Genomic DNA, 70382 nt, shown 5'->3' on the forward strand with positions numbered 1-70382 from the left:
GAGTTGAGTCCGACACCGTTTCACGAAATACAGTACAGGAATCTCGAAGAGAGTTATGCACCGAGCAGAGATGAGTTATATCGTCCGCGAGTCTCCCGGGTGGAGGGCAGATGGCGCCAGACGTAAGTACGTGCAGAGATGAGTTGGGTACGCACTTGCCGATTTGTGGAAACCGTGGCGGCGGCCTCGAAGTCGCAAAGAGACGGGCCGGACGCGCTGGCCTCCCGTTCCAGGAGCGAATGGCGTGCCATTAGGCGCGTGGGAACGGACGAACCCGCTCCGCATTGTGAGCGACGTCCGGTCATTATAGAAAGAATCCCCTTTGTCCGCAAATTCAGGAGTTCCTTTAAAAAACCTTCGCGAAATCGCTCGTAATTTGCTTCTCGCGCTTCGGAGGGATTTCTCGACTCCTGGCAGGATTTCCTTTCGCCGCGTAGTGGTTTTCGATTGAAATACGACTCAAACGGGGCATCGACTGTTAAAATAGGAGCACTTTATTCCACCCCGAAGGAGTCCATCGACCCTCGAACGAGAACTGTCGTTTATCGTATATTTATATTGCAACATAAAATTTGTACAAATAATAATCCATCGTAATAAAGTCGTAATTAATAATAGGCAATAATTAATATATCATCTCGGGGGGGGGTTGGATATATATTACAAGTCCGGGACGCGGGTCCCGCTGAAAGGGGTTAACCTCACCCGTCGTCGAGGAGAGGGAGGGATTTCTCCCGGGAAATAGCCTAATATTTACTCTACTTCCTCTCGCGCGCTCTCTCCTCTCTCGCTCCCCTTCTCCGTCTCTCGGTTTCGAGAAAAGACCCCGCCATTAAATATCTACGCGTAGGTCTTAGGCGCGCCGTGAAACCTCCCTCTTGCATCCCTGTATATATGTACATCGTGTAACGCCTCCGCGCGCTCTTTTATACAAGGGAGAGAGGCGACGCCATCTTGCCGACGCTCGATTAAGTACGCGGGGCCTCGAACGGGTGCTCGCCTAAGTGTTGGCCCGTGATATACCATCGCGCCAAAGTCGTCCCGTAATGTAAAAATATTTTTCAACTAACTCTCTCTGGCCGCTCGCTTCCGTGCCCCCGCCCCCCGGGCCGCTCGGCGGCAAGAGCCGTCGCGACGACGTCTCGCGGACTTCCGGTTTCCGGGAGTCCGAGACAACCGAGCAATCCGAGGGTTTCCGAAGTCGGCAAAAGGCACCCCTCTCCGCGTCTCGCAATTTTGCTCTCGGTTCCGATTCCGACGTCGCGATCGACTCCCGAGCGCGAGCTTCGAGGGGAGGAACGCCTTCCGCCCGATCGCTCTCCGACACGGCACTCGGAGATGCTCGGCCCTGCGCGCAAAATGAGATCACAATAGCGATCGACCGAAGGTGGCCCGTCTCAGCGATCGAGGTTCGATCCGCCGAGAGACTCGAGCACGGCGTCCGCGACCAATAGCTTCGCCTTTCTCGGGCCGAAGTCGGTGGAGGTTCTGGGGTAGAGGACGCGAGACGACGTAATTGTCCCAATCGTCTCGAAACCGCTCGCCCGCAAAAGTGTCCGGAGCTCTTCTCCGAGTCTAGGCGCTTGGACGGTCCCGACGAGGGAGAGACATCGAGTCGTACGTCCGTCCTCTCGGATTTTTAACGAGACGTTCAACGATCGCGCGCGCCACGACGAATCGTCTTTAAGTACTCCGTGCTGTCTTATTTATAACGCGAAACTTTGCAACCTCCGCGATTATCGTACGTCCTACGGTCATCCGGTGGAAAGAAAAACGACGACAGCCTCCCTTCGACGATACGCGACCCAGGGGAAACCTGATTTGCCGAACCCCTTCGAAATCGATACGCGAGGTATCCCCCCCCCCCCCCGAGAGGAGAGACGTTCGCGATGAATCCGTCGGGATCGTCGGTGAATTATTTATATCCTAGGTGTATAGACATAGGTACGAGAACACATTGAGCGTCGATCCGTAAAGTACGTTACTTGAGTCGCTGCCTCTAATCGCTTATTGCTACCTATTTACACAGAATACATTCTTAGAAAAAGACTTATCGCGAACGTCGCACTTGGGAAAAAGCATTCGATTCGACCTTCTCGATGTCCTACGATCGACCGCGCGAAATTAGCCGGAACATCGACTACGACAAAATCAAATATCTGACCTGCTTCCACTGATCGAAGTTAATCAAACGGTCTATTCGCGATGCCTCGAAAAACGGTTCGTCAAGGCCTCGCAATTAAACTCGATCTTGTCAAATGAGATTAGACTTAACGGACGAAGGGATCCGAAACCCGAAGGATTTTTGGATGAAGTGGAAAGTACCTTCCGGTCGAATAAAAAAATGAAAAGACGAATCGCAAATGCTTTTCCCGGGATCTCAAGCACTCGGGCGCCTTCGGCCCGAGGTGTCGCGATTTCATCGCCTAAAACTTTTACGAGTCGCGTTCTAGGTACAACGTGTCGCGATCCATGGGTCATCGACGAAAAAAACGTCGACCGTTTCGCCAGGTCGCGCGCCATCGCCGGAGACGACTCGGGGCGACGTCGGCTATGGCTATAAAAGTAGAAAAACCCGACAGTGTCCGCCGACTCGTCCAGTCTCGTTGGTAGGAAATACAATGATCGTTTACGGCGCCCGAGGAAAATTTGAGCCTATCGTGGCAGTTGACCGAGTCGCGCGGCCAAGCCAGCGAAGCTACCTTTGAAAATACTCGGGAGAAACGTTCCCGAAACCGTTTCTTACCCGACCACCCGCCAGGCGAGGCGGTCGGTCCGCCTTATCGTTAGACGCGATCGCGGAACGATAAAGGTCCTAGAGGGAAAGCACTCTCGGTGGGTGCCGACGAGAGGCCTCTTCGAGGAACCTCGTCCGGTCTCACAGCTGTTCGGACAGGATGATCACCCGCAGGGTCTGAATGTTCTCGTTGTGGAGCAACTTGTTGGGCGCCTTGAAGGAAATCCTGGCCTCCTCCAGGCTCTCGACGGTCGGGTGCTCGCAGCCCTCGGCCTCGGCCCTTTCGCCCCGGGGGACTTCCGGCGGGACCGAGCTCCCCTCGGGTGGCTCGTGGGCCTCGACGACGTCGGGGATGCTCGCGGCACCGAGCCCCGTGCCGAGGACCAACGGCGACTCGGTGCGGGGTCTGGAGGGCAAATGCTCCTTTCCGACGGCTCCGGGATCGATCGGGACGAACCTGGCGCCGTCTTCGACCTCGACCGCCGAGGCGTTCTCTCGTCCGCCGAGGGAACGCCTCCAAAGGCCCGAAGGGTGTCCGGAGCCGGGCCCCCTGGGACTCGGGGTCCGATCCGCGTTCTCCTCCGTCCCGATGGGTCGTCTCGCCTCCTGGTGGTCGGGCAGCTCCGGCACCGCCTCCAACAGGCCCGATCGGTCGACGCGCCTCGTCAGAGTCGCCGTCGAACCCGCCTCCTTCGCCGACCCGAGTTGACGGTGCCTGGACCGTCGTCCGGGATCCGCGTCCGAGACCTCTAGCAGGCCGGATCGGTCCACCCGCCGACGGTCCAGGTCCGCCTCGGTGGGAGTGGCCGCCCTTCGCGGGCGATGGACTTGCCGAAGAGTTCCCGGTGGCACGTCGGGCTCGTACGCGCGGTAGGCCTGATTCACGGGGTTCTCGATCACTATCTCCATGCGATGATGGCCCGGGGCCTGCTGGGGCCGCGGAGGGTACTGGGGGGCCTGCTGCTATAGCCACGTGGTCCGCGTCTTTCCGGCACGCGGGCCGGATGGCTGGTCTCAGACGATTATCTCGCGGATGATCCGCCGGCCGCGGCTGTTGGGGGTCGAGTACCCGGATTCCAGGCTCTCGTCGTAGGACAGGCTCACCTGCTGCGGCGGCTTCGCGTCTTCGTCGTAGCCCTCCTGGTACGGCAGCCCGGACACGTCGTACGGGGAATCTGCAACATCGAGATCGGACGTCCACGGACCGTTCGCAAAATTGAAAATCCGACCACCGTCGTCGGAGCGAGAGAGACCCCGAGACGGTGACAGAGACAGAGAGAAAGAGGGTGCCGACTACCGACCAACGTGTTTCTGGGACTTGACCACCGCGGCGAAGGGCTCCGAGCAGAACTGCTGCCGGCTGAGGTTGTGGCTCTCCCTGTAGTCGTCCCTCTGCGGCATATAGTGCGGATGGGCCGGGTAGTCGCTCTCGGTGGTGGCGTATCCTCCCATGTCGTAGGGCGGATTCGCCCCGTTAGCCGCGGCCGACTTCATCTGCCATATCGAGTCCTGCGAGTTGACGGATCCGCCGTTGTTCGAGTTGCTGTAGCTGTTGTCCATGTAGCCCATGTTGACACCTGCGGACGCATCGGAAGAGCGAGACTTAGAGGAAGCCGCGAGACGGATTCTCGAGAGGGGACGTTGCCAAACGTGCCATTTTCCGCTTTTCTCGAAAACTACCCCGAGAGGCCGAGCCAAATTTTGTTAAGCATCCTCCGAGAGGACCCGCGCGTAACTCCGGAATGGAATGATTCGTTTTCACCTGGGGCTGCCGATCGACTCCCGAACAATTTCCTCGATGCGCGAACCGTTTCTCTGGGCGGCCGAGCACGCGTCTCGCCGTTTTAATTTGGAAAATTGGCGAGTAACCAACGAGTCGGCAAAGTCCCCCTCCCTTGAAAGCAGGACGCGATCCTCGTTAAACGGGTTAATTGAGTTAGCGAAGGAGAGCGCGGTCTTCGAATCCCGCGGAGGTCTTACTCCCTCCCCGCGCGACCGACCGTTAGCGGGGATCCGACTCGCCGACAGGGGCGAGCAATTAAACCTGCTATCGAATTTCAGGCTAATCGATTCGATGCAACTTTCTGATTAACCGGCGAAAAAAAAATTGTCGACTCGTTATCGGGCAGGCGGGGGACCGTTAAAGTTCTTCCCGGTCTCGGGGTAATTAGTGTCGACGTAATTCATTCGTTGCGCTCGGCAAAAGAATCGGTCTCTCTCCGAGAGATACGACCGAGATAGCGAACCTTAACTTTCGCATTGTCCGTTTAAACGGCTAATAATTACGGGGCACCAACAGGTGCGCAGGTAACCATCCTGACCGAAACCCGCGGAAGGAAGTAATTACCGCCGGTGACGAATCTCTGGGCCATTGTACGTCCCTGCCCGGCCAATTTACTAATTGAGCATTAACCTTTTTTCGACCGATCGGTCGTTACGGACAATTAGTAGGGCTTAGTAAATTAACCGCGGGGATCGCGATGGAAAATTTTGACGTAAAACTTGGAGACCTCGGGCTGAAATCGTAATCATCGATTCAACCAATTATTGCGATCGCCCGGTAATCGAAAAACCGTCGTAATTCGACTCGATTCAAAGTCAGTGAACCACAAGTACCGAATGTACTAAAATTGACTTTCATTTTTTAACGAATCCCCCGCAATCCCAAGTAATCGGGCACGATCGATAACCGCAAAAACGTAAAACACGATTAATCTTACAGTTATCCCGTCGATGACAGACGTATTAATTACGTGCGATTGGATACCAAGCGCGATAAAGGGCTACTCGAATTATATCATCGGCCACATAATCGATGTAAAACGTGTAACCGAATCGATCAATAGTGCCCTGCAAAACCCGCTGTCCATATTTCGTGTTATCCTACTTGAATCGGAACACCGCCACCCCCGAATCCTGAATCATCGGCGTAATCGAACGTTTCCTGCGATTAAGGACTAATCGAGTTATTTCACCGAATGGTCCAAAACGAAGAGTTCGGTCCCCGACCTCAAAGAAGGATCCAACCCCTGTGTATTTCATATATTCCGGTTAAGCCCATGTATCTCGTCTCGCAGATTCCACGTGAAATATTCCGAGTAATCGGGAGTGAAATGCTTACCGTTAATGTTGTGATTCGCCTGGTGGTATCCATATCCAGGTTGGGCATATGCCGGGGTTTTCGAGTCTTCCAAAGCTAGGGCGTGATCGAGGCTGTGCTCGAGGGCCTTATTTTCCGCGTAGTACGGCGGCGGGGCCTGAGTCTGTTGGCCGTTCGCGGTAACGAGACTCGGTCGAACCCTGAAACAGATACGCGGATGATCCTCCGTTCATTTTCTAGCGAGCCGGAAGGGAGCGGAGAGATCCGAGGTTAGGGCGAGACCAAAATGGCGGGGATAAGCGAGCGTTCATTTCCTTTGCTCTCTTTTTCGGAAGAAGATAAAGAAAGCCCGTGGTACTCGGAAGGGCCGTCGCGACGAGGACGAGGGACTTACGTTTCACGTCTTGGAAGCGACCTAGAACTTGGACGAGATTGGTCGGTGCTCGCGATCGAATCCTAAAGAACCGGATTAAAAGGAAATCACGGAAAACGCGGGAACGCGGCTCCAAACGGTATCCACTGGCGCTTTCCTGCTACCGACAGGAATTCCATTCGATTCCGCCAACGGCCCAACGGAATTGCGCTTGGCGATTGGCCACTGCTTCGTTCCGTTCCGATTCCGCTTCGCGGAACCTCGGCGGGGTCGCGACCTTGCGAACGAGCGAAAGGGATGAACGCTCCCAGGCGGGAAATGCGTTGGAGAGACGTGGATACAATGGGAATTCGTTCCGGATACCGATTATCGGGGAATCGTCGAAGAGTTCGGGACCGCTGACTTGTACCGGAAAACGACTTACGCGTTGGTGTCCATCTCGTAATCCTTGGCCTTGGCCGCGTGTTTCCGGCGGCAACGACAGAAGAGCAGAAGCAACGCCGCGAAAAGGAGGAAAACTGCCCCACTGACCACCAGGGCGATCAGGGTAGGCGTCGCCAGGGCTCCCGCCTGAGCGATGTAAGAAGGCCCGACTGAAAATAGACAAATTTTAGCGACGACTTCCAAGGTCTCAGGTTTCGAAGACTCTCCTCGGTTAATCGACGCATCTGGCTACGGACGGCAATTTGCCCAGGTGTTTCTCGTTCAGAGAGCGAGATCATTCGCTTGCTCAACCGTACCGAGAACGCGGCATCGAGACCCGCCGAAGCGTCTCGCTGGCATTGTCGATATCGACCGATTCCGTTCAAACTTTGTCGAATTCAATTTATAGTCGGACCCGAGGCGTCTTCCGCGAGACAAAGCCATCGGTGAAAATAATAAAAACGCTCACTTTCGGTATCGGTGTACTCTCCGCATTTCTGGCGGTCTGCCTTGAGGCAGAGCCTGACTCGAATACGCGGTTCCGAGTCGGAGCCGTCGACGTCCAGGATTCCCTCTCTGGGCGTGGGGGCGCCTCCCAGACCCTCGAGGGGCCACTCGTCGACGATCTTCCAGGAGTCGTCGGAGCCGTCGGCTCTTTCGATGGAGGCCACGAGGGCTAGACAGGTGGTACCGACGTTGACGACGAGGATTCCGCTCTCGGGGTCGTAGCTGGCTCGCATGGGTGCAGGGATCTTGGCGATGCCGGTGGTGGCCGTCACCTCGTCGGAGTAGTCCGAGTGGTTCTTGGTGTTGTAGACCTTGACTTTAAACGTATAGGTTTGGTGTTGCTCGAGGCCGGTGACGTTACAGGGGTTGGACAACCTGCAGTCCAGCTCCAACCACTGGCCCGGCGGAGACCTCGGTGGAGCGCAATCCGAGGCCACGATTTCATCGGCGGTACCACTGGACGGGACTTTTCGGTACGAGACAAAGTACTTGGTGATCGAGAGTCCCCCGTCGAATCCTAGCTGCCAGGCCAGAGTCACGTGGGTAGGCCCCACGTCCGTTGCCGTAATTCTCGTTGGCCTTTCCGGTGCACCCTTTGGCTGTAGTCGGATCGTGGAGACTATTCCTCCTTGGCCGTTGGCCACTCGGCAGCTGTAGTCACCGTAGTCGGAGGGCCTGATGTCCGTGATCCTCAACACGGACGTGTAGACGTCGTAGTTGTCGGTGTTGGTGGAAATCTCGTAATGGCCTTCGCTCGAGGAGCCCTGAAGAGGTGCCGAGTTGGTTCCGAAACTCCACTGGAATTCGGGCTTCGGCCAGGCCTGGACTCTACAGGTCACGTTGGCCGTTTCTCGCAAATTATAGGCGACCTTGTCGTGCTCGTGCAGAACTATGGGCGCGTGCTCCACCTTCAGCATCATCGTCGACTCGACCTTCTTCGCCTCGTTCTCGAAGACACAGGTGTACCTGCCCCGATCGCTGGCCACGATCTTGTCGGTCTCGGGACGCTCGTGGCCGATGAAGCTCAAAGTCGAATTGACCGTGACCACGCTTCCGTGGCCCTCGGTAACGGTGGTGCTGACCTCGTAGAGACTGGCTCCCGCGGTAAGCTCTTCGTCGTCCTTCAGCCAGCTTACGGTGGGCCTCGGCTTGCCCTGGGCCACGCAGGAGACCAAGAAGGAAGATTCGCCGACCCTGAAATCGAGTTCGAGAAATCGAATTACGAGATGAAATTTAACCTCGACCCGGTCGTCCTCGCTTCGATCGAAAAATAGCCTCGCCTGCGGATACTCCGCTCGACGCCCAACGATCCGAGTGAAAAATCGAGTACTCACTTTCTGGTGACGTGAGGCTGCAGCTTGGTCAAGATCTTGGGTGGCTGGTGAACGGTCAGTCGGACCGCGGCTGGCTCCCCGTTGCCGATTTCGTTCATGGCGTGGCACTTGTAGGTGCCCTCGCTTCCCAGGTGAACGGAGTCGATGACGTACCGCGGACCGGAAGCCTCCCCGGAGCTTCCCAAGACCGTCGTGGTCCCGCCGTCGTCCTCCTTGGACCAGTTGTACTGTGGCTCCGGGTAGCCGGCGGGATTGGCCATGCAGGTGAGGATGACGCTGGACCCTTCGACGGCCACTGGCGAATCCGGCGTTATCCTGGCCGGGCCCGGTCTGTGACGAATTCGGATCGTGACCTTGGCCGAGGCGGAGTAATTCCTCTCCGCCCCGGATCCGCTGGGGTGAACGGAGTTGACCGCTCGACAGGTGTAATTCCCGGCGTGGTCGGCGGTGACCCGGTCCAGCCGGAGGATGTGTCCGGACTGACGGAACTCGGGTCTGCCTTCCCGAGTCCACTCGATGACCGAAGGCGGGGGGTTCGCCGAGACGTTGCAGTGGATCCTGAGGGAGTCCTCGACCTCGGCCTCTCGGACGCTGCTGCCCTCCACGGTGACCGTAGGCGGGTAAAGGACGTCCAAGAAGAGGAAGCTCTCCCCGACGCGGCCCAGGCCGTTGTCCGCCTGGCAGGTGTACCTGCCGGCGTCCTGAAGGGTCACCTTGCGAATCGCGTGGTGGAACGAGGTGGCCACGAAGCTATCGTCCTTCATCCACTTGACCTGGGTCACCGCCGGCTTCGCGTCGACGTCGCACACGAGGGTGGCCGTGCCGTTGGCCACGACCCTGAGGGGGTTCTGAGGGCCCACCGTCACCCTGGGGAAGTAGCTGACGTCCAAGGCCACGGTGGCATTCAGGGTCTGGCCCTTGGGCATGGCCCGGTTCCTCACGACGCAGCGGAAGGTCGCCTGGTCGTCCTCCTTCCTCGGCACGATCGCCAAGCTTTTCCCCGAGTGCAGGACGCCGGTGCCGGTGCCCCGGTACCACGTCACCTCGGGCTCCGGACTGCCCCCGTTCGTGTCGCAGCGGAGCTCCAACTTTTGGCCCTCCGTGGCCAGCGCGGAGGTGGGCGAAATGGTCGGCGGCCCTGGGGCTCGCAGCACGGTCAAGGTCACCACCTCGTAATGGAGGCTGTCGCCCGTGCCGCTGACCTTGACGTTGCACTTGAACTTGCCGTTGTCCCGCTCGTACGAGACATTGCGGATCTGCAGATCGTACCGGCCCTCGGTCAGGTTCATGTTGACCTCGTAGTCCGAGGACAGCGAGACCGTGCCCACCGCCGCGTTGTCGTGCTTCGTCACGGTGTCCATCAGCCAGAAGAAGGTGGCCTCCCGGTTCGGGGGCGGGAACCGGCATTTAAGCAGGATCGTCGAGCCCTCGTGCGTGTCCAGCTGCTTCTCCATCGCCCTCGCTCTGGCCAGAGCTGAAACGATCGGAATTAGGTTACTCTTGGCGGCAACGAACGGTTCGCTTGGCCCGACGATTTAAAGGGTCCCGGACGTTACGGCTCTTCGCGTATCGACCCGCGTTCCCTCGAGGCGCAAGAAAAAGTCTCGTTTCGAGGGGATCGGGTCGGGATCGAGTTGGACCGAGTTGGGTCGGGTCGGGTCGGGTCGGGTCGGGTCGGGTCGGGTCGAGAGGAGGCGGTGGCGAAAACTCGTCCCCTCTTGCCACCGCGCCGATGTAATGGACCCGCACAGGGAGAAGGGATCGTATCGATTAAACTATGACGGTATTTCTTATTTATATCCCACAGTTACTGTATGAAATTATCGTCCGGGAGTGGCTATAGAACTCGCCTTGGCGCGTGCCAGTCCCGGCAAATTTACGCTCGACCTCGTCCAGCCCCTTCCGCGGGGTAGCGAGGCCGGACTGCCCCTACCCGATCGGGTTTTCGAGCGTGGTGGACAAATCGGGCAAATCGACGGCGAACGTGGCGAGGTAAACGTTCGGAAATCGCTGACTTACTTTACGGCACCCTCCGACGTCGTCCCTTATCCCGAAAACCGTGCCTCTTTCAACCTTCGCCCAGCCCGCCTCCGAGATGACGCGGACCTTTGCGCTTCCAATTCGAACTAGGGACGGGTCGGACCTTTTAACGCCCTCCGTTAAAATCTTGGATGACCTCGTCGTCGAAAACGAATGGTAACGGCCGAGGGGATGCCGGCGGTCGAATCCGGAGGTGGAAGCGCTTCGCAAGAAATTCGAGCCGAACAAGGCCGAGGGCCACCCCTCCGCCCCGCCGCGAGCACGATTTACCTTCAAGAGGGAGTAATACGAGACGAGGTGGTCGGTAAACGCTCGAGTTTCGACCTCCGTCCGGTCGAAATTAAGAAAAGTCACGCGAGGTACCGGCAGAAAAGTCTAAGCAGCGATTTCGACCCGCGCGAACTAAATTTTTTTCGAGTACGGACGTTCGGAACGATTCGCCCATAAATTGATTTCAATCCAAAACGTGAGTCGTTCCGCTACTTGGACCAATTTTTGATCCAACCTAACGTTAAGCGCCGCGTTACGACGCAACGGTCCGCAAACGGTCCGTTACAAGGATGGCTCTTAACGCAACGTAACGAGACAAGCCCGCGCGAGAGAACGAGCGCTCCAGATTCCCGTCGTTGATACGTGCCAACAAGCGGCCATTCATGCATAATTCCCTCCAGCTGCATCCGGCAAAGTAGGAGAGCGAATTAAAAGTAAGGAGAAGAGCCGGGAGTTTCATCTCGGTCTAAGGCGCTTATATAGCCGAAAGGTTCCGTTAATATGCGCACCGCGCATAATTGCATTTACGTATAACGAGGCGCCGCTCTCGCCGCGTTATTCTTTCCCGGGCGGGGCCAAGGGGGACCGGAACTTCGGGGCGCGTGCCCGAACCGTCTTCGGGGCAATTTGCCCGATCCGAGCGCGGTCGGGACTCGTCTCTTCTCCCGCTCGCGGCCGATCCGCGCGATACCGTGCCAGGGTCGTTCCTGCCTCTCTCGGGCCCCACTCGGGCCCCACTCCGGCGCCCTCCGGACCCCGGGCCCCGCCGCGTCCCACCGCGTCCCACCGCGTCCCACCGCGTCCCACCGCGTCCACGCCAAGCGTAACGGTGACCGCGCGTCAGCCTCGCTCGCGCGCTTGCGAAACCGATCGCCGGCCGGGAAGGGAGGATTCCGGTTGTGGGGTCCGCCCTTTGTCGACGCGTTTCCCGGGGAGGCGACGGTGCGCCGTTAAGCGCATTAAAACCTAATCATATAAGCGGCGTACACGTCGGGAATACGGGGCGCACCCGAATCGGGACGTGTGCGGCATCGGGTACTCTGCTTCTCCCTCTCTCTCTCGATCTCGCGAGTCCCGAGTCCTGCCGTCCCTTTCTCTCTCCGCCGCTCGACCTCCGGGACCGCGTCGGTGGAATACATCGCCAACCGGGTATAAAGGATCCACCCGATTCCGTCTCGACGCGATGACGTTTCCCTGACGCCTCGCCGCCCATGAAGGTGTAAAGCGACGAGAGGCAACGAGTTTCGACGACTCCCCGAGGGGAGTAGCCATCCGGGTTAATACGCTCTTTAGCGCAAAATGGCGCGATCGATCAATTACTCGTCCTCTCGCGACTCGTTGCTCCGTAAAACGAGGAAGCCTCGGATCCGACGATGAGCGATGCCGCCGTCTTCCTTTCGCGGGGATCCGAGAAACTTCCCGCCTCGTCGATGGCATCGAACCTCGTCTACGGGCCTTGGTTTCTCCGTTTTCGTCGATTCTCCCGGTTCCGGCGGACGAGGAGTCGAAACAACGGCAACGAAATGGAGATAAGTTTCGCAAGGCGAAACTTGGCCACCGGGGGATCGAGGATGATCGACGTATCCCGGAAAAGGCACCCACCGTGATTCAAATAAATCAAACCCTCTCGATGGGGGCCCTACTGGGATTTACCACGGTCGAATAGAATTCATCCGAACCAAGAGGATTTTCTTTTGCGCGGAATAAACGATAACAGGCTGTAATAAATCGTGACACGTCCTTCGTCACGAGGTTTGATTTATTTGGATAAAAACGTTGCCTTCCCCCCTTCCCCCCCTNAACCTCGCTTTTATTTTTTTATTATTTTTTTTATACGAAATACCTCGTCCCCCGATATTTCACTGCGCGGTTTTTAGGTTCGACCACCGCGGGCGCATCGAAAGAAAAATAATTTCTCTGTCGGACTTCGTCCATCGAAACGCGCGACGTCATCGGTCGCCGACCAACCTCCGCGCCCCGTGGAAACTCGTGGAAATTTTAACGGGAGGGGAATTTAAAACGCGAGCAACGAGTCATTTATTATCCACCTCCGCGATAATCCCGATAATCCCCGACGAATAATCGCGCACGCAAACGCGTTGCGCGGGTCAGGACAAACGTCCCGCCATTACTAATTCACCCTAAGGGGGTCGATTTAGCCGGGCCAAAGCCAGAGGAGGATATTTCACGCTTTCATCCCCCGTTCGAATCCCTTCCCCTTGAACGCCAAGAGAGAGGGAGAGAGAGAGAGAGAGAAAGTAGGGATGACGAAGTGGAGCCAGTTCGAGACCATCGGACGCGTCATCGATCGGCCATCGATCGGCCATCGGTGCGCCAATCCCCGTCCCGTAGCGCGACCAACTTTCCGCTCTCGGGGCTCGATTTCACCGGGTAATCTTCCCGATCACCGAGCGAAACCTACAAAATGATAATTGCTGAACGCCCGACGCATCTCCTTGTGCAGTCCGGGAGACCTCGCGTCGCCGTCGAAACGTGCATAATCGTCCCAAAAGTGGCACGATTTACACGAAGCAAACGAGTCGCGTCGATTGCCGTTAATAACCCGGAGGAACTTTCTCGGGGAGGGTCGCGATGCTGCGTGGCGAGCGAACGGATCCAAGAAAATTGATTTGTTTTTTTCGACCGAGTCGCAGCGTTCGACAAATCGAGCATGAATCCGGAATCGAAGGTAGCGATCGGTAATTGCCCCGGTTTTCGTCGCGTCGGTTCTTTCCTTCGGCCGAGTTTCCGTTTCACCCCGGAGCTCGATTTCACTCGTAATCGCGCCGACTGTCGAACGGAGCCCATAAAGTGATAATTGGCGAGCGTTCGATACCTTCGACGAAGGCGGAAAACTACACCGTTACGGGTATTACGACCGAAGCGGGGTCCCCGTCCAAGTCAGATCAGATCCGTTTTTTCCGCGCGTCGACGGGACCGCGTCCGAAGCACTCCGCGCAAAGGGGAAAGAACCGAGACAAACCAGGAGTCACCGCTCGCGCGATTTTTAATATTTTATTCGCCGTTTCGACGCGCGTGTCGGCTCCTCGAGCCGCAAACCTCCATTTGGTAAAAATCATTTTTTCATGCCTTTCCACCGACATTTCGAGTTTCCGTCGACGCGAGGCATGCAGGCGAAAGGCAAGGTTTTCCGCGTTTGGAAAATTCCCGCGCACCCGTTGCTCGTCGAGACGCGAGAGACCAGGGGGCTTTCCTTTTCCCCGCTTTTCAAGCGGCCCGTTTCGAAACGCCTTCGGGAAGTCCCTCGAAAGAGTCGGGAGTCCCCGATGCCACGTAAGGCGCTTTTCCTTGACAATAAATTCCTCGTTATGGTTTTCATAAACGCGAGATTCCGCCCCCCTGTCGCCCGCGAATCCCTTCGCGCCTCCCGGTATTTCCCGGCGACGAGTCGACTCGAGGAAACCTATTTTTCTGAAAATCCGAAAATCCGGAAAAGGCCGAGCGGCTTTCCCCCCGAATTTAAACAACGGACCGCCGAAGAGGATCGGAACGTCATTCGAGGATTTAGCGACGAAACCCCGTTGTTCTTTCGGATTCGCGGTCTCCCGATCCGAGGAGACGCACCAAGTTCGATTTTTGGCCCGGTGTCGTTAAAGGTATAAAAAATACAACGTCCGGGAGAAATATGGAAATCCCCGATAGCGATGCGACGCACATTTTCCGGCTCCTCGTCGGGTATTTTCATTTCTGCCGGGCGTCCCGACCGCGCTAAAAAAAGACCGAGGGGAAAGAAAGACTAATCAGCCGGGAGCCGCGGCCCGAGCGTTCGGAAGTGCAAAGGAGCTCCGAACCCATACAAAACACGGGCTTATCTCCTCGTTACGGGAGAAAATTGCTAAGTTCGCCGAGTTTCGTCGGAAGACGTCGCCTTACGAGAAACCGCGGGACAAGGAGTTACTTTGCCAACGGACGGCGCCGATCGAGCGGACGAGATCGTTATTTCGCCGAAAGGCCTGCGTTATCGAATTATCCCCCGATTTTTAATAAAGAACATCGCGAAAAGTAGGACGCGGACTTTTCGCCTCGGAATCGGGATCGCCGAATTCGGTGCGTCGAAATCCGTCAAACGAGATGATCGGTCGCTTCGGCGGAGTAACCAATGGCACGTCGTTTTTAGTCAGCGCATGACGAATCGGCGAGCGCTCGGCTCCTTCTGCTGTGATCGAAATGCAAATTAACGTCCATCAATTATAAACGCGAAATACCGCCCATCGATTGCGACCCCCAAACATTCGGGGAGTTCAGCGCGCGTCGAACGACGGGCGCCGTAACTTTGAGGGGATAAGGAAAAATTCGTTCCGGGCGAAAACGGCGAGGCAACGAATCTTGTCGGGGAGCCTTCCGTACCCGCGGGCGCATCCGCGAGCCTCGTCACTAACGGCGCCATTCGCGGCCCGGTCACGTCCGGGCGAAACGCGCGGCGTTAATTCGCCGAGGTATCGTTTTCTCGGCCCCCCGGGCGAGGGGAAGGCGGTGCTCGACGCATAAATCCGCCCTTCCAGGGCCGCTTAGCGAGTCGGTCGTTGCGGCACGACGAGGCGGATTTTCCGGTCCGTTAGGGGAAAATACGACATTCCGCCGGCGCGATCCGAAAAAAGGGACGAACCCCCGTGAGCGACCCCGGGAAACTCGTCGAAGCCTACGGTCGACTCCGGACTTTCCGGACTCTCGCGCGTTTCTCGCTAAGAGTTGCGTCGCGCTCGGAATGACTTCGTTACGAAACTATTCCCACAAAGGTATGCAACGATCGTAAAACTCGCGCGAGTCTTATAGCAATCGCGCCGTCCGGGAACGGATTACGCCGATCGTTTCCACGTTGGCGCGTCGCGAAAGGAAGAGCGGCCGGATTTCGTGATTTCATCGGGAGTTTCGTAACGGAAGCCCGTGGACTTTTTCTTCCGCCGAGTCGGGACGAGCGTCTCGAGGCGTCCTCTTTCGAGAGATCGTCCGACGACTCACGGAGCGATTTCCCCGCGTTCCGCGAGCACGAGTCACGCCGAGGACGAGTTTCCTTTCGAGGCGAACGACGATTATCGGCCACCCATTCGAGAGGTCTCGCCAAATTGGATCGTTACGACCGCGCTTAACGGTCTCGCGGTCAAATTAGGTCTCGACGGGCGCTTCCGTTGCCGTCGTTAACGACACCGCGCGGAGCTTTTAACGCGCCACGAAATTGCATTCCACGGCGAGGTCAGGCCGCTTTTCGGGAATCGCGCCGAATGCGTCATCGTTAACCGTCGGCGTTGCTTCGACGTCCAGTCGAGCGACGTTTAACGGGGCGTCTCTCCGTTGACGCCAGTCCCGGCAATCTTCGGGCTTCCGATTCGAGGAACGACGGTAGAAGTAAGATAACGCGTAAACGCAAATCCCGCGGCCCTCCGCGCTTTCGACCCCCTTCGACCCGAAATCCACCGCGCCCTCGTTCCGCCCCGAGGCCGTTTACGGGCCGCGCAGGGAGTCGCGTCGCCACGTGGTCCCGCCTCCGCCGACCGGCCCTCCTTAAACGTTTCTCTCTCGTTTCGCTCCCGCATCTCTCCGGGCTTTGTTCCCCGCCGGACGAGTCCTCGAGGAGTCTCCGATAAACGCACATTTCCCCCGTCCCCCCACCCCCCCCCCCTTTTCTCTTAATCTCGCCGGTAATGCAAGTTCCAACGTTCCTTGGCCATATATATACGCCGTCCGAGTAAAGCAAATTATAAGATAAGGAAACCTCTCCCCACCGCTTCGCAATTAACGCTTCTCCGAGGCCTGGAAAACGGAAAAGGTGCCCGGGGCCGATTTAAAGCAACCGCGTTCGTTATTCGTCCGCCCTCGTCCTCGGGCTATCGAGAGGTTTCCTCTCTCGTCCGACGGCGTCTCCGCGGGCCGTCGGTCGCGAGGAGGTCGAACGTACCGAGAACGCAGAGCAGCAGCGCCCGGAGGAGTCGACTCGCGCCCATCGGGCCCATCTCGGTGGCCGGGTGCAGGAGCGTCGCTGTCTCTCTCCCTCGCAGGGGACGGGGCGAGTCACTCGCGACCGGTCATCCTCGGCCGGCGGGCCTCACCGGACCGCGGCGGCTCGCATCGGGCTGCCCACTCGCGAGACACTCGGCTCACTCGCGCACTCGGTCGGGCCCGGTCCCTTTGTCTCGCCCTCGGATCGGGAGTGGACGCGAGAGCTCGCGGCTCGGGAGGGGAGCGGGAGGGCCCTCGTCGCCGCGAAGCGAAAGTCGCGACGGGTCGCGATCTACTTCCGTCCGAGGAAACGTGCACGCCTCTCAACGGTCACACGGCAACTGAGCGCTCGGCGCGCTCCGCCGAGCCGCCCCCTCCGTTCTCCTTTCCCCCACCATGGCGCGTCGAGCGTCCGTTCTTTCTTCCGCTCCCCGCCCGCTCCCCGCCCGCTCCCCGCCCGCTCCCCGCCCGCCAACCGCCTGGTGCACCCGTCGGGCGGCCGCGCATACGGACGGTCTCCGTAACTTTATCGTCCAAACGCCCGGTGCGCTTCTAGAATTCGAAATTACGGGAGACGCGGAGGACGCGAAGAAATCCACGGTTTCCGGTCGGACCGAAAGGAACCTCGAGATTCCTTCGGTTTCGCGACTCGGGGGCGGTCGGAGGGCGGTCGAACGAGAATCCGACGAAATCTGCCGAATTCCCCGCGATCCGCGCGGTCCCTCCCCCGCATCCGGGCGCAGGTGTGGACCGAATTCAACGAAAGCGGCCTTCCTCTCCTCCAGCCGCGGGCAGGTACGCGGGCAGGTACGCGGCCAGGTACGCGGCCAGGTACGCGGCCGAGACGCCGACGGTTCGTGCTCGAGCGGACCCGAGGGGAGGGGAACGGTTAGCTTCCCGTCCTCTCCCCCGCCGGCCCGGCAGGTGGTTCTTTCACCTTCGGGCCACGGCTGGATGGCCTCGGGTATCTTCGGGCTCCTTCGGGCGAACGGTCGAGCATTTCCGAAAAAAAATGCACGCGATCGCCTCCCGTCCCGGCGCATCGTAATCGCCGGGCGCGTAACGTAGCGCACGAGGAGCGACCGGCTGGTCCCCTCCACCCGGTGACTCCGCGGCCCGAGTAGCGGCTCCATTTTCTCCGAGACCGCGCGATGCCTCGAGGGCGCCCGCCGAGCTGCGAGATCGGTGGACGGTTTCCCTCGACGAAGGAAAATCCGGAGGGTCCTCGAGGCTCGAATTCCGCATCGATCGTTGGACGATCGAATTTCGAAGCGACGCGCGACCGCCCGCCGTATGGCTCCGGGACTCGGTTCGGTTTCTCGTTGCGCGCGCACGGAGGCCTCGAAGAACCGTTGCCGAGAGCCTCTCTCCCCCCCCCTCTCTCTCCCTCTCTCGGGCCGGGAGGGTTCAGGGACGCGGTTTAAATCGCCCGCGGTGAGAGGCCTCGGGCTCCGAGGGCCGGCGGGGGGAGGGAGCGTTATCCTCGGGGTCAGGGTTAAGCGAGCGCGCCCGCCGCGGCGTCGCGAATCCCTATCGAGCGAGCACCGATCGCTCGTCGACGGGGCGGAAGGTCTCCCGGCGGGGGCGGGCTTCGGGGAACACCTGCCGCCAACTGCCCGGGGACCGGGACGGCGATTTCGGATTTTAACCGACTCGATGCTGTCCCCGGCGGTCCGGAAAAAGGTCGGCCTACCTTTGCGCGTTAACGACGTTAAATGCCCGCGGGACCCTCGAGCGTTAAACGCGTCTCGCTCAAGAGACGCATAAACCGTTTACCTCGAGCCGAACGAATTTTACCCACCTTCGCCGTAACGGGTATTTTTCTCCGCATAACCATAATAATTCTCCCCAACACCTGCCGCTCGTTCGAGACAACCCCGCTTCACCCTCGAACGGCTGAGCGAACATCGCTTTAGCGCGAGCTCTAACGATTAGGGCGATAGATAGCGCGTCCACGCGGACGACCCTCTAAAGGTATTCCAAGGTACGTTCGTCTTCTCGAAAATCCGTCTTCGAGTCGCCGACCGGCCGAGTCCGTTCTCGCGAAAACCGCCCTTTGAACGGTAATATTCGGTCGTCGCGAATTTCGTTTACCTTTCTTGGTCGGAGATGGACGAAAGGGTGGACAGAGGGGCGGCCTTTTGCGAGGCCAGCGGTCGTCCTCGCGGTTCTACTCGCAATTCTCCGACGGAATTGCCGCGATCCCCGGAGAATCGCGCGCGGCGTCGATCGGCGGATTTCCGCCGGATTTCCGCCGGATTTCCGCGGGGACGATTAATTCCTAAGCTCATCTCCGATATCGGATAGTCGCGGCATATATTTCCGGGCGTGTCGTCGGCTTTAACGCCGGATCCATCGGAAACGATTCCCTCTTCTAGCGTGTCCGTATCGTCGATCCGCCCTCTGGAGAGCTCCGAATAGCTCCGAATAGCTCCGAATAGGAAAACTCTAAATAAATCCGTCCCCCGTCCCGACCCTTTAACCGTTGACGCCATCGACGGACTTTTCCGTAATCGATGCTCCGCTACCTCGAAACGCCCGAGGGAGGCATCCGCTCTGATTCGACTCCCGCGATCGCTCGTTATCGCGACAAACCCCGTAATAGGAGATTCCCGGATTCGCGTACGTGCGAATAATCCCAACGGCCGGCCTCGAACGGAGGTGCCGGAAATTGGTAAGCCCGGCGACGCGCTCGCTCGTCGTTTAACGTCGACCAAAATCGCGACCGTCTCGCTGCCTGCCGCTCGATTACGTTTCCTTCGCGCGCTTCGTTGTCGGGGGCGCCGCGGCGTCCTCGTCGGTTCCGGCGGAATGCATTTTCTGCAACCCCGGGACGCGTTTCCGCGCAAAGGGGTCCCGTGGCCGCGGGAAGGTCGGGGGATGCGTCGATCGAGTTCGGTCGGCTCATCGGACCATGATTCGCTTCGCGCGGCAGGTGCGATCAAGGCGAAACGGACCCGGAGCGAGCGAGCCGGCCAATTAAAACGGTCAGCGGCCCGTGAATAAATTAAACCGCTAACGAGTGCAATCGTCGCAACGAAGCCGGAAGCGACACCTCCCTTTCTCTCCTCGAGTACATCCGCGCGTCCGTTTTTCCCCGCCTCTCTCTCGCCTTCCCTCGCTCGCCCTCCGGCTCCGTACCTCGCCAATATCCAGGCAAATTGACGCAAATCGAATCCGGTCGAATCGAAACCTCGAGCTTCTCGCGAGCACCGATGCTCGATCGCGGTCGCGTCGATTCCGCCCCGATGCTCCTCGCGATACGAGAAATCTGCCGGCCACCCTCGAGTCGTTCGCGCTTTCCGCCCTCTCGGAGGATGCGTCTCCTCGATTTTTCGATCGAAGCCCGACGCGACTCGAAGGAATTCCTTGCGGCAGCCGTGCTTCCCCGCGCGTCCGGCCGTCCACTTTGCAGGGCGGAGACGCGCCGCCCGCCGCGGCGAGTGGGTCGAGTGCCCTAACCTCCGTGCGGCGCGAAGCCCGCCGCTTTGCCGGCGGCTTTTTCGCTCGCCAACCGTCCCGGCTTACGCCTTTTTCGTATACACATCTCTGTTAACCCGCGTGCGGACTCGCGAGACATCGAACGAACCCGCCGGAAGACGAGAGGGCCCAAGTAAGCCTCCGCTTTGGCTCGCGTCGCAGTTGGAATCGGCTCGGCGCGTCTCACGGCCCGCGGAGTCCCTTCGTCGGTCCGGCCCGTCTCACCGAGTCCATGGGTTTCGTCAAGGGACGCTCCGTTCCTCCTGTCGAGGGATTCTCGGGCGGGACATCCGGCGTCGCGCCTTTCCCCGAAACGTCGAGTCCGCTCGACTACTGCCATTCCGCTCCAGTCCGACCTCCGGCGTCGCGGCCCGGAATCGTCATTTCCATATTTATGCCGGGGCATCGGACCTCGGAGGGCCGGCCCCGATTCGCTCAAATTGAGCGATCCAATTTGCGCGGATTGTGATGCTAAGCGGTCCCGAGAGGAGCCCTCGCGGTTCCGTCGACGCACCCTCGGCCGCGGGCGCGTCCGATAAATTCCGCAGCCTCCGCCGCGAGGCGGAGGATTCCCCGCAATGGGGATAGGCGCGGATCGCTCGAGTTTCCGCAGAGAAATTCGACTCCTCTTTCCCTTTGGCGAACCAAATTGGCGCGGAGTCATCTCGCCCCGGTGACCCCCGTTATCGGCGAAGTCGCGTTTATTACGACGAATCCGCGTATTCGGTACACGTGCCTCGTACGCTTCGGAACGATCGCTCGAATACGAATTCGGGACTCTTATTCGATATGCAGTCGGTATTTGAACGATCGGGCGCGTCCGCGTATTGAATCGACCCGGCCCATAATCGAACCGAATACCAAATCAGCGGAGCCGGTAATTCCCCCGAGCAAGTATTAAGAGCGAGTTCCGAATTAGCCTAACGAAACGAATTCGAGTAATCGTAACGAGTGCAGGGATCGAACGGGTCTGGGTAATCGCGTTATCGAATCGCCGCCCCGAACGGTTATACCGAATTCGCGCCGGATGAGCTCGGTAAAGCTGTATCCAAATTTCACCGTGGATCCGCTCGATTAAAAGGGCGGACTAATTTCGATCAAAAAACCGAATTACCTTTCTTCCCTCCTCTCCCTCCGTGGCTGCGCCATCTCCCTCGAATCGCCATTCGATACCGACATGATTTGATCTACCTTTCCTCTTCTCGATTAATCGGTTTTTGAATTTCTAAACATCGTCTTTAAACGTTACGCGCGATACGGAAACGTCGATAAGATATTGACTTAAGATTTAGCGATGGCAAACGGTGGGACATGCCGGAGGTTGTAGGAACTAAAAATCGCGTCCAAAGGGGAGGAACGCGAGAGCGAAAGAGAGTCCGCGGTAAATGAATTTCGGTGGACTTTCGGTTAATTAAGAACACCGCCTATTTCGCGTCGGGTCATCCAAGGGTTGGATAGAGTTTTACCAAGAATGTTAATAAAATCCCGGTCGTCGCGGTCGGTCGACTCGTTGGGGTGGAAGAGGGCGCGAAGAATGTCCCCGGACTCAACGCGACCGTGACGACAAAATCGAATTTTTTATTTGCGAAATGGCACACTCGCGAAAATCGATAATTGCTTGCTCGATGTGCGGCGTATCGCGCGGTCGTCTGCGCAAATAAAATGCCATGATGTACGAACATCGAATTAAGTGAAAAACTTGTAAACGCGTTCCGCGTCCGAAACAACCGCAAATTCCCGCGTAACCGCGGATAATGGAGAATATCGTTTCGTATAAAAGCTGCGCGGCATAATGCACGGAACAACTTTTACGCGAACCATTTCTCGATACCGCGTTTTCCCGACGCGAAAAACTGTTCTCACCGCAGGATCAGCGCGGGAAGAATCGGCTTTCTTAACGCGAAGGCACGTGGTTGGTCCTTCCCCCTTCTCTCATTTTTTTTTTTTAGGGTATAATTTTGCAGGAACCAAACGAACGGACGAGTCAACGACGAGATTTCGATCGGTTCCTCCCGGGTCCGGCGTGGCGTGGCGATCGAACCGCGGCGGAAGCACCGCGCAAAAGACGGCTTCTCTCGGGGGTAGAAATGGGAACGGAAGAGGAAGGAGATAGATTCGAAGGTATCGTGGTACGTACGTACCCGACTGAAAAATAAATGGAACCGGCCGTCTCGACCCCCGCAGAGCCCGAGCACCCGGCTCACCCCCGCCTCTTCGCAAAAATAACCTGCCACTCCAAACGCAAATCAAGTTCGGGACGCGAGCCATTTCCTCCGATGGGATAAAAACAAATTGACAATCCGGGATTTAAAACGCGGCTTTGCGCGCCCCCGCCCCCCTGCTCCGGGGATGGAAGACGTCGTCGGGCTGGCAGCTTCCTCTACTTTTACCCTATTTATTTTTCGAATCGATTTTAAAGGGGTGTTTCGCCAATTGTCCAAATTTACTCGCACGTAGAAGAGGCGATTTAACGACCGACTCGGGGCGTCGGGCACTTTTTCGGTCGGTAACGCAATCGGTGCAGTCGGCGCGTCCCCGTGGCGCGCATTCGGCACATCGGCGCATCCAATTCGCGCGGCGCCGTGATCGTCCGAATCCAATATATTCACAAAATTTCGGACGAAACTCCCGGAAACACGGATGACCCATATTTCGACACCCCCCGGTTGCATATTAGAGCACACCTGTTGTAGGCATCTGCATGCACGATACCCGAATTAACCCGACTCCCCTCCGCGATTCCGGACCTTCGTGGGTCGCGTTATCGGGCGCTCCACGGTCCTCTCCAAACGGAGTGACCGGAAATGTTTTCCAAATGGGCGGATCTCGCGAAGCCGACGACACCTCCACTTCCGGCTGACGTCCCGTGCGCTTCCGTTCACCCCGCTTGTCCGGCCCTTGCGTTCATCCCTTGGATCCCCCTTGGATCCCCACTTGGTTCGTTAGTCGATTAAACCTCCCCGCAAGCCAAGCGACGAGTTCGGCGCGCGTCCTCGGACTCGGTGTCGCGCGGGCCGCGACGCGGCGCGGCGCGGCGCGGCGTGGCGCGGCGCCTTCCGTCTCGGTTGACCTACATCGATGCATTAACTCGGCATACCCCGGCTAACCTCGGGTCGACCAACCTCGAGAGCTCCCACGTAACGGAGACTCTAAGGTAAACCGTCGCCCCAAAGCTCGATATAGGTCGGGCCGGTACCGGCCGCGTCGACGCGAGCCGCGAGAGAAAAGTCGCCGAAATCCGAGCGGAGCGGCGTCCCCGACGCGACGTCGTTATCACCGGCGGTTCGTTACTCCGCGCGACCCCACGACCCGAGGCGCTCGTCGATATCTTTCGGCCGGAAGTCGATAACTTTCCGGAGAGCGACGTCGACGTCGAAGCGCCTCCCCGCTCCTCCGCGGGAATCCTAATTCGAGAGCCGATCGATCGTATCGAACTCAGCCGACCGCGATTCGTTTCCGCCCCCTGGCGATCGGGTCTCCGGCTAATTGGAATGACTCGTCGCGACGGATTTCGGCCTGGTACAGACGCCACCCCGAGACGGCGGCCTGATTATTTTCCCCGGAAACTCCTCCCGACGTGCCCCTCCCGCGGACGCGGGTCCTTCTCTTCGTCGTTTTCGAGAAAACGCCGATCGACGTAGGACTCGTCCGAGCCGCGCTCGATTCGGTCGGCTTCCTCCTCGAGTTATCGCCTCCATCCCGGCGAAGAAGGGCGCTAAGTAAATTTTTCATTGGCTGCCCGGTGACTTTTACCGTAACGTTAAATAAAATTTCTATTGGCCGTTTAGACGTTTTTACTAGAGTGCACGGTAAAACGTTGTATATATAGTTTGCTCGGCACCCTTTGCGCTGCGCTGGAGAAACTGCAACGGCCGCGTACGAGGGTTTACCAGGGTCCATACTAAAACCTACGTCGCTTTCCTTCCAGGGTTTACCGTGCCGAGCCCCAATGATGCCACCGGTAAATAAACTCCGACGATAAGTTTGGTCGACGAACGTTTCCAGCGGTACCCCCGATAATTCCTTTATTTTCCGGAGACCGTTTTCTTTTTAACGCGCCAAGTCCGAATGACGTTTCGAGGCGGGAACGTTATTCCCTTCCGCCAAGCTTTTTCCCGTTCTTTTTCTTTTCGGTAATGGAATTTCATTCTTATACAAGTATACACCCCCGAGAGGCGCGTATTTCCCAAGGAGGAAATTCATTTTCTGAATAACGGAGACCCGCGAACGGCGAAACCGATTCGGAACGTAACCCGAACTACTTTTCAAAGCGGGACGGTTGGCGCCGTTTTTTCTTCGTCGCGTAAAAGAAGACCCGACGACCTGGGTGGAGCCGGACTCGGTTCCCGGGCCGATCGTCGTTCTCGAGGCGGTCGTCTCCTCGAGGGCGCCGTCGCGAGGACCGACCCGTCTCGATCGCCTTCCGTAACGATTGATATTAAATTAAAACGGCCCCGGGTTAACGGCGGGTTCGTAACGAGCAGCCCGGAGGAGCATTGTTCCGAGTTGATTAAATGCACGCACCTTTCGCACCTCTCCGATACACGGGGTGTAACGTAAAATAGGTGGGCAGACTTTATATCGCGCTTACTCGAAGCTGCACCCCGTGATTCTCCTTTTCTTTCAGCGCTTGCGACGTCTATTTTCTTTGGAGTAACGAGCTCGCCGTCGGTCCACCGCGTGGCCGCCGTATCGATTCCGCCCGATTCTTCTCGCGGCCGGAAATCTCGGCTCGCCGTCGTCCGCGTTTAATAACGTGCCGGTCGGGGGCGAATTTGGGTCACTCCATTACGCGGCTTTGAAAAGAGGGGTGGCGTCGCGGTGTCGGGGTGCTCGGGCTTCTCCATTATTCGGGAAATGGACTCGCTCCTTGGGAAATACGTCCTCCCCCGGTGGGTATATACGTTTAAGAACGGAGCCCGCCGGTAAGAGCGCGGACGTCGTCCGACTCGGAGCGGCGCTACATTCAAATTTAACATTTTGGATTTACCGGGGATCCCGGCGGAAGGTACCGCCTCGGTCGGATCGTTACTTCCGCCGTGCCGGTTACTCCTGCAAACCGTGTAAACACCTTTTCCCTCGGAAATCGGACGTTTCCACTCCTAGACGCGCCGACGTCTTCGAACCGAGCAGTTTTTGCGACAAACTACTTCCGGTCTCTATTTGCCGTCGAGTCCAAAAACGTTCCCGTCCCGTCCCGTCCCGGCGCGGCGCGGCACGGCTGCAGCCATTCGACGGCGCCTACCGTCGAGTTCGGGACGTGTCCTACTTCTTCGTGTCGTCCGTTTTTTTCTCTCTCGGCAGGAGCAATGGATCAATTCTCCCAGGGCCCGTTACCGAGAGAAACCGCCGATACCTCCGAATCCATCTTGCCCGGCATATCGCGAGTCGCTGCGGTCGACCGTTTCGATTACGCCCGGGCGAAGACGCGCCCGGGCGCGTCCAAGTCGAGGGCGACGCGCGGAAAATGCGCTTAATTAAATGGAAACAATTCGGCATCGACGTCCCTATTACCCGAGCCCCGGCGGCCCGCGGGCCATCCGGGTGAAATAGTTGCGGCGAGAATCGCATTCGGCCCCGTCCCGCCGCCGGATGCCGCCGGATGCCGCGAAATTCGCCGGACCGGCCTCGACCGACCGATCGATGGCCCTGACCCCGGCGACTCGGCGGCCGCGGACGATCGCGAGTCGCGAAGCGAGCAACTCGATCGCCGTTTCGAACGGTAACCGCGTTGTTGCCCCGTAAACGGTTCGAGCCAGGAATGCACGCGCTGCCCTCGAGCGGCGAAAAAGTTACGGCCGAGCTTTTTAGTTTGGGCCTCGACGGTCGATCGTTTCGCGGACTTGGCCTGGTTCTGGCACCGCCGGCTCGGAAATCGCGGAATCCCTCGTTAGAACCCTTCCCGGAAACTCCGGGCGGTCGCGTCGCGCCTCCGCGATCTCTCGGCAAGGAGCAAAGCGCGTCTCGGTCGTCGTCCCGGGCATTTAAACGACGACGACGACGACGACGACGGGACTTCGCTTCGTCCCTCCCCGTCGCGGTTTCGAATCGGCCACGCAGCGGGTTCTTTCGACCCCCTCGAGCGTGCCTCGGCCCCTTCCGCCGACGGAGAGAGTCCAATTCCATCTCGCGGCTCCTGCCGAGTCACGCGAGCCATCAAAGATTCAAGCCCCGAGGGCCGGCAGATGGTTTGCCGGCAACGCCGCTCGGCCGCAGGGGCCCTACCGCCGGCGGGGGCCTTCCGCGCGCGCGCGCGCGCCCCGCCACTAGGGAACCCCGATACCGCTGGAATTAGCCTCAAAAACCGCACGTCCCGAGATGAAACGCCGCTTCTTCTCCCTTACGCTCGCCGTCCGCGAGATGCGCGAAAATCAAAATGGACGACGAAGAGAAGATCCTCTCTCTCCTTTCCGTCCGATTTCCGTTATCGGAATGGGCCGAATCGGACGCAAGAACCGCATAAACGCCTTCGGCTCTCCCTTCCGTTTCTTCCACGAACCAAGTCCCTCGACGACGCGTCGCCGGAGCCGCTCGGGCCCGTTCCCCCTCCGCTCGTGACCCGGCCAACCGGTTGGGCCCCTCGACGCCGCCATTGTCCGAAGGGGCCCCATCGCCTCGTCGTATTTACCTGCGCGCCGTCGTGACCCCTTTTACCCGAGGGAGGAAGAGAGAGGGCCGCGCTCCTTCCTCGGGCCGTTGGACCCGAGACCGGGGCCTCGTGCCGGACGACTTGACTTCTCTCGACCCGGAGGACGCGTGGATCGAGAGTCGACTTTTCGGTCGCTTCCGCGCTTCCCGCGGAAAGGATCGCGACCGGACGTCTTCGGGAAATTCTCCTCCGGTACCTTCTCGAGCATCCTTTGGCGACGGTACGGAAGCGCGCCGAGAGAAAATTAAGAATTCACGCTAATAACGGTGAATTACTCATAAGAGCGAGGGTTCGTCGATCCCGTTCCGATATTTTTCCTGCTTTTAACGTTTCACTCGCAACTCGTACGCAATCGGGGAAAGTTCGGTTATCGTTGGACAAGATTTAATTGGGGCTGAAAATGAACGGGGAAAACTGGCGCAATTGGGCGGAATGCGCGTTTTGTCGCCGGTTTCCTCCCGTGGCCCGACAGCGCATTATTCGTATAAAAGAGATAATTGGAAAATTGCAATTTTCTTTGGCGCGCGGGCTTTGGAAAAATGAAACCGCTTTACGGCCAGAGCGTTCGCGTCGGGTCCATTTCGTTTGACGGGAGGTCAAGGACTAACCGCGTTTCGGTATAAAATCGTCCCGAAATCGTTCGGTCTCTCCGGACGTAACCAATAAAGTCGTTTACCGCACCATGGGGAAGCGGAGTCGAGTCTAAGAAAAAAATCTACGAGCTACTTAAAGGGGATCGAAACCTGACCGGGGCCCCATTTGAACGGCCATGTGTCGTTTCCTCGGTTACCCGGGTCTCGGGAGCGGACGAGGGGATCCTTTCGGGAGAATTCCATCGACGGTCGTCCTTTTGGAACGTCCGCCCTCCGTCCCGCCGCGGATCCGTGGCCAATGGGTTTCGAATATTCCCCGACGTACGGAAAAGTACGTCCGAGCGCTCTCTACCGGGACAAAGAGTGACGAGATATTCGTCTTCGCACTCGAGCACAGCGGGACGCGAAATCCCTGCTCGGACAAAATGTAAAATCGCCGTCTCGACGTCTCCGTTTGTCCCCCGTTGACGAACCGGGAAAAAAATGAAAAGCTTGGTTTCCTTCCAAGATTCCGGGTGGAATAGGTTCCCCGGAATCACGGAAGAAAATTGCCCTCCGATCCCGATGGCCGCGTCGCCCCCGAGGAACGACTCGCGAGGACGGCCCTGGTCGCGGTACCCGGCGGGGAACTTTTACCTTTTCGAGGTTTCGAGTCGCGGGACGCCGAGGCGAGAGATCCGACGAGGAGGAACGGCTCGAAGCGAGGAGACGGACGTAACGAGTCGACCGAGAGGGTAAACGGCCGAAGACCGGAAAGTAGTACAAAGAGAAGACGAGTCGTCGAGTTTATCCGGGAATTTTCTTCCTCCCTCGGCGGCTGCATTTTCTAACGAGCAAAAATAGATTCTCCTTCCCTCCGGCTCACCTCCGCGGGGAGTAATTCGTCCTGGCTCTCTTTGCGTACTTATTATCGCGACGAAACTTGGACACTTCGAGAAAGGCAAGATCTCCTCCCTCCCGAGTCGGAAGCCGAGCAGACTTTACCCAGGAAACGCCCTTCCTTGTTTTCGGCAAACCCCCGGGGGTCCCCCGCGAGCCACCTCGCCCCTGATTCGATCGCTTCGCCCTTTCCCCCCTTCCGGCGTCTCTCGCGTCGACTCGAGGGCGTCCGTCAAAAACGGAGGAATCTTCCAGAGACCGAGCTCGATAACGTTATCTAATTACTCCGAATCTTCCCCCGGACCGAGTCCGCGTAAAAAAGTGAAGGGAAGAGGGCGGCCACGTTGGAAGCTCTTGATTTCCAACGAAACGTGATTTAGTGCGTGGAGCGAGGAAAGAAATTATCCGGCGAGACGGAGATAAAGAGGGACGAGCTCGGTGAATGGCTCGTTCTTGGGCTCGCGATAGGCGATAGCGCGGAAGCCGACTCGGTTAATTCGATGCGATTCGGCTCTTACTCCCGCAATAACTCGCGGCCGATCGGCCGGCACGAGCGCGTTCCGTCTCGATGGGCTTCCACGAAGCGTGTTTCGCAAGAGGTTTCGAAAGAGGTTTCGAAAGAGGCGCCTCCGCTCCGCGGGACGATCGAGGGGCCCGGCGCACCCGGCGCACCCGGCGCACCCGGCGCACCCGGCGCACCCGCGGAATCGCGCCCTTTCGCGCCCTTTCGCGCCCTTTCGCGCCCTTTCGCGCCCTTTCGCGGATCGCTTTCGTCCTCGGACTCGCGGGGAATAATTTATCGCTTCTTTAGCCGCGGGAATCCGAAAAGAGATAAAATGGAACAAATTCGCTCGCGGTGCGTTAGAACCGTCCGTATCGAAATGCCCGGAACGTGTGAAAAAATGCATCGAAAGCGTTCCAGATTTGCCCTACGCCTAACTCCAAGGTGCGAGCGAGTATCGTTCGGCGTTCAAGAGTCGAGAGGGAAAACTCGGTGGTAATACCGCCTCGACGAGGGAAAATCTTGTCACGTTTTCGAGGTTGTTGAACTTTTTTTTAAACGTTATCGGATTTCAATGGGACCGTGTCCAACTTCCTCCGGTCCGACGTGGAAGCCATAAATACGGGCGCCGAAAATGACCTCGCAACCGGCCGCATCGTGGACGCTCCTCTCCGGGTATTCCGCTCCGCGGCCAACTTCGGGACGGACGGAGTTTGGCTCGCTCGTTTCTGGAGCCGCGCACTCGGAGAAAATGATCCGCCACCGCGTACCACCCTGCTAGAATTTATTCTACCGCCGGACGGAGGTTACCGGTCCAACAAACCGTATTTAAATTTATCGACAACGTTCCGCCTCGTCATCGTTCGACTTTGTTCGATCCACGGCAGAAGGGTGGAAAAGTACCCTCGGCGCGAGTCTCTTCGCGAAACCGCCCTACGTCCCTCGCTCAAAGGTTCCGGGAAAGTGCGGGGAACGGGAGACTGCCGCAGTTTAAAGTAACCCCGGGAACCCCGCAATCCGAGGACTTTAAAGGATAAGTGGAACGCGTAAGGAAGTTATCGGCTGGAGCGCGGAATCGGCTTATCGCTCCTTCCAACTTCACGGAGGGCCAACTTCTCCAATTAGCATGGCGATCCTCCGTTGCGGACGGTCTCGAGTTTCGACGGTCGGAAAGCAATTACGGAAGGATCCAGGATTACCGAGGCCGGATAAAGAGATCCGCGGATCGACTTCGCGCCTTTTACGTCCCCCGGGTCTCGCGATCCGTTCGGCGGCGCTTCGAAGCCATTTCAAGGAAGAGCGCATCCCAGATGCGACCCCGGACGACGAGCGTAAAGTCTGACGAATGCATCGAACGAGATTAACCGTGCTTTATAAGCCGTTTCGTCGCGTCATATTTTATTTTGAGCAAATAACGCAAATTTTCCGAACGACGGCCACGGAAGGGGGGAGAATGCGACGTTGAACGCGATTAACCGTGAACCAGGGGTGCGGCCCTCGCCCCCCCGAGCACATCGAAGGGGAATCCGGTCCAGAACTCGGGGATGAATTTCTGCCGGTCCCGCGGGAAGATGCCGCGCCCGGAGCCGGCGGCGGAACCGCCGCCGAAAGCCCTGAGCTTTTGAGCGAGTCGCGAACGCGCAAGAACCGCAATTTGCGTCGCTCGCTCCCCGGGGACCCTCTCGAGATGAGGCTCTGCATTCGTTTTCTGGAATGCACCTCCGGTCAAGAGGGAAATAACCGGGGCACCGCGATTTCCTTCGTCGGTACTCGCCTCACGCGCCTCACGCGCCCGCCCTGACCGACCCAGGACGCCGACTAATCAGAGAGAGGAGATTGCGCGCAAAAATTGGAACCGGCTGCCCGGCTTTAGCATTCGAAGGAATTCGCAGGAATCTGCGGACGAGAGACTCGAAGATCGACGGAACTAAAAGTCGTTCGGGCCGTCGGCAAAGTGCACCCGGCAATTCCGGACAGCAGTCGCATCTAGGAAATTACGGGAGGCGCCGGCTACATTATGGCGCCACGGTTTACGCATAAGTTAACCATTCCGGCATACACCGAGGCGTCGGTTACACTTACGCGGCTTGTACCGAAAGTAGTTTATTAATTAACCCGAACGCCCCGGTTACCCCGTCCGGGGAATTCGGCCGAAGGCGAGCCGGCGTGTTCTCCCCCCGACCCCTCCGGTGCCGTCACCGTCGCGCGGAGCTTCGTTGCGAACGGAGTTTAAGAGGAGACGCGGAACGGCTAAATTTAGTCTCGGCGTCCTCGGAAGCGTTGAACCCTGGGTCCCGTCGACGCCGGCATCGGCCGGCCGATACAATTGTGCTGCCCTCCGCGAGTCCGTCGCGCTATCGCGCGACTGCCGGGATATTAAACTTTTATGGTCTAGAAGCGTTCGAGATCCCTTTCCGACGGAATCTTTACGGCCGACCGGAGACTCGTCAACGGCGGAATGAAAGAGCGCCTTGTTAGCTCCCCGGTCGTTACCTTCGTTAAAGAAGGACCCCGCCGGCGACCGACGCCCTCGAGGGGGCGCCGGAAGTAGGAGATTCCTTGGACGTCCGACGAAGAAAGCCTTCACTGATCTCGACGGGGAGCTCGTCGAGATTCTCGGAACTTGAATCGGCCGCGTCGAGCGAAAATCGGCGCCGCCCGCGGAAACGCGGCTCTCCTCCTCGGACGGAGGGAGAGTCCCCGATTTCCCCTCGGGAACGCGAACCGGGACGTCTCACGCTCTCTCGGCCATTGTTCCCCGGCCCGCGTCTTTCCCTCGACGGACTCGTTTCCCCGGCTAGTTCGCACGGGAGACAAACGCCCGGGCGAGTCGGAGATCACCGGTCCCGCTCGCTTCCGGTTTCGAGGCCGGAAACGGGCGCCAGGTTCGACTCGAGGTAGGTTACGTCCTCGCGCGCTCGCGTTCCTCCGGCATCGAATCTCATCCGTTTGGGCGGAAGAGGCGGCGAGAGATAAGGGACTCAAAGGATCGGCAGGGAGGAAGCTCGTTATCGAAGAAGGGATCATCCCGGAGTACTGGTGGCGGTAAATGGCGAGTACCCGAGGACTGGCCTCGAGAGCCGGGACTATCCAAAGTTTGGAGAACGCGGGGCTGATACGGGACCAAACTCAAGGAATCCCTCAGGAATCCCCGAGGAGCTTCCGAAATTTGACCGCGTTACGTAATAAAGTTATGCAAAGGATTAATATTCATCCCCGTTTTCCGGGTTTACCGAGACGGCCGGAAAAAACGAGGCGTCGCGCCGTGAGTCCCTCCGGCCGTTATCGGACCGGAGCGACGTCGCTCGAAAACGGCATTTCCCGCATTTTCCCGCATTTTCCCGCATTTTCTCGGCCCCGGCCGACGTCGAAACGTCCCAAGACCGAACGAAACCAAAGCCCGCCGACGCCACCTGTTGCGTGGATTTCCGGCACCGCGAGGGTGGAGGGGCCCCCGAAGTACCGATACCGAAGTACGCCCCGTTACCCGGGGGATGCCGCGACGCACTTTTCCGCGCGCTTTCTCGTCTCCGGGATGTCCGACGCGTTCGGGCATGGCGCCGTCGCGACGCCGTGGACGTCTCTCGACTCGGCCGACCCCTTCGCCGAGACAACGTCTATATCGGCGATTTTGGAGTCGCGGGGCAAAAGGAACGAGCCGGGGTGGCCAAATCGAAGGAATCGTTGAGGCCGCCTCGAAGCGGCAATTTGGAGCCACCGTTTACGTCTAATGGCCTCTCGATCTAACGGATCACGGATTATCTCGAGGCTCCGTTCGTTCCCGAGAACCGGACGAGGTCCTTTCACGGAAAGGAGGTCTTGCGATCGACGGGGCGGATTACGGAGCGTCGAAGGCGTCGAATGCGCGACGCGACAAGGCCCAGCCCTGCCCATCGGAGACGTCACTCGGAAGGACCGTGCGATTCGACCTCGAAGTTACGTCGGCAGAAACGAAATATTTAGAGGTCCTCGATAGGGCGTTCCCGTTCCGTTATCCGTGACCCCATCCGTGACTTCGGAGCGGGATCGTCCGATCGGGGTAAAGTGGAATTATTTGTCTCGGAATCCTGGTTCGTTCCCCTACAAAGCGTTCGCTCGCCGGGAGGAGTCCCGGTGATAAGCGAATCAAAGGGACGTCAAGGGGTCCTCTTCCCGGCACGGTCGAGTCGTCCGGTTTCGATTCGTTCGGCCGTGGAGCGCTCGCTCGTTCCACGGAAGTTTCATTTGCGTTAACGAGTCAAGAGGAAAGGAGCCCTCCTTCGTCTTCGCCTGGAAGACGCGACCGGGGTCGTTAGGTGGAGACCTCCGAGGCCCCGAGGGACGCCGGTCCGTCGGGGACAACAATGGACGCTGCTTTTGTTCCACGACGTCGTTGCGACGTCCGGTCCCGCTCCGATCTTAACGAATCGCGGGCCCCTAACGATTTCTCCACTTCGTCCAAAACGCGGAGCTTCCTGCCCTCGCGGTCCCCAGGGCGAGGGTGGACGCCCCTCGGCGTCGTCCATGGGTCGTTCGTCGGTTGTTTCGGCGGTCGATCCGTGCAAGGATCGAGTCTCTCCTTCCGTTCCGGCTCGAAGACGTTTGCCATCGACGTCCCCGTAAACGGTTTCGGACTTTCCGTCTCGACCGACGAAGGCGAACCTAATGGAAGTCGGTACATCGAGGATGACGGCGATCGATAATCGAATTCTCGAAGATGGTAACCGGCGACGGGTAAAGAATGCAATTATCGTCGCGACACCGACGTCGCGAGGCTCGGATGCCGCAGGATGCCGCAGGATGCCGCAGGGTACTGCGGGGTGCTTCGAATGCTCCCGGATCCGGGGGAAACGAAGTTTGACCGACGATTCCCGAGGGTGGGTCCGGGATAGCGAAGGCTTCCATAGGGATTTTTAACGATCCGCGGCCTCGTGGCAAAGAGGCGCACCACCTCCGAGTATTTCCTAACCGAGGACGCCACGCCTGGCAGGCGGACAGGCGAGAGGAGAAGTCCTCTTCCTTTGGCCCTTTTTCTTCCCTTTTTCTTCGGTCTTGGCTCCTGCCTCGGCCCGTCATCCGTGACCGGCTGTAACGCCGTATGTAAATACCATGGCCGAAAACGTGTCGATATCGCTGGAATTCGATACATACGTACATACGCGTTTACTCGCACGTACGCAAACACGCCTCCGAGGATCCGATTACGCTCAACAGGGCGCGAACGACGGCTCCGTTTCTTTCTCGTTGGCCGTGTTTCGGTCGAGCCGGTCGAAAGCGAAGAGGAAAGCCGAGAGAGGAGCGGAAGGTCCCGCGACGGCGGTTCCTCCCCTCACTCTCCTCTCCGGTCGATCGGGCGGCCTCTTTGCCGCGCATCGCCGAGGGGGTCGACGCGGAAGTACGTACAGGGAACCGCGTGCACGTCGGAGCCAAGTACGCTCCGGATATCCGGCAAAGGATCCTCTTCTCCGCTCCACGAATTTCCTTTGTCCGCGGTTCATTTACGAGGGATTTTTCAACGATAATTTCCCTTTTTCGCTCCTTTCTCGTAATCCATTTTCGCGCAACGCCACCTTAACGCGCGGCGCTCTCGCTCCTGGAGTAACGAAGCCTTGGTCGAATTACAGCAAAGGGAGCTCCGCCTGACGCGCGGCGGTGACGAGCAATCCTCGTCCGTGTAATTTTTGCTCTTACTCGGCCATTTCCCCTTCCCCTCGCTGTCGATTAGGCCGCCTCTTTGCCGGCTCGGAGGTACCCGTGTCTTCCCGGGACCCCTCGGCCCCCACGTCCCCGCGCCGCTCCTCCGAGATCTCGAGTTTCTCCTCGTAAATTCCGAATCCCTCTCCTCGCGATCCTCTCCTAGGGATGCGTGCCTCGGGCTTGCGCCGCGACGCGCCGCATATCGATGCGGTTATCGACGTGGTTATCGATGCGCTTCTCGGCGTGCATATCGATGGGCCGACCGTCCTTGTGCATCATTTTTCGAGTAATAGAAAGCGAGAACGAGCGGGACTCGCGGGACCAGGACGTCGGTTTCGGGGTTGATTCCGGGAATTTCGAGTCCGGTCTCCCCGGCTCGAAAACGGCGATTTCCGAGTCGAGGCGTGCCCGGTCACGCACCGGACGCGTTACCTGCGTTTCCAATGCGCTCCTTATTCCGCGACACGTTTTCGCCATCGGGCCGATACGTGACCGGTCAATTTGCGCATTGCGCGTTACGTGACATCTTTTCGCGGGGGCGGCTCAGGGGCCGGCTCAGGGGGCGGCTCAGGGGTCGGCTCAGGGGGTCGGAACCTGGGATCGCGGCGTCGCGTCGATCGCGGATGACGACCGAGAAAAGTGACCGCGGCGCAAGCTCGAGGCGCCTCTGCTCCGGGTGTCTCGATCGGGAAATCGATCGTTCGGGCGCAAAAAGTAAATACTCCGGCTATATTTAGGCGAAGGACAGCCGAGCGGTCGGGCAGGAAGTTCGGGCCCCGCTTTTTAAAGGTACCAACGAAGGATTCGGCTACCGGGAGAGCCATCGGCTCCCACCCGGAGCACGCGTCGGCGGCGGCTCGCATCGCGGACCCGTCACACCGGTCCCGACCAAGGCGGGCGCCCATTGGCGTGGGCGCCGGTCGCTCGATCCGGAGACGCGAGCCTCGGAGCGAAGGCAGGCCCCACGAGAAATGCCGTTACGCGGTTACTTTGGTATTTTTATGCCAATGCGAGCAACAAAAGGATAAAAGCGTCGTCGACGCTTTCGCGGCCGGCCGTAGAATGCTGCCGACCGTGAGACGCTAGTCGTCCCTCGAGGCGTAACCTCCGCGCGACGCCGGTGACGGGTCACCTCGCGTCGCGTCGCGTCTTTGTCTCCCCGCGCTCCGGCGTCGCCTCCCGGTCGCCTCCTCGGTCGGATTTCAACTCGTTACGTGGATTCGGCCCGACGCGAAAGGCATCGGTCCGGAGGATACCCGACCGATTCTCGAAAACCGGACGCTCGAGTCATCGACGTTCCATTTTTCGGTAGTCGGCGCGAGCGGGGTCGCTCCGGTCTCCTCGCGGACGGCGGCCATTTCTCGAGATACGTTTTCCACTCGCAAAAGCGTCTCGCGGGGCGACGGCAACTCCCGGGTGGAGGAAAAACCGAGGAAAAGCCAAACTTCCGTTCCGAGCGGGATCGATTCCGACCGAGCATCCGCCGTTTCCCGTGTTCTTCGACTCTAACTTCTCGCCGCTGACGTTCCGGGTCCGCGAGGGTCGCAGCAGCTGCTTCGTCCCCGAGACGTTTTCCCCGGTGGAAAATATCTACCTGGCAGGAGGACTCGTCCATTCCGGAGAAACGATCTCTCGGCCGACCAGGGGCCACCGCTCCGCGCCATTGGCTTCCAGTCGAGCCGGTTGCCGCTCCTACCGCTCCGTTAGCTCGCCTCGCTCTGCCTCTCCTAACCTAACCTCGAGGCGTACCCCGCCTGCCTTTCCCTTCCGTGCCCCCCTCGGGCCCCGCCACCCACACTCCGAGTGCGTCGCGACGCGGCCCCTCGGCGCTCCGAGATTTTCGAGGCGTCGAAGACGGTCGATACCTCGAATACGGTGCGCCGCGTCTCCTTTCGCGGACCAGCTTTCGTTTCTCCTTTACGCGAACAGCCGCATTACGAGTAGGTTAGTAGCAGGACGCCATATTGCCAACTAATGCAGATTACAAATTATAGTCGGGGCGAGTGTGGCGTCTCTCCGGAGACCGGAGACCGGAGACCGGAGACCGCGTTGAGATTTTCGAGGAAGAGAGAACGCTCGCCGCGTCGACCGCCAAGTACTCGGCAAAGGGCTCCCGCGCCGTGAATGCGCCGAGAAATACGTTTGGCACCTTGGGTGCCCGGAGCCGAATCGGTTGGGGGGAGGAGTCGTCGAATCTCTCCTGAGCCGTTTCGACTCTCGTCTCTCTTTTCCGCGTTGGTCGCGCGAAGCGGTCATTTCGAGGCCCGTTTGGAAAGTTCGACGTCGAGCCGTTTTCACAAATTCCCCGACGACGTCGTTTCGAGGGAGTCGCGGTCGAGTTCTCGGAAAATAGGTGAACGCGGCTGGACTGCGCGCAGTTTGGCAGGTGAAGGGTTTCCGGCAATTATGCCGCCCCATTATGCGTGAGACGTTTTCTTTAACGAGTGTGGCTTTTATCTCCCGGTTATTAGGGTGTAAGGGGCGGACACGCCGTTTTCACGAATCGACGCGTCTTTATGTCCTTCGTAATTGGTGCGTCGTGCTTTCGACGTTTGCGACTTGGTCCGGTTTGGATCGGCGAGGCGCGCCGTTGCGTTAATTATGCGTCCGAAAATGAGGTTGCGGAGGAGAAACCCGCGCGCTACATCCGCCGCCATTTTGGTACCGCAACGCCAAGGCGGGAATTCTCCGCAATTTCCGCAAGAACCTCGCTTCGAAGACCCATCGGGACGTCGCGGCGCTTTTAACGGAGGACCGTAGCGAAATTTCCGCGAACTGGGTCGAAAACCCTGAATCCCCCGGCGAATATCCGGCATTCGCGCGAAGAAGAGGCGCGCGCGGTGGTTCAAGCCGCCATTCGGGATCGGATCTCGAGAGCGCGGCCATTCAGCCTTTATCGCGATCCCGGCGTCGTTCCGAGGGAGAGCCGCCTCGACGCTGCGGCGCTATTAAAAGCCCCTAGCGAAGCGAAAAAGAAAATGGGTCAAAAATGCCGAAACGTCCGCGGACGCGTCCCCTGACCCCGCCATGGCGGATACTTCGGACATTGAAAATCCAATCGTAAATACGGGGAGGCATTCCCCTTGATCCGATCGTTGGAAGGAAACCCTTCGTCTGGCAACGGTGGTCGCGAAGGCTCTTTATATGCGCGCGGACGCGCGTGGGGTCCCGCCTCGTTATCTCGCTTTCCCGCTCGGTCGCGTCGCGGCGCGTCGCGGCGCGTCGAGTCTCCGCGCCGAGGAGAAGGCAACTCCGTACGTGGCGTAACCTCGAAATACCGTCTCGTACCGAGTGACGGATCCGTGCCGTGGGTATAATCGCGTTGCGCGGAACGACGAACGCAGTGGCGTAGTCTCCACTCGAAGCGACTCCTCTTCACCTTCCGGAGTAAACGGCATAGAACGCGAACGCGGTAGAAGACGGCTGCGGACGGAGTGGAGAAGATGCCCCAAAGCGGGCGCTCCTTGTCCTCGGGGCCGGACCGAGGAGTTTTTTTTAGAGTTGCCGTTAAAGAGGCCGGGGAAGCTGACCTACCGGGTAACACGGTGTTATACGGATTCCGAAGTCGTTTCCACGCGTGGAATCATAGTCTGGGAATCTCGATCGGATTTCTCCGGGCGTGCACCGGACTCGACGAAACCTGGAAAGGTCCGGGTCGAGACGTCGAGGTGTCCGGGCGCTCTCGGAAGAGACCGGATCGGTTCTCGTTTCTTTCTCCGCCTCGACCGCGCGGCCGACGACTATTTCCAGGCCTCGCTCTGAATTCAGCGGAATTCTCTCTTCGACGACGGTTAAGCGGTGCTCGCCAAAGAAAAAGGCTCCGGCTACATTTTCTCTCCATTTTCTTCGAACCTTGGTCTCGTTCCTTAACGTTCGTTTCGTTTTTTTTTGTTCCACGACGAAGGCCTTGAACCTAATTCTTTCTCGGAGATGACTCGAACGCATAGGACGATTCGCGCGAGATCCCGATTCGTTCCCCTTCGTCTCCGCGGACCGTTCCCGTCCCTTGATCGTCTTCCGTATCGCCCCACTGTCCGTGTATCGCACTTTAGCCCATGGCCACGGGGTCGGCAGACCGGCCGATCGATAGATTCTCAATTCGGCTTCTTTCGGGGGGGGGGGGCTTCGCTTAACCCATGGGAAACCGTAGGGTCCTGGATCCCCGGGTCTCGAGGGTTGCTTCGGTTCGGTTCTCGAAGACTCTTACGTTTTCCCACCTCTCTCCGCTTTGACTTAACTCCTTCCCGCGAAGAGGGTCGATAATTTTCCTTACGGTTCCGGCTTGGACTATCGACGTACGATAAACGGGGCGTCAACCCCAACGTTTTTTTAAGCCGATGACGATATCGAGGGGGCAGATGGTCGAGGATACCCTTGAGGCAGATAAGATGGCGAGGGGAGTTCGAGTCCTCTCGGGCAAGAAATTAAATAAATCATCTTCCCGAATGCGTCGGCAATCCCAAAAGCTCCTACAAAGGAAGCCTTCCATCGTTCGAGCGCGATAAAAAAAAGTAGGTACCACGTCTTCCATAGTTAAAGCATAGCTCCTCGTTTATAACCGAAAGCGCGCCAGGCGATTATTTCTTCTTATCGGCCTCTTTGGGAAATAATGCCTCGATCCGAGTTTTCTCCGAGACGTCGGAAAGGGTGGGACCCAGGAGTCGAAAGTTGGCCAGGGCGATCCGGATCCTCTCGGGCAAGAAATGAAATAAACCACCTCCGGAGGGGTGTCGCGGCGACTTATTAGTTCGCAATCGCTGGGGGAAGTTTGAATTCTAAGGGGACTCGAGGGTGGGTGGGGTGCAAAAGCGCGGACGCCTTTGACGTCAACGCCAACGGTGCCGATATTTCTCGAGGTGAATGCCGGCCGACAGAAGTAATTCGGCGAGCCCGCCGAAAAGTTCGGCCTCCGCGGTCCCACGCCCCTCGAGTCCCGCGATCCACCCTCGCGCTGGGAACCGAGTCGGCCCGGGGACGCCACGCGTCGACTTTCCCTAGGACTCCCCAGGGTGCCCCGGGCTTTCCCGCCGCCCCTCCGCGGCCGAGCCCTGGCCTATGGCTCGCTCTCGGCGTCGTTGTATATCTCGGGGGAAAAGTGGCCCGGGCCATTCCAACGCGGGATATGGTCAAAGTTCCGAAATCGCGCGACCCAGTCAAAATGGAGGCCATTTCGGTTGCAGGAAGTTTGGACGAGCGCGCCGCGTGAAAAGGCCGCGGTAAAATATGACCGTCCGAGGGCGTCAATGGCTACAGCGAGTGCAGACGTCGCGGCACGGCCAAAGTTTGCGGCAAAGCAAGTCGAAGGATTTGCAACGAAGTCCGATTCGCATCGCGAGCTCGTTCCCGTACGGCCGCGGTCGCGGTAATTAAACGGGGCGGTCACGGTCGTTTCGAAAACTTGAAAAGTTGCGCCACCACCGATTACCAAATACCGCGGGAGACGCGACCGAAACGAGGTCGACGCTTCGGGAGAAACTAATGGCTGGCGGACGCATCAATCGGCAGTTAAGACCGCGTTAACGGGGTCACCGGGTGGCCATTACGGGAATCCTTTCGCGGTCCAATTTACCCGAGTCTCCCTTTCTTTGTCCCAGGAGATCGCATCCGAGCGATATCCGAAAGAAGGATTAAATCTCCCTACCGATTTACCTCGAGCAAACGCCTCGTTAACGCCCATTTGGCTCCGTCCACTCGGTGGTCGATTCTCTCGGCACTGGCTCGTTGCTCGCCCGTTCGTCGATTCCTTTCTCGCTCGGTCGAGAGGAAGGACGCGAAGGCGACGAAATCGCGAGCAATGTCATCGAGCACCGCAATCGTTGACGTCACGAATCGCTTCGGGAAACGCCCGGGTCGTCGAAGCACATTTTCAACGAAAGTCGCCCGAACGCGAGATCCGGCACTTGGTGCATTTTCTCTCCGACAAGGGCACGAATAAACTCGCTCCTCCCGTTTATTAGATCCCGAATAACTTCCTAACGACGTATCCAAAACGACTTTCAAGCGAAGATAATGAAAAGAATTAAACGAACAATTTACTCCGCCTTTGCCACCGTCTCGCGCGAGGTCGGTCGGAGGTCTGAAAAATCAAAACAAGGCATTCCTGCCTTCGGCTCGTTCGAGGAACGTCCTCGGACGACCTCGCGTCTCTCCGTTGCCCGGCTTATTGTAAACATCCCTGCCGACAAAGGCCCTCGTTTCAGCGTGGAACCGCTCAATTAAGAGAAAGCGGGAGCAAGAGGAGGAGGAGGAGGAGAAAGAGCCGGCACTCGAGCGTTACGTAAGTTTTTCCGTTGTCCCGAGAGACCCCGAGCGCAAATAAACGCGGCGGCCGCCCCTCCGCGATCCCTTTGTCGGCCCGTCCCCCTTCCCCGGGTCGGGTTTTCTTGGGAATCTCGCCCTCGAAGCCGACGCGGACCAGGACTTCGGCCGACCGTCTCGCGAAGCGGGAGAGAGGGGGCGGACCCTCCCGGCGGTCGTAGGCAGATCCCGATGGTTCCGAGAAGCGGGAGCGCGGCGATTCGGGGAGTAATTCGAGAAGCGCAAAACTCGAAAGGTCTCGAGGTCGCGGTCAGTGTCCCGGAGAGGACGCCGTATTCGGTCGAAGGAGATTTTGGATCCAGATGGTCCGACCCCTAACGACATTCGGGATTCGCCGCGTTGGCTCGATTCGGGAGTGGAGGATCGCCGAGGAACACGTGGCGGCCGGAGGTCGTCGCAGATCTTCGGAGCCTCGGCGGCTGGAGCCCGGTCCAGGAATCCCGTTCACGTCGCAATACTTTTTTTTGGCTCTGCGATTACTTCCCGGGCGTTCCTCGAGCTAGCGTCGGGCGTTAAATCGGTCGACTCGCCGCACACCTTGAGAAAAGTCCAGTCCGCGGTAAAAAATCGGTCGTCGGTATCGTCCCAAGAAAAATTTGCTTCGTTCCCGTCTAACGCATTTAACGCTCGTCCGGTCCCGGAGGAAAATCGAAGTCCCCGACTACAAAGTGGATTCCGAGAACGTGCTCGACACCGGAGAAACGCCTCGATTCGAAGCATGTGGCGCCCCGAGGTCGTTCCGCCTGGAAATCCTCAGGGTCTTGGCCGATATCAAATGACCCTGCCAGGAGTTGGCTAAATCGCGCCCCCGTTCCCCGCCTCGACCTCGGGGAACTTTGCAGAAATGGACGCCGCGGAAATTAGGGACCGTTCTCGACGATCGCGCGATAAAAACGTTAAGACACTCTCCTCCCCTCGTGATTTCGCGTTTACGTCGAAAAGGAGCGCCGTAGTCGATTCCCGTGCTCCGCGCGTCCGAGCTCGAAGACTCCGTCTCCGGCAAGACCGCCGCGGTATCGACAACGGCGACGATATCAACTTTTTCGCTCCGACGGGGTTCCCGGGGTCCGGACCACCGGTCTAGGGTCAATTTGGCGCTTAATAAGAGCCGGAGCGAGACTCGTCGCCGGAATCACCCTTTTCGCCCCAGGTTTTCCCGATATTTTTCCGCGATATTCCGCGATATTCCGCGATATTCCGCCATGGCGGCGAGATCCGGCCGGGTAAGAAAGGAGTACCGAGCCAGATAGGGCGGTATAAGTAAACCAATTACCGTAGCCGTAACCGTAGGCAAGCGGGCCGGGCTGCCGGGTTATTAGTTCCGACCTTATTTATAGATATTATATTTACGTTAGGCGGGGGGAGGTGGGGCTACGCCCGGCCGGCGGAGCGGCAACTTACGAGTGCCCTCTCGGGTCGGCCCGCTTCGTTTCTCTCTTTGCGCCGCGGCCGCCCCCGCGAGGGCTGCTAAGGAAACTGCAATTTAAGCAGCGAGTTTTAAATCCCCGCCAGAGACTCGCAGGACTCGCGGATGCGTGCCCGCCGCCCCTCGGGGGAAACTTTCCTAATGAATTCGCCGGGTATAAACTCGTAAAGAAACGCGATCAAATTATCGAGTCCGGTTCCTCTGGAACGCCCCCGGCGGCGCCGCTTTTCCACCGCGGCGTAACCGGGACGCGGAATCGGATCTCGGAGTAGGTGCCGAGGAGCGAAAAAGTGGTCGAAGGATACCTTCGGAGCCGACCGTTATGCCGGGAGCTTCTTTGCGGGACGAGACGACAGTTGGACGGCACCCGGAGGTGGCGTTTAAGATCCCCGTTCGATATCTCGCGGAATTCGATTCCATGTCCCGAAAACGGTCCCTCGAGGGGTGGATCGGGTTTTTGTGATGAAATTTTTTATATTCTCTCTCGGGGGAATGCGGGGGTCCCCTTCTCGTAAAGAAACGGGAGCGGCGGGGGTGGCGGGGACGCGGAGAAGGCGCGACCACCGGCAAGAACGTCAAGGAGTGTTTATCCTCGAGATTGGACGTACCGTGGGCCATCCCCGTAATCCCCACGGCAATCTCGTAATCCTCCTTATAACTCGGTCTCTCCGCTGGGATGGAGGACCCCTCTATCGAACGGTGATACCCCGAAGGGCGCCACGGGTGAATCTCTCGCTCGGAAGTCGTCGTCGAGATTAAGATACCGGATTGGGTGGGAACGATCATCCGCTATTCCCGTTCCAACCGTCCATCCGGACCGTACTAAACGTAGGTCGTAACGCGGCATCGCGACCGCCACGCACGCGATATAATACGCTGGATATACTAACGCGCGAATCGACAGTCCAGCCGAATCTACCGGAAGAATTTTTTTTTTTCTCTCGTGCGGGAATATTTTCCTTCTCACCGTTCCAGGCGGAAACGCGTCTCGCCCAGGAACGTACTTCGCGTTCCTACGTCTCGCCCTTAAAGTTACGCCGATGGGCTGCTCGCCCGATAAATCCATTGGCACCCGAAGATACGTGCTCTCGCGGCTACGAGAGGGTCGAGTCGAAGGAACGTAAATTCTGGCCGAGGAATGCGTACGAGAGCACTCTCGAGATTCGTCATCGTCGTGGTCGCCGGTCTCCCCTCGACTCCCATTTAACGCGGCGAAGGAGGGAAAAATCCTCCTTCGTCCGAGACGCGATCCCTCCGTCGCTTTACCCCTTTGAGGAAAGGGCGGGGAGAGAGAGAGGGCTTTCCCAATTTGTCTCTCATTCGGGAAGAGAATCCTCCTTTATAATTTCGTTTGCGTACGTAAACGCGCCCTCGATTCAACGGAATTCACCGGAGCGATTCCATCCGTGAGACCGGCACGGACGACGTCGAAGATCCAATCGGACGCGTTTGCGGGGTACCCTTTCGAGAAATCGAGACTCCTTGGTGAGAGTCGCTTTTAATTAAACGGTATTTCCCGGAGCATAGGGTTCGCGGGACCGTCCTTAATCCGGGATAGCGTTATATCGGGACCCGAGAGTGGCCCTGTGCGCTCCGCCGTGGGATCGAACTTCGTCAACGCGGTGCACCGCCAGGTCCCACGTGACGGAAATTCAGGCGGGGTCGCAGTCGGGTAAACTCACGGATCAATTTATTGTGGAGCCCCGCCATTCCGCGGAAACTTTGCGATCAAGGGTCGCGTTATCAACGTACGGAATTAATTACGTTAGTTTCCCAAATCCGACGTGGAACGACAAGGAATCCGTTCCGCCCGCGAGGAGCGATCGCGACATCGGAATTCCCGGTCGACGCAAAAGGAGCCGTTTCCTTGAAGATTTCCCTCTCGGGTGGATTACCCCCGTTGCAAAGCTCTCGGGCGTCTCGGAGCGGAGGAGCTCACCATGGCGGAACGCTGCCTCCCTTTGATCGCCCTTTGACCCCCGCCGTATAATGCCCTGCCGCGCGATGCGCAACGCATACATCATTCGCCGGAGCCACGGATCCGGGAGCGTCCCCGAACGTCTCTCGACGCGGAACTCGATCGACCCCGAAGGTCCCGCGGGCTGGGCCGCGGCTTCTCGGCCGAGGGCTCGAGGGTGGCCCCGCGGGGGCACTCGGCCGGGAAAATGAATTTTCCGCCGCGAGACAAACCGTGCGAGCGCGGAGTGTTTGCCCTCGTGTTCTCCGCCGAGAGTTTGCCTTTCGTTAGGAGCGAGCGTGGTTTCGGGCGGAACGTGCCGGACCTCTTCCTCCTCTTCGCCCTCTTCCCTGGTCGGTTCGATTTCCCCCGCGGGGACGAGCCCTCCGCTACTTTTATCTCACCTTTTCCCGCCGCGCCGCCGAGGAGAACCCGTCTCGTCGGAATCCGTCCCTTTTTCTCCTTTTCCGTGCCGAGGAGAGGATCCTCGGATCGATCGACGACAATCGCATCGTTCGGACGAATCCCGACGGATTCGGCCCCGTGCCAGCGATTTTTCTCGCGGAGAGACGCGACTTTTTTCCCTTTTTCCCCGCCGGGTGGGTTTCGTTCGATTAACGCATCGGGCGGATTCCGCCCGGCGGAGAAGCGCAGGTCGGTTCGTCGCCTTCGAAATGCACCGGCAAGCGAGAAAAGTGCAACGACGACGGGATCGCGCGCTCAGCGGCGGAAACGCGGCCACTCGAGGTGCCGACCATCTTTCCCGTGGGTCTTCGGTGTACGTCGTAAGGCCTCTTCTCGTTGGCTTAACCCGTGTCGACGCGCCGTTTGCCGTCGAGCGGATCTCTGACGTTAAAACGCGGTGCGATCAAATCCGATTCGAGGGAAAGTCGAGATGGCTCGGATTCCGTCTTTACGAAAACGTCCCTTGCGTTCGGGGCGGAGCGGAGCGGTCTCGCGATCCTCCCGACACGGACGATTAATCTTTCGTCGCTCTGCCGCTGGAGCATCCAGGTTTTATTTTTCCGCAAATGACGCCGTCGTCTCGCGCCTCTCGGTCCGCCCGCAACGTGCTCGGGGAACGAGGGGCCGCGTGCTCCTTTCCGCGAACAGCGGGCATCTCGTCCCGAAAGCGCGGCTACAATTTGCGAAGGTACTCCTTGCCGGTGAAAGAGAAAATCCCCCCGCAATCCCCCCGCCCGCGGTCGAGGGCCGCATCTTGACTCGGAGCTCGCCCTCCCCGAGCCGACCCGGCCACTCGGAAACCGGACCGCGAGGCGATCTCTCGATTCGATTCTCTCCCTCGGAAAAATTCTTTCGAACGTTAAAAAGCGGCCCGAAAGCCCGTGGATCGCGACTCGCGGCCGAGGTGCGTCCTCCGTCGGTCGCCGAATCGTGCCGAACCTTTCCGATTCCTCGCGGCACGGGTAGAACTCGACCCCGGCGACGTCGAGGCGGAGAGGAGAGCGGCGGAGGGGAGCTTCGCAGACTCCGCCGCAGGCCGGCCAGATGTTTCGCGCCCGCCTCGCGTCTGCTCGCGGAGCCGTCTGGCATTCGGGCCGAGCCCCGACGAGTCCCAGAGGCGCCTCCGCTTCTTTTTCGGGACGCCGCCGACCGCCTCGGTTCCTTCGACTTTTGGGTCGGCCCCGGTCACCAGGGGGAGCTCTCCTAGGTTTAATTCCGTAACTTACCGCGAGGACTCGAAACCGGACTCCCTTCTCTCCCGTCGGCGAGCGGAGGGACGTTCCTTCTTTAGGGGGTCGGTCCCCGACCGCGCACCCGGGCAATATCCTCTAACAGGGCAATGCGGGATAATCGGGGAATTAAAGTTACAGGCGGTGATTTCCTTGAGTGCCGGCCCGGGCACCGCGTAATACGGAATTATAACCGCGATATCCCGTGAACGGCGGCTCCGGTCGTTCGATTTCGCTGACTCCCGACTGCCGAGGGCACGATCGAATCCAGGCGCGGCTTTCCGGGGATTTCGAGGTTAAAGCGGACTCTTTGAGCGAAATCGACTCTCGCTTCCCCCGCCGCGTTTTCCGCGGCGCGGAAATTACGTCCCGACGTTAACTCTGCCGGTAGCCGTGCAGATTTCGTTGCCGGAGTCGTCGACGGGCCTACGAGGGAAGTTCTCGACAACCGGAGCAACCGTTCGGACGACTTCCCCGTCGCGGCGCTCGCGATCGCGTTTTCCGCGCTGCGGTTTGCGGTGCAGCGGCGATCCGTCCGCCCGGAAATCGACGTGACCGTCGGAGCGAGAAGACGTCGGGAAGAGTTTACGCGTCCCGGCGGGGATCGATGTCGCGGTCGCCCTCGCGCTCTCCTGGAGACCCCTCTTTGCGACCCGACGGAGGCCCGTCCTGGGTCGCGTCCGCGCAGCGTTGGCGGACTCGAGGGCGGCCGGAGGCGCCGGGCGTCGAGACGCGCGAGACGGCTAATTGCGAGCCCTCCTCCCAAACGGTCCGCAAACGTCGAGGTCAGGATCTCGTCTACTCGTTTAAATCACGACTCCGCCCTCGGGCTCGGAGCCGAACACCGAAGGGGGTCGAGCAACGGTGGAGAATCTCCACCTTTAATTCGGGTCTACGGACGAACGGCCGCGTAGCCCCTGCGATCTAAAGTAGGATAAAAATGTCCTTGCGCTCCTTCGAAAATTCTTCTCGCCACGTGCCTGCCCAGCTATCGGGTTTCCCGACGGGATAATCGTTCCTCGTCGGAGTCGGGTCGTATTCAATTTTCTCGGGCCCGGGCAGGGCTTCGGCGGCCCGTTTCCGGCACGCACGGAAGGGCCGCGCAGACGGCGGCCAGATGCGGATCCCCGCGACGCGGACCCACGGGGCCCGACTTCCGGCTGCCGTCGCGACGCCCCTTTTCGTCTCGAGTCGGAGTTTACGCTTTACGGGACGATTTTATATATAGCCGAGCCGCGTTAACTCGACCGACGTCCCTCGGGATTTACGAGGAGCCTTCGGGATGCCTTCGAGGTTACGAGGCGGCTCGTCGTCGGGGCCGAAACTTCCTACCGGCGCCCCCGTCGTAACTCCTACGTTAAACAAGCCGGGCAAATGTTTTTTCTTCGCGCTAAGAAAAATAAATATCGGAGCCAGAGTCGGAAATTTAGGGGATTCCCCGTGGTAGAAAATGCGTCCAGGATAATATCCGCGGTTTTCTTCCCGGTGGCGAGGCGGAGGAGAGTAATGGACCCCAAGTTTTAGTTTCTAGCGCAAGATGTAGCGGCGCGGCAAGATAAATAAACGCGTCGGTTCGGAGCGGAACCGCTCGTGATTTCTGAGCTTCGGCTCGCTTTTCCAGTGCCGCGTTGAATCCCTTGATCGGGATCCGGCAAGGGGCAACTCGCGGACCGGCTTTCCAGGCTCTTTCGCCTCCGTCCGCGCGATTAGCGAGCCGTGAGAACGCCTCGCTATTCGCCGCTATCGAGTTAAGCCAACGAGTGAACTCTAAACGAGCCAAAAACGCGGCATCCGGCCGCTCGACGCGAAGCCGTAGCGCGAGCGAGCGACTTCACGAAGCGAACGGTGGACGCGCGCTAGGGCGCGGAAGGGGGAGAAGGCGATTCCAAGGGTGGGGGTAGGTCCGCTCGAGGGGAGGGAAAGGGCCCTCGATTATACGGGAAGCCGTTGTTTTAATCAACAATTTCAATCGACCTGCCGCTACGCCACGCCTAAAAGCACCGAGACGAGCGGAGCCGCGATTAAGCGATATGAAAACAACTTTGTTAACCGCGGCGCGCTTTATAGAACCGAGCCGAACCGAGTTACGGGGCCCCGAAATGCGCATTTTGTCTCGCGAACGCGAACGCTCGCAATTTCTCCCAGGTAATTCGCCATTTTCGGAGGGCCCGCTAGCCCTTCGGGTACCCGGGGTAATTCTCCGCCCAATTTCCCGATAACGCCCGGCCAGGGTTAGACCGTTCCCAGTCTGCCGAAACTCTCCCCGAGTACGAGAAATCGGGTAATTTCTTTTGACGGTAGTCCGGCGTAAGATTCGATTACGCCCTTGCCCCGTCCCAAAGTTATGGCCGTTTTGATTTGCCAACTTATTTTTCGCGAGGAAACCCACGACGCGGCCGCGGGTGCCACAGTTTCGATTTTTCAATTTGTCCTCCTCGCCGGCCGGGTCGGCGCTCGCGCTTAAATCATATTTATTAGTTAGCATGAAAATGTATTTAAACTCTGACGGATACGGGGTACGCGCGAGCTCGGGCCGGCTGATTCGATCGTGAAAAATTCATCGCAATAACGATAAGATTTATTACGGCAGCGGCCGTAAATATAATTTAAACGGTCGTTTCCAAAAACGCTCTTTCGAGAGAAATCGATGGCTTCGCGGAGAGGACCCGTCGCCCTCGCGTCGGAAACAGATTTGACAATTGTAACGTTTAATTTCCCGAGTTTGGCGAAATCGGGTCACGGACCGCTCCATCCGTCGCGAAGAACCGCGGTCGAGGTAAAGGGGTCCAAGTGGTTTTTAAAATTTAACGTCACCGCCAGGCCAGCAGGGGAATTAAAGCGCGTACTTGTATCGAACGTGTCCTTATTCCGGGGCCGTTTGTTAATCCAAATGTATTTCGAGCACGGCTTGATAATTTTTAATCATTTTATTTCCGTCCTACGTGCGCCGGTCGGACGCGAAACGAGAGCCGAAAGTAATGCGGGACGCGACCATGGGTAGCCTCCGCAAAATCAATCCCAAACGCGTCGAATCGATTCGGGTCAAAGGGGCTTTAGCGGTTCAGGATTCGCAGAAATTGGGCGCGAACACCCCGGAAGCGGAAAATGTTCCGATCCGATCGAGACGTCCGCACCTGGCGGACGCCGGGGCGCGGATCGGGTCCCTTCGTCCCTGGAAGGGTCCGGACCCTCTTCCCGGCAATTAATGGGAACGTCGGGCCCAGAGGCGGTTTCTCGGCCCCTTCCGCAAATTGCCCGTCGGTCGACCGGTTCGCCGGGATTCTCCCGGTCGCCCACCCCTGGGGCCTGGAGACGAATTCTCGATTCGGCCAAATCGCCGGTTTTCCTTCGCCCCGCGTCGTCGTCCGAGACGAGAGAGCTCGTCGAACGCGGAGGAAGGGGAAAAAGGACGAGAGCCTCTCGCCTCCTCTCCCGGTCTTCCCGGTCTTCCCGGTCTTTGTCTACCCGCAGGTGCATCCGCGAGATCTCTCGGCTCGAGGTAGGTGCATCTCGAGATCTCGGTTTTCAGGAGGTACGCTCTTAAGTTTAAATTACCCGATAAGTTTCGCACGCGTATCGCGGGTCGAATTAATGGTATCGATTCGATGGGTCGAAATCATCGTCCTCCGGGAGAGAGGAACCGGGACAATGGGAGCCGGCTCTCCGTCCAGGTCTTTGTGAGCGCACACGCAGGTGCGTCCACAATGGGCCTCCGTCGCCAGACGGTATTCACGGCGTCGCGGCGGTGCCGGCGTCGCGGAAGGGCCGGATACGCGGGGGTGGACGCGCCTCCAAAGGAGCGCCGCGACGCACTCGAGGAGCACCGTGAGAGCGCCGCGCGATTCGCGAGTCCCTTTATTCCCATTACCACCTCCGCTTCGCCCTCTCTTTCGTTTCCTCCGGTTTCCTCCGGTTTCCTCCGGTTTCCTCCGACCCCGAGTTTCGCGCTTTCGGTCGGCCCGGATCGACCTTTCCGGGGGCACGGCCTTCGCTTCGAGATCCGATCGCTGGAGGAGTTTCTCCCCGAGTCCCGATAATAATCCAGAAACTGCGGCGCCTCGGCGGGGAATTACCCGATACCCCGCTGCGCTTGGCAGGCGACGCGACCGCGACGGAAGGGGCCGGAATTTCTGGGCGTCGCGGCGCTCCTCGCGCGATCCCTGGCTCTTGGCAGGTGTCCGGGTCGGGCCGGGCTCGAGGTACGCGACGGGCCAATTTGGGGGAACGTCGATCGCGCGCCCCGCCGTACCTTTCGAATCTCTTCGCGGCCATTTTTTGTCGCGTCTCTTCGTTAGCCCGCCGTGCTTCCGGATCGGCGCGAGAAGCCGGCGTCGACGGAATTCGATTTAGCCGGAGCGGAGGCGTCGCGCGTTCTCCGGGGATGCCGGAGAGGATGCCGAAGATGCCGAAAAGGCATCGACGGATGCCGGGGTCCACCAGGGGTTGGGTTTCCGGGGCGGCGGGGTGGCTGGCCCGGGGACGGAGGTCGCGAATCCGCCGCTTCCCATCTCCGCCGTCGGGCTCTTTGATCTCCAGAAAAAATTCAATTTGCCCGGAGATTGGGCCGCGAGCGTACCTCCGGAGCTCGGCGGGGCGTCGGAGGCTCGCCAACGAGAAACGGTCTCTTCGCCGAGGAGCCCGAACCCACGAGGGGTGGTTAAAACGCCGAGAAGGGACGAGTGTTATCCGAACCCTCGGACGCGACCCCCGGATAACGGAGGGCGGGGGCGGCGAGGAGACGAGTCGCGGGTTACGACCCTCCCCTCTACGCGGAGTCGCGACCGCGGCTGTAAGTTTCAGACGTCGTTGGATTCCGCGATAACGTCGCCGCGGAAATTGAAATTAATGGGCCGAGCCGCGCGTTACGGAGCTTTTGATTTGTGGTCGGTCTTGGGACTCTCTCGCCTCTGTCGAGGGAGGCCGACCCGGCCCTCTCGGGGGCACGATCGATTCGGCAATCGTCGTCGAGGAGGTTTTCCTTCCATCGTTTCGTCCAGGGGTGGAGTGAAAAATCCCCCCTTCGATCCGCGAAGGGGGGAGGAAGGCGGCACGCCGTCGAGGCGCGAGCGCCCCTTCCGAGAGATTAGGATCGACGTCGGAACGAGGTGGCCCGGTGACACGGTTTTACGGGACGAGATTCGTCTCGGCCAATTACCCGGTCCGGGTCGGTCTCGCTCCCTCTCGCCCGAAGCGGGCCCGATCGAGAGGCGTCGCACCGCGCGCGTCGACCCTCTTCTTGGCGACGCCTCGGGGGTGGCAGCCAAGAAAGCTTTTCCTCTTGGGACGTCGTTTCGGATCCCCTCGTCCCCTTCCGACCCCTCGCGAGGACGATAAACGTAAAACACCTTCGAAGAGGCCGATCCGAGTCCTTTAACGTAACTCCGGGCTGACTTCACCCGTTCTCGCTTTTACGACGGCGCTCATTTTTTTTCTTACAGGGGAGCATGTACGTTGCGGGTAGCGTCGGTTTCTTTTATTTCTACTTGCAAAATCGAACTTGGAATTAACCCACGAGACGAGAATCGGCAGACGGAGGTAGCTCGCGAGAACCGCGCAAAGAATTCGCTCCGGAAATGCGATAATTCATAAATGCAAAATCCAACAGGGCGACGCATAGCTTCGGTATTAAAGATTCCTCCCCGACCGGCCTCGGATCCGCCCGGCGGAAATAAGTCGCAGGAAAGACGTCCCTTCCGGTCCGCTCGAATGCTTTCAGCGATTCGCCCTTCCACCGTCCGCCCCATTCCCAGCCCCTCTTCATTTTCCGGCTTTCTCGTCCCTTCTTTCCCCACTTTTTTACCGCCCGAAACTTTGAGGCGAATCGGGCAAAACGGGGATAGTCCGAGTGTTGTCGCATCGTTAAAAACTTTTTTGGCCAGGCATTCCCCCGTTGCCTAGGAAAATATTTCCGGGGAGAGGGGGAACGAAAATACCGCCCAACCAGACGCAATTACTCGTACGCGCGTCAGTTCGGAATGGACTCCGCTCGAAATTTCTCTTTTGATCCCCTTTCCGAGAAAGCGATGAAACGTTTCCTTCGAGGCGTAGGAAGAGATGACCGAGTAAAGAATTCTCCCCCGATATATTTTTTATTTTCACGGAGCGAGCGAGTCGCGGAAATATAAGGATCGCTGTAATCATTCGCGATTTGTTTTCCTTTCATATTTCCCCTTCTCGGGAGCGATCGACCCCTTGCGAAGGAGAAAAGGAAGGACGGTATCGAGGGCGCCCCTTCGGCCCGTTTACTCCCTTGGGGAGAACTCTCTCATATTTCTTGTAAAGATAAATAGTCCGGAAAGGCGACGCGCGGAAGGGTGTCAAAAAGGCTTCTCGACGTAAATCCCAAACAGGGAACTTCGTTATCGGACGAAGCAGCCCCAAAATTAATTCCGTCGATCCATCGATCGAGACCACGGAAAAACTCCGAATTTCGAAATCGCGTGCTAAGAACCCGTACTTTTGAAGTCACCGTCTTACCGGCTCGTCGATCATTACGAAATGGGACTCTTGATGTCACGGCTGTCAGGCTGTACTTAACTCTTTTTCGCCCCACCCGGATTCGCATACGTTAGCGGAGCTTTAACCGAGGGCGTCGTCAATTTTACCAGGCAATATCGTTGCAGGAGACGAGCGAGGGAGAGAGCGGGAGCGACCCTTCGGGGAAAGAGGGTCGGAAGAACGCATCGGAGATTCATTGTCACTTTATTTTCTCCGCGAAGAAAAATGTATCGCATTTGTTGCGATGGAAAAAAATAGCAAATGAGGCGGATGAAACGGAAATAAAGATCATTACGTAAACACTAGGGAAAAATGGGAAAAATGTTTCAAAGAGAGACACTTTCTCGTATTTATCACTTTCAGAAAAATAGGCATCTAGGGTTGATACGGCGCGAATGGACTTTAACGGGCCACCGACAACGGGGCGAACAGCTTCTCGGTTTCTTTTCATTTTTCTTCGTTTCCCTTTTTTCCTGGCCCGATCTCGCCCTCGTAAATATCAATGCAAAGATAGCGTAATATCCGTTGCGGCGTGATGCACATACCGCGTATTTCAGCAAATGCCCCGCAGTGCGATGGGATGCGTATCGTTATGCGCCCCTGTGTTTTATGGCTCGGTCTATGAGGCCAATAATGCACCGTACCAAACGGCCACGCGAGTCAATTTTGCCAACCCCGAAGCGACGGAGTTTCGAGAGCGACTCCTTTCCCGACTTCCGCTCTCCCCGCGACAGCGCGTCCTTATTTTATTTTTTCGTAGTGACCACGTTTCGGCAAAAAAGGGAAAACGGAAGCAGAGTCCAAAAGCGTCGACGAACGATTCCCCGTGGCCTTACGCTCCGCGGTGTCTTATTTTTGCGGACGGCCAACTTCCGGAGAACGTTTCCGGATAAAAATGGAGCCCGCGGAAAGCGTCCGGCCCCTGTGGTCTTTCCCTCCCTGGAGTCTTATTTTCCCGGATGGTCAACTGCTGGAAGACATTCCCGGGCGGAATTGCGCGTCAACGAGGGCTGGCTCCGCGAATTAAAAATCCCATTCCCGGCACGTATGCACCCCCGGGGGTGAAGACGGCCAGCGCGTCTTTGCCGGCTTCCCCCTAATCGGCCTCTCCCGCGAAACGCTACGCTGTAACGATTTACCTCCTATTCGTCGAGATTCCCCGATGATCGCTCACCCCTTCCCGAAAGCGGTCATCCTTGTCCGCAAGAGCTTCGCTCTCGCAAAGGTCGATAACGCGCTCGATGTCGAGCGAGACGCCATCCCTCGGCCCGGATCTTCCCTAGGGGAACGTCGGTCGCGCCGTGTCCTCCAAAGTCCCTTTTCTCTTCCAAAGGAGGAGCCGCGCAGAGAAGTCTCCTCTTTTTCCGAAAGGACTCGCCCGCTCTCCGGGATATTCCCGTCCGTCTCGCGGGGAATTGGGGCCGCGACGTTCGGACGTCCCCGAAGGATTCGCCGTCGGGCGTAACGAGATTCTCGAATTTCGGAAAAACCCGGAAGGCGTCGAGCCGAATCCCGTCTCTCGGAGAAATAAGGATAAGCCTCGTTCCTCGGGGGTCGTTCCGAGGCGGAATAAACAGCCCCGCTCTCGACCCTGCCGGCCGGTCTTTGAACCGGCGCGAATAACTTTGTTTTTCCCCCGATAAATATCAACTCTTTTATCCAGCAGAATTTTCGGGAATCGGGTCGTGGAAGTTTTAGCGTCCGAACGACCCAGTATCCTGAAGGTCGAAATTCGGGATGGGCGAAACGATTCCGGGCGCGGCGCATTGTCCTGGCGCGATTCCGGCGCGATTCCGGCGCGATTACGAGCGCGCCGATTTCGGGCGAAATCCTGGAAACTCCTGCGGGCGCTTTCTGGCCGGGAGCAGGGACGCTTGCAATTTCGCGGATAATTTTAGCCCGACCGTTGGCCGAGGTTTAATGGGTCGAGTAAACCGGCGGGTCCGCACAATGGCGCGGGTGCCGCACGCAGCGCACCTCCCGCCCTCGCGGCGGGCATTTCGCGACTCGGGACTTGGCCGTTCGAGGAAAACCCGAGAAAGAACGTTCACCTTCGATATCCATGGGGCCATTTTCTCTCGGTCGTCTTCCCGCTTTAATTGGTTGCGCGATGAGCGAGCCTTTGGGAGGAGCGTCAAGACGGGTTAAATCGCGACGCGACGACGCGAAAAGTCAAGACCGAACGACCTTTGCGCATATATTTGTTCGTTAACGATGGGCACCTACGCTCTTCGAGCGTTTAACCGAGCCAGACCAGGAAACGCGTCTTCCTCGAACGACTACGCGTGGCCGCGAACTCATTCAGCGTGGTTACTCGCAAGTACCGCCTTCCGCTTCGCGACGAGGGCCTCCGGCCTCGAAGGGAAGTCGAATTCGCGGAGACGCGCCCTCGGGAAAGGTCTTTGTCTTTAACCGTCGCGCCGCGAGCAAGTTCCTTTCCCAGTTTTATCCCAATCCAGCGTCTTCGGCTCCCCGGTTTGCCCCCTTTCGTTCGACGTCACGTTCCTCGGCGACACTTCTGTTTTACGGCATTCTCGGACGAGTCGTTCGCCCTCCCACGAATGCCGGCAATTCTAATTTCCCCTTTTCCCTCGCGCCCGGAGTCCATTAAAGACGTCGCAAAGTCGAAAGCTCGTCGCTCGCGAGTATCGCGACGGCGACTTCCGGGCCACCCCGATACGACAGGGTCACGAGCCTGCGTTACGATCCTTAATTCCCGGGGGATCAGGATTTCCAATTTTCAACTCGTAAACCCGCTGGCTCGAGGTCGAAATCGAAATCGAAATCCGGCTCGATCCGGTGGAAGAGCGCCTACGAGCGAGCCACGCGAGGCGTTCTCCAGGACCCGCCGAGGGCGGAGGAGAGCTCAAGGATGCTCGAGGGTAGTAAATTGCCCACTCCCGTGAAAACGTTCCGACTCGTCCGTTCGCGCGGGAGGAAATAATCGCGTTCGAGCCGGCTCGACTTCCGATTCCCAAATTTCCGAGAGGAGGGTCCAGGCCGCGGCAGATAGGAGGACGGAAGACGGGTTTCTTACCTTCGTCGGCGCGGAACCGAGAGCGGGATAAGGATCGGTTCGCGGCGAGCTCGCGTCGGGTCGTAAACCCTCGCGAGCTGTTTACCGGTCGGGCGGAATGGCCTCGGCCGCGGAGGGAGCGGTGCCGAAATTACGAAGTAACTCGGAAAATGACGGTTTACGATTGTTAAGGGAAGAGCCGAGGGAGCGGGCGGGCGCGATCGGATAAACGCGCTCCCCCTTGGGAGGTGCGCGAGGTACACGTCGGAGCACCGAGGCGCGGCGGAGGTTGGGTCTGTTCGCCGACCGATCTTCACCCCGCGAATCCGCGATCGCCCGATCGTCGGCTCGCTCCGTCGTATCGCGCGCCTAGGCGCGCGCCGCGTTCCGACCGCGCCCGGCGCCGTTTAGCGTCGTTAGGCCAACTGGCGCGCGTTCTTTGTCGGAGAGCGGGGTCGTTCCTCGAGTGTTGGGTAAGCGCCGCGAGCGCACGTGCGCCTTCTGCGGCGGAACGGTCGCCGTGGTACCGAAAGCGGCTGAATGGCCGATCTTTCCGATGTCCGACCGAGGTCGATACCGGAAGAAGGGGAAACCTTCCGCGGATGCGACGATCGCGCGGCGGCGAACCGTTCTCTCCACCGTGCTTCGTAGGATGGATCGGGCTTCGAGGTAGCGAAACCGTCTCCTCGTTTAAAAACGATTTACGTTCATGGCGGGTGACCCCTACGTCCGGCTTTTACTTTTTCCCCAAACTGCCGGGCGCCTCCACTCCCTCCCAGAGTAACCCTTTCCTTCCGTTTCTTTTCGTTGGCGTTATTTGCACGTCTTTATCGGTACTCGTTCGTTTCCGAGCGGGGATTCGTTTACTTTGAGATTTCCCCTCGGTAAACGTCGTTTGAAATGCATTCCGCCACGCGGTATAAGTTTGGCGTAACGATTATCGTTTATAAAATAGTCGCGGCAGGAACGCGTCGGGCCGGCTCGCGCACCGCTCGGATATCGCGGCGAGCGAATCGCTTTTGCTTCCGCTTGCCGTTCGCGGCACGCGCTCGCGATTTACGAAAGCAACGGCCGCGCTCGTAAGCCGACCCGCGGCCCGTTTATTTCTCTTCTCTTTATAGAGTGCAACCGGTAGCCCGAAGCCGCGTTACGACCGGTCGGCCATTCTTTCGAGACCCCGCCGACCACTCCGGACGCCGTACTTGCGTTCCGTCGAAAATTTGCGCGACTCCGCTCCACTTTTGCCCTTTATTGCAAGTATGCACGGGAAATTGTGCAATTTTTATCGCGACGAATCGCTTTTGCGTCGGGGCGAAGATTTCCACCGCGAGATCGAGAATCCATTTTTTTGGAAAAAGTTAAGAGTCCTGAAAGTCTCCTAAAAAGCTCGCACTCGGAGACCTCGTGAAAGCGCGTCTTAAGCACCACTTCCGGGGGACGGAACTTTTCCGGGACTTTGCCGAAGGGGGAAATTTTACTCGGGGTTCGAGGTTGAAAATCGGGAATCGGGAATCGGAAATCGGAAATCGCTGCCAATTGCGAGCAAATAGACCCCCCTTCGAGGTGCACTCTTCGTCATGGCCCTTGAGAATCGGACAACCAGCGATTCGATCGTTAATCGGGCCTCCGACGAGGAGACCCGATCCAATCCGGCGACTGCTTCTGGATTGGCACCTTTATTACAAATTCGGAATAAATCGGAACTTGCTGGGAACGCGATCGATAAGCGGCCTACGCGAAGGCAAATCGTCAGGGAATTTCGGGCGAATCGCCACCGGTTGGCTTTTCCGCCCGCGGAACGCATCCGCTCCCGCGACCGCGATTTATAGACGCAACGGTCGGGTTTGTCGACCATAATGGTCGTAAGCCAAACCAAGGGCCGTTTACTCGCCTAAACTCCTCGTCGCTTTATGGACCCGGACCCATGGCCGGAAGCTGCCTTTTACCCTGATAAATCTTTCCTCCTACCTCCTCGGGCTGGGCATTACACGCGCGATAACGTAAGACTAAACAACGAGTAAAAACTCATCATTTCCTCCGTATGCCCAAATTCGCCCACCCCGAGGCTCCGGCGACGCCGAGCATCGACGACGTCGAGACTCAAAGACGCCCGGGGTCGGTGGATCCCGGCCCGGGGTGGTTGGAGAGTGGTTGGAGGGTGGCTCGAGGGTGGTTCGGCACCTCCGTGATAACCGCGCCGAGTGGCGCTCTTATCGCGATGCCTGGAATATTTATACGGCCGAGTTCCCCGGGGGGGGCGAGGCAGGGCGGATAGATCGCAGATCGGGAGGGAGAGAGAGAGAAGGCGGAAAGAGCAAAAATGCATTCCAAGTAGGGCAGCACTCGGTCCGATACCGCGCACGCGGCGCTCTCCTTGGATAAGAAACGGCGACGCGGTCGACGGGGAGGAAGGCGCGAACGGACACCGTGCGAGGTTTAGACAATTTTCCCCGCGTCTTCGTCCGTGTTCGAACGACTCCTTCGCAAATCCTCCCGACGAACTTCCCGTCTACGACTCGTAACGGCGAGGCTCCTTCGTAAGTTGCGTCGTATCCGAAACAAGGTAGTCGTTTCGCGGTCGATCGACGATAGACGTGGATTAATGCGATACGTCGTTACGCGTTCGGGCGATATCGAGCAGCGTCCTGAATTCGCGGTAGCCATTGCCCCGTCATTACGGTTGCGCGCGAGAATCGCAACGTTACAAATGCATCAAGGCAAAGTAGGCTAACTAGGGCAAGGGGCGCGATTATTGACATTTTAAGCGGCCGGCATTTGCAGTTAATGGCACGTCCGAGTCCCTCTCTAACTAATAGGCCTTTTATCGTATAACGCCAATCACTGTCGCGGTGCCAACCATCGTTTTATCGTGGCCACGTTATTCGCGCGTTTCGCCTTGCTAACTCGACGCCTACGAGAATCGTTCTCTTCGGCAACGCGTCGAGTTCCGGTCAAGGGAACGCCCCGCAAAAATTTTATTTTACGATTACGACCCAAAAACTTGCACGAGTACTTCAAGCCGAATTTCAATGTCCGATTTCGGGAGCGAGGATTTCGTAACGTTGCTTCTGAATGGACCACTCGTTACGATTGTGTCGCACTTGCATACCAAATTCCCGGGAAAAAAGTCGACGTAAACGTCCATAAATTTCTTTAACCATATATTTAGAAGGGCTTTGCGTTTAGAGGTGACGGCATTCGGAGTTTCAGAATGCAAGTTTCGAGCACTCGTCCGATAAGTTTGGAGACGAGGACGTCGCCGAGTCTCCTCGTAAGCGTCGCAACCGGCACTCGATGTCGCGAACAAACGTTCCTATTTAATAACCGACTTTGGACCGCGCTGCATAAATAATTCGCGTGCAATTACTCGAGGAATAATGAAATGCAGAAATCGAGAACGAGCATCGGCGATGCGGGTGCCAGAGCTTGCCGAGAAAATTCGAAAGTCATCGCTCGGTGCGTTCCGACGAGTTGGAAAAAAATGTCGAGCTGTCGAGAATCCTTCGAGAGGCATCGTCTTGACCCAGAAATTCCGACAGCCGGTCGATCGCTAATTTCATTCCCGGAAGGGGCGATCGAAATATGGGAATTTCGAGTCTTCGTCGACCCTGGAGTTCGCGAATTATTCGCGACTCGCTATTATCGCGTTTGCTTCTACTACGTAATTAAACGTCATCGGGTTACGGGATGGTCCTCTAGGATTACGATGCGAAGATAAGGACTGCACCTAACTCCTTCGCACTCGACACCCTTTTACGTCGAGCCTTTACGTCGGAAACGAAAGGCGGCAGAAGGAGACGAATTCGCGGAATCGGCCAGGGGCTCCTTCCGAACGTCGGGTCTCGGTCTCGCGAAATATCGGACACGCGAGATTAGGAAGTGAAAATTGAGAGGGGCACAGAAGAAAACTGCCGTCTTTTGTTGATAGCGCGAAAGTCTCTAGTGGCAGTTCCCGCGACGAGTCGTTACTCGCGTCGGCGGTGAAACGTCCTCGTATAACGCGCCCTACGAGGGCGCGAATTTCGCAAAAATCAAGCCCGGCACGCTAGGACCCTCTTTACGACAACCCCCGAGACGTTACGAGGTAACTTTCGATCCGAAGTGTGATTAAACGCGTCCCCGTCCGGAATTCCGGCCTTATACGATTCTTCGATCCCTCGGGGAGATCGCGGGGAATTAAGGCGGTCCGCGCGCTCCCACGCTCCTTGCCTAAAACTCCCTTTTCTCCGGCAAACGGCGGAATTCGGGAGCGCCTCGGTCGAAAGGGGCACCCACCTTTTTCGAGTCGATTTTTCCAAACCACGGGAGACCCGTTGTGCGCCCGCGGGAACCGCGCTCTCCCACCCTCGGAGATCCGCGTAGGGTTAACGATAAATAAAGCGGACGAAACGATCCCGCGACCCCGGCTCTTCCCCCGGCTCTTCTGGACACGGAAAAGTAACCGTAACGCCCCACCGCTTTCCCGGGCTCGAAAAAACAACGAGACTCGATTTCACGGAGGGCGCTCAACTCGCTGGCGGAGAGACCGGGCGAAGGAAAAGAGTCACCACCCCCGCCGGTCGGTTGGGCAGTCCACCGTCGGAGCCGACTTATCGCGGCGTCCTCCCGCTAATGAAATGCGGACCGAGGAGGTACTTAACGCGTCCAGGACATGCAAGACTCGAGTCGTTTCTTCCCGACCCTTTCGGACCATCGGTCAACTCGGTGCCGACGGGCATGCGAGAAAGGTACGCTTTCCGAAGACTCCCCCGACCTTTTCTCCCCTAACGATGCCTTCGTGAGATTCTTACAAAGATTGCGAAACGACTCGCGGAACGTTTACACACGAGGTGAAGGATCGTCACGTGGATTCGTGCCGTTGGTGCCGTTAACGTCAAAGAAGAATTATGTATAAAAGTAGCACGTTCCGAAATTGAACTTCGACACTTTGGATCGGTCGATAAGTCGCGGCACCGTGTCGACCCGAATTAGTTAATTTAGTGCAAGTACGGGCGGTCATTGGATTAAACGGAGTCCCCGTGTTACTTTTGGTATCCCTGTGACCAAGCTCGGCGGCAAATCGATACGAAAATGGAGTTGGTTCAAGATCGTCGTTTCCCCGCGAGCGACGCCCGACGTCGGTCCGCGCGCACCTATACCTGCTCAAATTGTCCTGAATCAATATAATTAACGCCGGGCTCCGACAAACCGGGCGTTTAACTCGATTTGACGTACGCGTACGTTCTGCCCGCTCCTTAACCAGCCGCAGATTATGTTGAATTAACGCAATTAACGACAAACGACGTCGATCTGGAGTAATTAGCTCGACTGGACGCGTCGAATTGGTTTACCGCAAGTGCTCGAAAGGACTTCTCTCCGCCAAGTTACCATCAAAATTTCTCACTCTCCGTTGAAATTAAATCGATTTGTATTATCGATATCGCGTTTCCCTCCGACGTCCACGAAATTCGTTTACGCGACAAAAAGGTAGGACAAAGAAGCTCGCATCCGGGAAAAGGTGTCACGGTCGTATCAAGAGCCGCGTCGTTCGTCAGTTCGCGGGACCGACGACGCTCGGCGTCGTTCCCGCGGATGCAATTGGAGTCTCATTTGAATTTTATAACCGCACGGCGGTCCAACGCGCGACGCTAATGCGGTGAGTCCACTGGAATTTGCATGTAGGCGCAATCCCTCCCATACGGCCGAATCTCGGGGCGTCGCGGAGCCCGAAACACCGAAGGCGTTTCACGTCCAACCGATTTGCATTTTTCCGGCCGCGTCGAAGGCTGGATCCGGATCCCGATACTCCGCCGAAAAAATCTCATATTCCGACCCTATTCATAGAGGACGTCTCCGCGAAAAGAGGAAGGTACTCCCCGGGGAGAAGGCTTCGAATGTCCGTGACATTTTTTCTCTGGAAATTGGGCGTTCCGAGGCGATCGAAACCGGATCGAGGAGAAAACGGCGCCATGCAACGGCGCTTTCTCCTCGGCTAAAGCGACGTAAAGACGTCGACGCGGGGCGTCGGTCGGCCCGATCAAACGCTCCGACCGTTCTGCATTTCAAAGCCTCTCCTCCGGCTCGTGGCGAGAGGCTTTACGAACGGGGCGCGAATATCGTCGCGATAAAGGCCCTCTTTGTTCTCCCCGTGGAGAATCAACGTTAATTACCGCCACCGTGGCGTCCGCTACCCACCGAGTAACCCACTTGATGGCCGGAATAGAACCCGCCCGACGACAAAGTTTCCGCACCGTGTCCGCCCCTTATCGGTCGGAGCGTATCGGCCTCTCTCTGGCGCCCTCCCGCTTTCTCCCGTCCTCGCGACGATTGGCGCGGATCGCGCGCAACGTCGACCGATCCGTTTGCCGTTTGCCGTTTGCCGTTTGCCGTATGCCATTTGCCGTTTGCCGTTTACCGTTTACAGTTTACAGTTTACAGTTTACCGCGTGCCGCCCCGGACCAGGGACCGCCGGAAGGCGAAAGCGAGACGGATCCCCCGCAACGAGCAGGATTTCCGCCGTCGGCGAGGTCGATCGACGACATCCGTTCCGACTCGGACGCTCCCCGAGCGGGTCACCTGTGATCGACCGGCCCTTATTAAGAGGGCCCTACGTCGCTACCCCCGTTATCCTGTATCCTTGGCGACCGACGGCTGTCCGGAGCACGAGTCCGCCTCCTTCGGAAGGGACGCAAAGGGAGCCGAAGAGGCAGCCGCGGGTGACGGGTGGAGTTAGGGTCGGAGTGCACGTGCGTATCGACGGGTCCGGGGGTTGCTTCCGAGAGGTCCTCCAAGATCCATTCCGCGCGTCTACTTTCTCACCCCGCGGATGTCACGGACGACGCCGACGAGAGGTCGGGACACTTTCCGGCCCTCTCGACGACTTTCGGGGGAGCGAGCTTTCTGGCGCCTTTCCTTTTTTTACCAATATTTCGGCAACACGTCCAAGTATAAACGTCTTTCTATGGGGTATTTTGTTGTAAGGAAACGAACGGGGAACGCTGGGGGAAAACGCTTTTTACTTTTTTCATCGTGACGAGTAAATGTTTGGCGCATTTTCTTCGCGTCACGAGTGTTTCATAAAGAGAGAAAAATCGAAGGGATGCCACAAGGATTCCTTAATAAAACCCAGAAAATGAAAAACGGGGAGCCAGTAGGACGAGATCGATGAAGTCATCCTCCTCGATGACCGATCGGCCGATCGATCTCCGTTAATTCCGAGGAAATCCTCCGTTACGCCCCGACGCGAGAGTCCGTTTTAGCGACGGAACTCGCCCCAAAAGCGCGTTCGTAATCCTATTCCAGGGTGGATATCGAATTATGCGGAGAGGGTGGCCTCGGACGGTGTTTTTCCCGAGACTACCGTTAGTTTTACTACCGGGATATGACGTACAATGAGCGTACCTCAGGGGTACGTACTCCACGTACACCCTTCCGTATATAAATTTTATACCCTCGCTCGTCGAGGATGCCGTGCGAATTTCAGCCGATTTCCCTCTTCGAGTAACCGAGGCGTCTCCGCCTTCGGCCGCAAATTGTCCCTCTCAAAACCAATTGTTTTTTTTTTTTCAACCGACACGATTGCTCTAGAATCCTACAAAAATTCATCAGCCTCCTTAAAAAGGTTTCCTCTTGACTGAATTTTTTAGCTTCCTTGTCGTCTCGACGATCAGGCTGAAAAACATAGAACCACCGAGGAGGTGGCACGGAACTCTCCCGGGCAAAAATTTTAGGGATCGAAATTTCCGATTTCTAACAGAATCATAGGACAACCGAGGAGGTGGCACCGTGTTTCGTGCCTTAGATGTACTAGTAATTTTCAAGGATCGGGAATAGGCGATTAGAGGGTTTGCTAGACATGTTCGTCTAATTAAACGTACTCATTGTTATTATTTAATAAATTCCTTTATTACATTGATTATTTTACAGTTTATTATACATCAGGTACCGCAAATACATAAGTTCTCGAGCTCGTTTTTTACGTTACGTTTACTTTACCATCACCAGGCTGCACCATGTTCACCAGAAAGCCATTCATGACCGCCAGCGTACACCGAAGATCCGCCACGAGTACACCCTTTACGTCCCAAGGATGGAATTCCCCTATGTTGACAAATTGCAGCTATTCCACCGGCCGTAATCTTGTCACGTGCACCAAATATTTAACGCAAGGAACCTATTACAGGAATTGTCTTACCCGGCAGACGGTAAATTGTGCCTTTATGTACAGGGTTTCACGAGCGTCTCCTCTTCTTGCCACGGATCGCCTAATGCCCGGTCACATAGGCAGCGCGCTAGGCATGGGAAAAAGTTATGGGGCATTATACGGGGTGAGTCGTTCAAACGAGGAGATTTAAGCGTGACCGAGCATAAATTCCGATAAACGAGTTAATTAATGAATGAAACGATGTATACGTATCATTAATTCATCGCTGGAGAGAACGGGGAAATTTTTCCTTCGATTGCATTTCGAAACCACTTTCGCGTTGCAATTTTTTTAATTACGTGGCAACAATTTCTAGACCTTTCGGTCGGTCCCGTGTTTCGTTATTTCGCCCTTCCCGAATGCGCGATAAAAAGAATCGACGTGGAAAGTACAAGGACGAAAGAAAATTTCATTTTGAATTTACGACCACCCCTCTAGGATAGGTGAGTATCATAAAAGAAAAGCTGAACCGGTACTTGTTTTTTTATAGACTAGGAGAAACGGTATCAAATATTTGCACACCGAGCGCTTTTGCTCCCCCGAATCTACGGCGCTAACAACGACGACGGTCGTGATCTTTCGTTATGGATCGCTAACAAAAAATCAGTCCTTCCCAATGGATAAAAAAAGCGGGCGGCGTTCAACGACACCGGGTACCAGCCATTCGTCTCGGAATCCCGAGTTCTTGGTCCGATAGTCGAGAATCGTCCGGATATTTTTTTTCCTCCCCGGATTACGTATATCCCAAGGCGTCGCTATCTGGATAAGCGAGTATCCGTTTACGCGGATAGATAAAGATTTAGAAGCGAAACCAATGAAAGGAAAATACCGCACTCCATTCCGGCGAAAACGATCGATCGGGGAAAGTTTGCGTCAACGATGAACGTTGACCGGAATAATCGCAAGCGAAGGAAAGTCACGGAGGAAACGATTAAATTAATACCAAGATTTACGGAAAACAAAGTTTCGCGGATTTAACTTGGAGATCATGGTGAAGTGAAAAGTTTCCTTCGTCCATGAATAACATATAAATGGCGGAATTAAGTTTCCTTTCGCGAGAGCGGCCTCCGAGATCCCGCGATTCCGCTACCTTTCGATATTTACCCCGCAATTAGCGGACGCAGGAAGGAATTCGCGCCGGACGTCGAAAATGCAAAGATCCGAGCGGGAGGAACCGAAGAAGGCATTCTTCTTTCGGGGCGAAAAGCCTTCGGCACCCTCCTGCCCTCTAATTAGCGGCGCTCGAATGTCTCGAGGGCCGGGATTGTGCGAATGTAATTGGGCCGGGGCCGGGGCCGGGGCCGGGGCGGGGGCGGAAGAAGGGGAGCGCGCCCTCTCGTTACTTTGAATAAATCCCCGCGTGTCACCGCGGGCGAGCCCTCCGTCTCCACCTCGGGAGCGGCGCGCCCGGTAATAAGTAAATAAGACAACCGGGGCGCGAGGCGAGTTCGCCCTTTCTTTTCCGCTCGCGCGCCGGAAAGCCCGGCCAGGTCGGCGCTTCCGAGTTTCGGTCGGCTACTTACCCCAAGGAAAGTGGAATCGCCTCCGACTGCTCTTTTTCCCGACGTCGGGGGCCCGCGGGGAAGCGCTCGGAACGGAGGCCGTCCGATCGAGATCAAAGTCCCCGTTCCTCGGCGATGACCGACGACGAAATCGGGTTCGAGGATCGATACGTCCCCCCGCGCGTTCGGAGCACGTTCCCGGACTGGCGCGTACGCCTTCGATGGCCGCCGATGCGATTTCAATCCAATTAGAAGGAGTCGTCTCTCCTTTCGGGCTGGCTCTCTCGAGGAGCCGGCCACTTCGGGCGCAGTTACGGACAACTCCTGGACCGAGTTCCGTCTCCGGTCCGCCCAAGAAAGGGGGAGATTCTAATTCCGGCCTGATCCGACCCGTCTCCCCGGATCCCGCGGTCCCGTTTCCCAGGCGAGAGGTGGGAACGCGCGATCAACCGGTGGCGTCGTCGTCGATTTCGTGGATCTCGTCCGCCGACCGGGCGGATCGCGGGGAGTCGAGGGTGGTCGGGGATGGACTCGACCCGAAGAGCCAGACTGCGAGTCTATTAGCGAGTTCCGAACTCGCCCCTTGGAGCGGGTCCGGCGTCCGAGGGGCGCGCATTGCGCGCGTCTCGACCTCTTTCCTCTTATTACTTCGGAAAACTCTTAAATGGCTCGATCCCGGAACTTTTAAATTCCAATAAATATTTAAGTTCGCCCCGCGTCCCTCGGGCTCGGCCAGCCCCGGCCCCGCCGCTCGTCGGCGGAAAGACTCCCACCGCCTATTTTTTTCCAACAATTTTCGCTCCCTTTTCCGAACAAAGGCAAACGGACCGAAAGAGGAAATGGAAGGGAAAAGGGAGCCGGGAGTCGGAGATCGCGCCTTATCCCCCGATCCCAGGTGCGCGTTACTTTCCCGTGGCCCGAGGGTAAGTAAAGGTTGCAAGGGGCGACGGCTTATTAATCGTAGCGGTGTAAGTAGGTGGGGCAAACCGAGCGCGTTCGGTACCCTCGGGAGTCAGGCGACCTCGCGGCGGCCTAATCGCAATGCTTAGGCCGATACGGATCGGCTAATGGCCGAAAACTACACCCTGGTTAAGAAATACCGACACGATCCGGTAGCGGCTTCGGCGGGAGGTGGCAGCTTCGAGTGCGGGGAGAGCCTTGCGGGCACCCGGGACGCTTTCCGGACTTTCCGGACTTTCCGGACTTTCCGGGCTACAACCCTCCATCGGCCGAGCTGGTTCACGTGGAATAATTTCACTTTGCGCCTGCCGATAAGCCCCCGGGTGCATGTTACCGCGGCTCGTGCGATCGCGGAATCGCGTGATGCCTCGAGTCCCGCCGGAGACCCTTTGCAGCCTGAAAAACCGAGCAGCGGCCCGAGAACGCGAGGATGGCCCTCCCTTCCTTCCAACCATCCGACCCTCGCCTCGACTCGCGACGACCTGGACGCTCTCCCGTTTCCGGCCAATTTCCCCCCGACTACGTCTCGTTTTCCATTGCCGCGCCCCGACGCAACGTCGCGAGTCCCGAAGGGAGTCACTTTCTCCCCGAGGAGACGGACGGTCCGAGGCGACGAAAATATCTCCTGGCCTCGAGCCAGCCCCGCGGCCGACCGTCTATTCACGGATTTATCGGTATTTCGCCGACCGCTCGGAATACGCCGTTTTGATAAAGCCCGAGACGACCCGCGGCTTCCCCCATTCGGGGCGCCAAAGTGGACGTCGACCGCCGATCGGATGGCTCCAAAATGGAAAAGGTGATTGGAGCCGGTCCGATTCCGGGAACGAGACTGTCCGCTACGTTCGACGCCGCGTTTGCGCGTAACGAAATCCGCGGGGTATCCGCGAGGGCAAGGGACCGTTATTAAGGGACGTAAGTCACAGGGGCAATAAGAGGACAAGAATTCCCATCGTAAATTCTCCCCCGACGCGTCGACGTACCTCGATCCCGTCCGGCCGAGACGCTTTCCGAGGAGCTCGGTCGCGATCCGCAATCCGTCCGCGTCGAGTCTTCCTTTCGGATGGAATTCCCTCGAATTCGATCGAATTACCGTTTCGCGCCCGGAAGGTTGCCCGCGATAAATCTCCCGAAGCTCTCCTCCGGTGATTCCGGTTAACTACGGGACGTAGTCCCGGTTTCCCGGTGATAATTTCGCCTCTTCCGGACGGGCACTTTTCTCGAGACGATAACGCACCCCCGCTGGATAAAGGCTGTAACTCCTCCGCGACCCGGCACAAATTACTCCCATCGCTTTGGTATTCAACCCCCAGTTAGTTAAATGCAAGTCGCATTACCATCGGCAAATAGGGGTGCTTCGGGTAATGCGGAGCGCACCAGAATTCGGAATTCAGAATCGTCGTTAGAGATTACAACTAGGCCAGGACAAGTTTGTCACCCTTAACAGGGGAGCATCGTTCCTTCTCTCGGGCGACGACCGACGAGCCGCGTGGCCAGGAAATCCAGGGGTCGATACCCCGAAAAGGAAGCTCCCCGAAGGGTGGGCGGAATTTCGGGCTCGCCGAGATCCTCGTCGGGCGATAGGGGTTCCGTGAATCGCCCTTGCGCGACACGGGGGTGTTATCCGGAGCGGACCCACGGTGGACACGAATTGGCTCTGTCGGCGACACTTGGTCGAATCGATCGCGCGATAATGGCCGAATTCGCGGATGCGCCCCGAAATCCGGGCACTCCCCGCGATATTTTCATGGAATTCGTATTTGGCGACTCTCCCGGTTCGAATTCGGTGCGAGACGCTCGAACGAAGAGTCGGAGCCAGGGGTGGCCGGCCGCAACGAATAGCTCTCGTTACCGCCGATCGCGCTAAGCCGACGGGAAGGGGCGTCGTCCACCTTCGGCTGCGTCCTCGCGGAAACGGCGCAAACTTACGAAGCCAATAAATAGATGGCGCGCGTCTACGCAGGAAATATAACGAACGGCGTTACAAACTATCCAAGTTCCTCGGTGCCATATTTCCCGCGGGCTTTTTCTCGCGCGTCCCGAGTTTCGTCCCGCAAATAATAAACGCGCCGCAAAGCAAACGGGACGCGTTCGAGCACGGCCCCGAGGGGGGAGCGGGAACCCTCCGTTTTCAGTCGGATCAATTTGTCCTCCGCGATTTATCAAAAGGACTCGAAAATTTTCCGCACCCGAAGATGTCCGCCCGACGACGGGTACTCCCCGAGGCGCCTCGTACGGTTCCGAGAGCGAACGTTTGTAATTCTAACTTTCTGGAAACGTTTCGAGAAAAAGGCAGGGCTAAATCGAGGCCACGTCAAACGACGCCGGTTCCACCGCCTCGATTCATCCGGGACGAGCCGGGGATCGGGAAATATTTCGCCAGCGGTATTCCTTTGTTTCCCGGGGAATAACGAGTAAGCGTCAGGGGCGTCAGGGGCGTCGAGAGGCCGCGCTGTTCCTTGAGACGCTCCGGCCGACAGGTGGAGACGTCCTCTTTTAATCTCCAAATGCGCCGCGCCGACGAGTCGCGAGCTTCCTCCTTGCCTTTCGTCGCCCTCCGTGGACGGCCGTTTCGGAAATTCGCATCGATTCGCGACCCGCCTTCTACGAATTAGAATTAGAACGTAGACGTCCGTCAACGAAATTTCGGCCGCGGGGTGGAACGCCCGAGAGAAAAAAAAGATTTCGTCGACCCCCGATCGAGCCATCGAAAGGGGTTGACACGCACTCGAGACGAGCCGGGCTGGGCGGAAAATCGGCGGGAGATGATATCGGGTCGGCCGAGGGCCGTCGTCGATATCGAGATGCTCGCGAGGCCGCCAGCGGGCGGAAACGGGTGGAAACGAGCGGAAATGGGCGGAGGCGGGCGAAAAGGGGCATCCTCTCGACTTTTTCCATCGGCGGATGCCCGTAAAAAAATCCTACTCTCGCCGAAGGGGTGGAGGAGGCGCGCTTTTCGTGATCGCTCGCCACGAAAACGCAGTAAAATCTCTACGACGAATTTGGCAACCGTCCCGCACCCGGGACACCGCACCGTCGCGTCGGGTCAAGCCGGAAAGGAGCAGCGGAATTTCGGATAATCCCCTCGGCTGGTCCGCCCGGAAACGCCGCAGGTGCGGCCCTGCGGTGGTCCCGGGCTCGAAACGCCCAGAAACCCGTCGAGATTTTAATCTTTTATCCTTCGCATCGAACGTTTCCTCCCGCAATTTCGAATCGGTTGCTTTTCATTTTATGGAAGACGAGCAGAGTGCCCGGAGGGTGTGGAGTTAACAATTCCACTTCGGAAACCAAGTCACTCTTTGAGCGGAAAAATGGAGGACGGATTTGGAAGTATTTCCCCGGTACGGGAAGTCTGGGAAACTTCCGACGCGGCACCGGGTCCGGGAGCGGGGATCCCGGAAGTCGGGCGAGCGGTCGAAGGAGATATCTCCCGAGGAAGAGGCGACGTTAATCTTGCAACGCCCCAAAGTGGAGCAGGGGTCGACGAAATTCTCCCGACGTATCGCGTTAATACGGACGTTAACGTCGACGACGATGTTTCGGATCGCGCCGGAGCGCGTCTCGGAATCGGAGCGGAAGGGAGCAGTCGAACGCAATCCGGCGGGGAGCGACGGAGGGTATAAATCCTCGAGTCGAACAAATAAGTCAATAGGCGCGAGCCAACGGTGGATTTGGCAGTCTGCCTGTACCCGGGGACCCGAAGGGGAACGCGAGGGGAATACCCGATGTTCCACTCGGCTCGAACGAGCGAGGGTGGCTTGCCGGAAGTGCCGCAGGTGCATCCACCTCCGGGACCCTCGCAGTCGCGTCCCCGGAAAGCCGGTCGACTCCGGTCTGCCCCCCGTTCGTCGCACCTCCCTTGCGGAAAGTCGCGAGACGTCCGAAAGTGCGGTCGCTTGATCGCGGGCGTTAGCAAAGGTAAGAAAATCGGACGACGCGAAAACCGGAGCCGCCGAGTCACGGCCAAGACCGACCCTCCTCGGGCACCCTTTCGGGATCCATTTAATAAGCGCCGTTTCTTTCGGCGAAACTCTTTCGCTTCCGCCTTCTCGCCCAGTTTCCTCCGCGTTCCCGCCCCCGCCCCGTTCCCCGGAAGGGAGGCCAGAGGCTACGAGCGAGATTAGCTCGCGGAGGAGCACTTTATGTGTCTGGCAAGGCGAAGGGCGGGTATCACCGTGGATTCTGAACATTGGCCGGATGGGTTTCCGCCGAGCCGGGCCAATGCCTTCCGCCGATAAGAATATCAGGGAATCCTGCTTATTCCACGCCATTTTGCGTCGGGGGGCGCCGACCGGCCAGCCCCTGTCCATAAA

The 70382-nt window shown here is 58.0% G+C and overlaps 1 protein-coding gene across 2 annotated transcripts; it reads right to left on the minus strand.

Moving 5' to 3' along the window:
• Window positions 1–473: 473 nt before the first annotated feature.
• Window positions 474–40345, minus strand: LOC105694848 (contactin-5). Of its 2 annotated transcripts, none has more exons than XM_012415929.2 (7): window positions 40168–40345; window positions 8475–9948; window positions 7103–8334; window positions 6635–6803; window positions 5859–6037; window positions 4039–4314; window positions 474–3912 (listed from the first exon to the last, which is right to left on the minus strand). In XM_012415929.2, the coding sequence occupies exons 1-7, from the start codon at window positions 40193–40195 to the stop codon at window positions 3752–3754; spliced, it is 3519 nt and encodes a 1172-aa protein (XP_012271352.1). In that variant the 5' UTR covers window positions 40196–40345; the 3' UTR covers window positions 474–3751. The 2 variants fall into 2 exon arrangements, with proteins under 2 accessions (XP_012271352.1, XP_012271351.1); XM_012415928.2 differs by lacking the exon at window positions 40168–40345 and adding an exon at window positions 16699–17063.
• Between the last annotated feature and the right edge of the window lie 30037 nt (window positions 40346–70382).

This window comes from Orussus abietinus, unplaced genomic scaffold (assembly GCF_000612105.2).
Source record: "Orussus abietinus isolate OABI.00-Male unplaced genomic scaffold, Oabi_2.0 scaffold27, whole genome shotgun sequence".
In the NCBI taxonomy this organism is placed as follows: domain Eukaryota; kingdom Metazoa; phylum Arthropoda; class Insecta; order Hymenoptera; family Orussidae; genus Orussus; species Orussus abietinus.

Coding starts and splice junctions, on each gene's coding strand:
- LOC105694848 (XM_012415928.2), bottom strand. CDS start 16,753: ATGGGCCCGATGGGCGCGAGTCGACTCCTCCGGGCGCTGCTGCTCTGC. Junction 8,335..8,474: donor CAGCCTCACGTCACCAGAAA/GTGAGTACTCGA, acceptor ACTCGATTTCAG/GGTCGGCGAATCTTCCTTCT. Junction 4,315..5,858: donor GGCGAATCACAACATTAACG/GTAAGCATTTCA, acceptor ATGCGTCCGCAG/GTGTCAACATGGGCTACATG.